The sequence below is a fragment of the Sorex araneus genome, chromosome 2 (assembly GCF_027595985.1).
Source record: "Sorex araneus isolate mSorAra2 chromosome 2, mSorAra2.pri, whole genome shotgun sequence".
NCBI lineage: Eukaryota > Metazoa > Chordata > Mammalia > Eulipotyphla > Soricidae > Sorex > Sorex araneus.
In genome coordinates, this window is record NC_073303.1 from 9,519,296 (window position 1) to 9,591,384 (window position 72,089).

Below are 72,089 nucleotides of genomic sequence, written 5' to 3' on the forward strand. Positions count from 1 at the left end.
AATCACATACAAAGGAGCACCCCTCAGATTTACAGCAGACCTGTCAGAAGAAACCCTCTGAGCCCGAAGACAATAGTGGGACATAGTGAAAAAACTCAACGAAATGAATGCCTCACCAAGAATACTTTATCCGGCTAAACCCTCACTCAAACTCGAAGGAACCATACACTATTTCTCGGATAAACAACAGCTCAGCAACTTCATAGACTCAAAACCAAACTTGAAAGAAGGTCTAAAGGGGCTACTGTAAGACAAGGAGGAGCCCCATAAGAACAACAAATACCACAGAAAGACGACACAAAACCCTATCACAATAATCTCTCTCAATGTCAACGGCCTAAATGCACCCATCAAGAGACACAGAGTGGCAAAATGGATCCGGAAATTAAACCCAACATTCTGCTGCCTGCAAGAAACACACCTGAACAAACAGAGTAAACATAGACTCAAAGTCAAAGGATGGAAAACAATCCTGCAAGCAAACAACTCCCTTAAAAAAGCTGGAGTGGCCATCCTGGTATCCGACAACATAGATTTTAGGTTGCAAAAGATTAAAAGGGACAGCGAAGGTCATTTTCTATTTATCAAGGGATATGTACAACAGGAAGAAATCACATTCTTAAATGTATACGTTCCTAATGAATGACCGGCTAAATATTTAAAACAGCTCCTAACAGACTTCAAAGAGGATATCACTAACACCACAATAGTAGTCGGAGACTTCAATATCGCCTTATCACCTATAGATAGATCGACAAGAACAAAACTCAACAAGGAAACACTGATTCTAAAAGAAGAAATTGAAGAGGGAGGCCTAATAGACCTATACAGGGCTTTACACCACAAAAAGAAAAAATACACATTCTTTTCCAGTGCACATGGATCATTTTCCAAAATAGACGAGAGGTTATTCTAGAAAGAACGCCACTCAATGTTTTCAAGCAAATGGATGATAGGACATAGGGAAATCAAGAATGCAGAAACATTTCCTAGCTGCCTTTTCTCTTGTTCATTTCTTCCAACCACTCCTCACATTTTAATGCCTTCTATTTCTTCCTCATGACCTCTATGAAAGCAGCTTCCTTTCTTCTATCTGACTTTATCTTTCTTTAAAATTTTATTTTATTGAATCACCGTGAGATAGTTACAAGCTTTCATATTTGGGTTACAATCTCACAATGATCAAACACCCATCCCTCCACCAGTGCACATTCCCCACAACCGATATCCTGGGTATAACCCCTCTTTCCCACCCTCCCCCTGCCTCCATAGCAGACAATATTCCCCATGCTCTCTCTCTCTACTTTTGGGCATCATGGCTTGCAAGAGAGACACTGAGAAGTCATCATGTTTGTTCTATTATCTACCTTTGGCATGTATCTCCCATCCAATCTGGTTCCTCCAGCCATCATTTTCTTAGTGATCCCTTCTTTATTCCATCTGCCTTCTCCCCTCCGCTCATGAAGCAGTTATCTGACTTATCTTACTGAGCTAACAAGAGTGCTGCGGGGAACATGTGAAACTAAGAAGTGGAGTGGCAGTCATTATTATGGAAGCTTCTCCCCAGTGCTCTGAGAGTCTGTACTTCTGTCTCTCAGGTCACACTCACCCCGGGTTTTATATTTATTTATTTATTTATTTATTTATTTATTTATTTATTTATTTATTTGCTTTTTGGGTCACACCCGGCGATGCACAGGGATTGCTCCTGGTACAACACTCAGGAATTACCCCTGGCGGTGCTCAGGGGACCGTATGGGATGCTGAGATTTGAACCTGGCAAATGCCTACCTGCTGTGCTATCACTCCAGGCTCCCTCTCTTAGGCTTTTAAATCCTTCCACCTGTTGAGTCCAACATGGTGAGAACATGCTGACTATCTCCACTCAAGTGGCTTCAGTGTTTCTTATTCACAGCCTTAAATCTATTTTTTGTTTAACTCACTTATTAAAGTCCCCTCAATGAGTTCTTAACAGGAGATGTCTGCACACATTTGGGATTTTATTTAAAATACATTGAATGGTTAAAACAGTGTAACTGATGAATTTATTTAACGTTTGTCACAGTCCATTGAGTTGGAATTCTCAGTGTTTTGTTTTTATACATCAGGCAGATATACAAGTTATTTACCTGGGGGACATCACTCCTGAGGTGGAGTGAAAGAGCTTGAAGTGTCATCAACAGAACGAATACTTTTGTTCCTGTCTACTCCCCAGTTTCTCACAGGAAGTGTGTGACAGCTGCTTGAAATAATAAACATCCAGCTATGACCTGCCCATGTAAGAGCAGTAAAATGTTGCACAGTATTAGTCCCACCCGTGTTTTTTCAAGAATTTGTATAGTCACATACCATAATAAATTCCAAACGCTCTTAAAAATTCTCTTAATATTTTATCAGTACGAGGAAGAATCTGAATGTTCCATGAGACATCCTTTGGTGAAGTGTTTAACTTCATAGCAGACATCCTGGATAAGAAGAGTCCAGAACATTCATCAGAGTGACATTCCATTAGACTCTGTAGAGCTACTATCCCTCTCTCCTGAATTCAAAGAGCACTCACCTGTTCAAAGTGTCCCTCACATCCTACAGAGCAAGAAAGATAATATAGAAATATTAGCATTTCATAGAACTTTTGTAAGTAGCTCTTTCTCAATAAACATGCCAAGAAATAACTGCAGTGGTCCCAGTACTATGTATTAGTGAATTCCCAGGCAATGATTCCCATCCCAATTCCCTAGTGCTATGTTCTTCAGTCTTTTCGAACCTGCAGTCCAATACCTGTGTGCTTGTCATTCCACAGAACAGCAGTTACAACCACTGCAATGAACCATCAATATTCAACCTCTCTGCGCTTGTTAGCTAGAGTAGTACAAGCACAGAATTTGAGAAACCCTGGCCCAGTCTATAACTATGACAATATATGATCAACCTCAGTGCATTTTATTTTACTTTCAGAACATGAGGAGTTATCATTTCTATAGCCAAGCTTGCCAATGAGCTCTTTGGGGTAAGATCAGCAGTTTTCTCATGCTTGCTCACTTTGCATATTTTGCATTCAGTGACCTCTTTCTTCTGATAGGGTCATCATAGTAGCTACTGTTTGTCACATCGGCCCTCAAGGACAATTCGTGTAGAGAACTGGAGACTGACTCACTAAGTTGGTGGGAGCAAGTTTACACTGAGGTGGAAGGTCTCGCTAAGTCCCCACTATCTTTAAGAAAACAGGATAAGGAGCTCCAGGCATTTATCATAGTGGGCAATAGCCCTACTGATTTAATAGCAATAGCTATTGCTATTAAATCAGGCCTTATAATATGTTCTACCAAGATACATGAGCAAATCAAGTGAAAGGTTATCAATCAATTTGGTCACCTGATTTTGCCTCCACCAGTCAGCACGAAAATCTTTGAGGAGATCGTTTGACACCAGGTATCTTTGAAATATACTGAGGCTAACAGATGCCAACAAATGTTCTCCCATTGTTTTCTGAAAACTGCCACATACACCAAAGGGCTTTTTTTTTTGTTTTACATAAAAACACTGTATAGACTAGTAAGGATACCCATATATAGACACAAGTATCTAAGAAGCGTTCATTTAAATTCTCCATACTGGTGCATTTTCGAGAAAGGAAGCCAGCCAGTCCTCCCATACTCATCGTTTTCTCTGAAACCCCAGGAACTGACGCCTTCATCCATTCCTCCCCGTGCACAGCCTCACCTGCAGTATCTCCTGGGCTGAGCCCTGACATTTCCTCTCCAGTTCCAGGATGTTGTGATTGAGTTCCTGGCTTTGTTTCTCCAGCTGGGCTTCACTGTCCTGCAGTGTCTTCAGAACTTTCTTTTCTTCATTCTCCAGTTTCCATATATAAGTTTTCTCCTCCATGTGTAGGATCTGTAGAATTTCCTTAAAGTCACTCTGACTGGTTTTTTTTTTATGCAGTATATCAGACTAGAATGAAAAAAGTACACTTAAAAATGGGGAAAATATTTATCTTTAGATGAATAAATAATCAAAATAGAGAAATTTCATTCTTTTAGACATGAGTAGATCTTTTATAGGAGACAAGAAGTTGAACTCTCTCAGGGATCTCGGTTTCCCTACATGCTAGTGGAATCTTTTTCCTACCCATGACTGTTCAATGGAGGGAAGAAGGTATATGCTCTGTCACTCCAAATTTACGCTCCCTGCACAGAGATTAGGGCAAAGGATTGAAAAATACACCCTGAAATGCCCACTGACCCGTGAAGTTTGAGTGTAGACTGTTGATTTCCATCAATGTTGCCATAAAGCTATAAATCTTTCTCCTGAGCAGTTTGATCATCATAGAAATAGAACTTAATCTGCAATTCCAGATGTTGTTGCACGACTTTCTGTTAATCCTCATGAATATTTTGAATATGAATCCAGTAGGAGTGATCCTGCTCCTCACAATGGTTAGTTTATGAGCATGGGAATTAGTGTGTCAGACCCTGCATTGTGGTAAATTTCTTAGAGTGGTAGGTCTAGGCTTCAAAACAAAGGTACTTTGGGATGTTTAATGCTTATATACTTTTCAAGATGAGTCTAAGTAAGAAGATAACTTATTCTGCTTCTCCTAACTGATATTAGAACTCCTCCACAGTTACGTCTGAAAGATCAAAGGAAAAGGAGCTCAATTCTCATAGTTGTTGCCCACAAGGAATATTTAAACAAATAATTTATGATTTATCTATTTAGTCTAGATAAATGAGATTAAGGGCTCCTTTTGATTTTTCTTATGCTTCGATACGTCAAATCTCTAGGGATAACATATTCGAACTCAAATGGACTCAAATGCTTACCCGCAGTTTTGTTATTTGTTCTCTTATGTTCTGTTGCCGTTTCTTATTTTGGTCTTTGAGTTTCCTCAGGTCTGTCAAATTTTTCTGGAAGATATTCTGAAGGAGAATGGTTTGATGAAGTTTTATGAATTGGGAAATTTTTCAATATATTTCTCAGAGAAGATCACAGACTTTCAAATATAAAATAATTTTGTAAACTTTTTTTTTAAATTTAAATTTTATTGAATCACCATGTGGAGGGTTACAAAGTTCTCAGGATTATGTCAGTTATACAGTACTCAAACACCCTTCCCTTCACCCGTGCCCATATTCCATCACCAACCCCCCCCATTATACCTTCCACCCCCTCCCGCCCCCCCAGTCCCCGCCCTTGTAAGTGATAAGTTTCACTTCGTTTATGCTTTATCTTGGTTACAGTCCATGTTTCAACTCATAATTCACTATTGTTACTAGGGTTTCCTCCCAAAAAAGAGAAGACAGTCCCACTGTCAAGGAAGCATTTGATGGCTCTCCATTGCTGAGAATGTAGAGATATTAAGTCCCGCTGTTTGTTACATAACTTTTCTATTTTTTCCCCCCTCGTCCCGCGCCACCGAGATCACGCCTGTTTAGTAATCACCACGCTGCCTGACAAAGGGAAAACAAACCAAAAGAGATGGTTATTTCTCGTCATCAGCCGGCGTGGGGGTCTGGCTTAGTTGATAGTCTGGTAGAATGTCTGCAAGCAGTTTCTGGAACCAAAAGTAATACGCTGGTATCGGCCCCGGCTCAAGATTCCACCAGCGTCCCACTGTTCCAAGTACATAATAATTTATTCCCTTGTATCCCATTCCCACGCCACCAGGTCCGTGTCAGCTTAATGGACATCATACTATGGTTAACGCCACGCCGCGTTTCTTCCCGAGAAAGAAGGATATTTCTTCTCAGCCGGCGTGGGGATATGGCTTAGTTCAGTCTATAGAGATGGCTACCACTTTGGTGGACTTCAATATTTCAGCAAAAGACTTACTATTCTTGTTAGGATTTCCCACCAAAGTCCGACCCGTTAAAAGGGAACTATTTCATATTGGTGCTGATTAAATGACAATAGGTTGCGCGGCCATGGCAGCAGCCTCGCGGCTTTGAATTTCTGTATAAAGTCCAGGGAAAGTACAGCCAGAAATTACACTTCGCTACAAACTTTAACCCTATTATGGTCCCCCCAAAGTCCAACCCATTACAAAGGAACCATTTCATATTGCTGATGATTAGATGACATTAGGCTGCCGCGGCCGCGCGGTTTTGGGTTTCTATATAAAGTCCAGGGAAAATTCTGCCTAAAATTCTATCGCTACAATCTTTTACCCTTTACCAAAAAAACTTAGTATTATTGTTTGGAGTTTCCCCCCACGTTAAGCCCTGCCAAAAAGGAACATTTACATGTTGCTGACAATCAAGAGATATTAGATATTGAATTTCTATATGGAGTCTAAGGAAAATTCTTTTGGTAATTGCATCACTCGCTGGCAGCGCCTGGGCCAGAAGCTCCCAGCACACAGTTTGGAGGCATTTTGGGGGCGCCGCTCGTGTCCAAAGTGGTTCCGTTGCCTCCGGGGTCGATCTCGCGCGGGGCCGCCTAATTTTGTAAACTTTGAAGTTTGAAGCTCAGCACGCTTCCGGGAGCTTGCTTTTAAGTCTCTGGATGCTGGCCGTTGATGGGATTACAGGACACCAGGGACAGTCCCTGGTGTGACCGCCTAGCTACTGGGAAATGGGAAATATGGGCGGAGGAGGCCCAGTCCCGATCCGAGCAGGCTTTGTGGTCTCAGCCCTGGGTCCTCCACACCTGGGATCCTCTGCTGGTGCCTTAATGTGTTAGGCTCATCTGAACATGTGGAGAAGGGCCTTCAGCATGGCTGTGGCTAGGCTCCAGAGGTCTTTGGCTGCCGGGAGCTCTGCTCAGAGCGGGGAAGGAAGTTGGAGTCCATCCCATCGATGTGCCCCAGGGAAAACAACTAGGTGCTCGGACAAGAGACTGTCTGCAGTATCTCATAGCCTACTTCTCCCTCTGAGAGAACCTTGCAAACTACCAAGAGTTTCCTGCCCATTTGGGGGAGCCTAGCAAACTCCTCAGGGTGTATTAGTATGCCCAAACTAGTAACAAGTTGGATCTCATTCTCCTGACCCTGAAAGAGCCTCCAATTTGGTATCGTTGGGTTGGACTAGTAGAAAGAGAATGCTAAAATCTCAGGGCTAGGACCAATGGAGACGTTATTGAGACAGGTTGAGAAATCCGAAGATGAATGGAATGATGATGAATATGATGATTGGAAACTTGTGTAGCCCTTATACTTTAAAGAATACATTCTGAGGGATTTGTGTGAAGTGAAAACTTTGATCTCTTGAAAGAAAAATGTCTGCCATACAGGCTGGCTAGTAGGGGAGGTGTGGGAAGGCAGCAGGAGGGAAACTGGTGACACTGGTGTGGAGAAAACTACACAGGTGGAAGGGATACATGTTGGAACATTGAATGGCTGAAACACAATCATGAACAGCTTTGTAACTGTGTATTATATTGATTCAGTGTATAAAATTAAAAAAATGATATTCTGAAGAACCTAAATAATTGGTACATTTATTATTCTCATTTTTTTACATTAGAAACAGGCACTTCTGATGAACCACGGCCTAAGATATACAAAGCTGCATTCTCCTAAGTGAACAATGAAAAATAAGAAGAATAGAATGTAGCACTGTACCACTGTTTTCCCCATTGTTAATTTATTTGCTCAAGCAGGAACTAGTAATGTATCCACTATGAGACTTGTTATTACTCTTTGGCCTATCAAAACGCCATGGACAGCTTGCCAGGCTCTCTGTGTAAGTGGGATACTCTCAGTAGCTAGCCAAGCTCTCCGAGAGGGACAGAGGAATTGAACCCAGGTCGGTTTCATGCAAGGCAAACACCCTACCCCCTGTGCTATCGCTCGAGGCCAAGATAGAAAAATATATATAATATTTTCTATAATAATGTGTTAAATACAAAGAACAGTAGCAGATTATTGACACCTTAATGTTTGAACAATGGGATGATAGTGATGCAGTGGTACAGTGAATATCAAATATTTAAATTGTTTTTCAAAGTACTTTCTCCCAATATAGGAACACACTGTAAGACTCAGCAGCTCTCTATCTTGAAAGTAGTAGTCAATTCTCTACTTGCTTTGTAAAGTCAGTATATTAACTTGTCTGAATACATAGGCATAGTTAATCAGTTTTTTAGTGCCATAAATGTCTACATGAATTTTTTCCAAAAAAACAGTTATTTTGCCCTGGGCCAAGTGTTTTACAGATATCAATGTCCATAGAGATATAGCAAGACTCTGTGTAGATGAATTATGTATATATAAGATGGACAGCTGTTATAAAGCTTATGTGAAGATTAACATGATGAAATCTGGGTTTCAGACTAAATCATTTCAGACTCATGGATACCAAAAACGTAAGAATACTTGTTGAAGCACTCTGTCCAGTACGCACCTTGTATTTTTTATATACATCTGCAACAAAGGCCGTGGGGTGCCCTTTGTGCTGTGGTGACCGCTCACAACACCAGCAGATGAGCTGACCATCATCTTCACAGAACAGGCAGAGCCTCTCTCCGTGTTCTTCACACAAGTTTTCCTGAGCCGTCCTCTTAATGGTTTCAATGATGCTTTCTAGCTGCTTGCTGGGCCGGATGCTCTCCCTCTGACACTGTGCCCTGCATATAGGACAGTGGAAGTTTTCCTGGGAAGGTGACCGCTGTTGCTGGTTCTCAAGATTTTTCATTATGCAAGCACGGCAGTAGATGTGCCCACATTCTGTCATCACTGGCTCAGTCATCAGCTCCAGGCAGATGGGGCAGGTGGCTTCCTCCCTCATGGTCTTAGCTGTGCCCGAGGCCATGGTTGTTCCTGGAAATCTTTAATGCTGAAAATAAAGGTAGAGATAAAGCAAGTTGGATTTTTCTCTAGGTGATGGAAATAGATGTCACTTGAGCCTAACACGAGAGATACTTTCAAAGTATGAATTGTTTTTGGAATATAGTAGCGCTTTCCAAGTATTGTAGACTAGACTAAGTCTAAAATATTTAAATAATTAAATTTAGTATCTCTTTATACCTAGACACATTTCATTTCTTAGTAGCTTAGGTGCTGGTGTAACTGGCCTTCCTGAAACAGAACACACCGTAAACATAGAAAATTATTCTGGGTCAATTCTAAGAAGGAGAAGGCAGATGATATTCCTCACACAAATAGTAGCTGAACAGCAAGAATGTTAGGAGGTTTTTAAAATAAATTATCAATGTACTAACCAACACAAATTCTTTGTTTCTGATTGACTGCTTGTACTAGTAGCAACACTTGAGAATTAGGGCTGTATAAAAAGAAGTTTCAGTGGACTTATATATATTTGACTAATGAAAATTCCTCTCTGTATTTTATCTTCCTCTACCTGCAAAAAATAACAATACCAGTTCAATGAAGCCTATGAAGATCTGTCTCTGGCGACAATGTAAGTTAAATGGCAACTGATATGTCCATTCTGTCATCCTCCCTAATCTGAGAGAAGGAAAATTGATCTGAGGGGAGGAGAAGAGTAGGTCCTAGATGAGAGCTTCTGAAGACTCAGAGTTGCAAGACTCTCTAAGAAGAGTTCAGAATCAAATGACTACACCTGTGTATGAATAAAATGGATGAATGAAATTTGCCCCACTAGAGTGTTCGTTGAATGTGAGTCAGAAGTAAACTTTGAACTCCAAAGCCAAATATCAAAATCAAAGAAGCAATGGAGATGACCATAAAAAGTTCAAAACTCTTCTTTTTGACAATACCTGACAACTCTTTGTGGACCTTGAACTTCAGGCCAAAGCACTCTGAATAAACACATATGACCCTTACTAAAGTCATTCAGGCTCACAATCTATTTTGAACATGTTACATTTTCTCTCTCTTTCCCATGAAATTATTTTATGTTAAAACAAAAAATTCTTGGTCATAGCACCTAATCACCTGTCAAGGAAGTCATTTATTATTACCAAGTCGGGCTCATTTCAGAAACAAATGGATGTTTGACATATGCACTTCATAATTATAACAGCTCACTAAACAGTTTTCAAAAATGAGCAAAATGTCTGCATAAATGATTCTCAAATACATGACTAAACAGTCTTTTAAAATGGCCAAAATGTTTTTGTAGATACTTCTCAAAGATAAATTTCCCCCATACATGTGAAAAAAATTACATCATTTATAATTAGGGAAATTAAAATTCAAATAATAATATATGACATGCCCCAGAGAAAATGGTCTTATTCTATGGATAATCTTAAAAGGTAGACAGTGACAATTATATAGACTATCAGTTTTTCTTACATATTTATTTGCACAATAGCATCACAAGTAGCTTTTCTGAAATGCTAGATTACAGCCTAGGAGCTATAAAATATATTATAGATAATGTATTTCAAAAAGTATGTCCATGAAATCTCAATCAAGGTAAAACACTTTTCCTTCTTGATGCTAAATGGAGGGCCCTGAGAAGGAGCTAGAGTGCATCCTGCTTTCTAGTGTGTTTTTTTTTAATTATTGAATAATTAAAATGAGATAGGTACATACTTTCTTGATTAAACTTAAGTCATACAATGATCAAGCACCCATCCCTCCACCAGTGCACATTTTCCACCACCAATGTTCCCAGTATCCCTCCTGCTACCCCCACTCCATCCCACCTCCTGCCTCTGTGGCAGCACCTTCCTTCTTACTCTCTCTACTTTTGGGTGTTATGGTTTGCAATACAGATACTAGAAGACCATCATGTTTGGTCGTTCATCTGCTTTCAGTACGCATCTCCCATCCCAAACCATTCCTCCAAATATCATTTACTTAGTGGTCCCTTCTCCATTCCAACTGCCTTTCCCCCAGCACCTGAGGCTGGCTTTGAAACCGAGGCACAATCCTCATGGCCCTTATCTCTACTGTCCTTAGTGTTACTCTCATATTATGTTACTTTACATTCCACAAGTCCTAGTTGGTCTATATTTATCTCTGTCTCTGTCTCTGTTCTGTTCCTCTCTCTCTCTCTCACTCTCTTTCTCTTTCTCTCACTCTCTCTCTCTCTCAACACACACACACACACAAAGTTAGGCTCACTTTACAAACCTTGGCCATACATTTCCACTCTCTAATCCCCAATGCTCACATTTTTTTGTTGTTGTCAGTCTCCTCAGTAGCTTCAGTAGCTTCAATTTCCTGATGACTCAATGAGGAAGTTCACTCGAACTGGATTAAACTCGAAAGTGAAACTGTTGTGTGAAATCAAATCAGAAATGAAACTGTTGTGAGGTTCCAAGTCCTGTTTGACTTATATTTAAATTCATTTCCTACTGACTGGGAGGAGACTTTATAGAAGTGAGGCCTTTACTCCACAGTGATCTTTAAAACCAAGTAATGGGGCCAGAATCATTAAGCAGCAGGTAGGGCATCAGCCTTGTCTGTGGCTGATTCAGGTTAGATCCTCATCTAACCCATATTGTCCCTGAGCACTACAAGGAGTGATTCCAGGAAAATAACCCCTGAGCATTGCAGGGTGTTGTTGAAAAACCAACCAAACAAACAACCAACCAACCAAACAAACAAACCAAACCCAAGACAAGTGACACAGTAAAAACCTAGGAAGCTGTTCTCTGATCCCAGAACTGTTTCTAAATTAAGAAGCCTCTAAGAGTCAGTTTTCTGACTTCCACTTCAGAACTATGTACATTTGCCCTAAAGTCTCCTGGAAGTTTATGAATCTCTGTAGGCCATGTTATTTTTGATTTCTTTCCCATTGTTAAGTTGTGACTTATTTTAAGCACATATATAATAATGTGGAAAATAAGGTATAATTTAAGCAGGGCTCATAAAGAAGAAACCCAGCTTCTCTCTCCCTCTCCCTCCCCCTTTCTCTTTCTCTCTCTCTCTATATATAAATATATATCTATATGTATATATAGATATATACACATATATGTGTGTGTGTTTGTGTGTGTTTGTGTGTGTGTATTGCTCGAGCAGGCACCAGTAATGTCTTCATTGTGAGACTTGTTCTTATTGTTTTTGGCATATAGAATACTCTATGGGTAGCTTGCTAGGCTCTGCTGGGAGGGCAAGATACTCTCTACAGCTTGTCGGTCTCTCTGAGAGGGTCAGAGGAATCAAACCTGGGTCGGCTACATGCAAGGTAAATGCCCAATCCGCTGTGCTGTCACTCCAGCTTCATCTTTGTAACATGAAATAATATATATAACATATATAATATATATTATATATTGATAAAATAACATATAATATAATGCTATAATATATATATATATAATAGGGACTTTTCACAGACCATTTTTTTGGTCTCAGTCTGAGGGGCTTTCCACTACTTGTACTTGGCTAATTGATTAGTCAGAGTTACATCAAGGTTACAAAAGGGTTGCATAAGAAGGGCTTTTCTACTGCATCTGATTGGTTACTCTAGTTGACTTCACCATGGCTCTCTAATTTCAGGGAAGTCATGACTCAATTCCAGGAATTCTGGAACCAAAAACTGGGTCTAGCTTCTTCTAGATCCTTAATCAAACCAGTCATAGCGCTGCCTTTGCTTCTCTATCTCTCATCACTGTCATTCAGAGTGTCATTCAGAATAAAAACAAAGAAACTTCAGGAAGATCTCCAGAAGATCAGCATGAAAGTCTTCCTTTCAAGCATGGTTTCTTGGAAGATGAATCTTGTAGTCATGCTTAGTCAGAATATAAACTTTAAGTCATGTGAAATACCATTTGTAGACCAGAGTACTGGAGAGGTCTCTTACTCCTTTTGGCGCTCTTTCTGCCACTTTCTTTCCTAGTTCAGGAACAGTATAAGCACGACCAAAATCCCCAGTATCCCCACCCCTCCCCCATTCTACATCAACCCCTGCCTGTGTGGCAGACAACTTGCACAATGCTCTCTTTCTCTACTTTAGTTACCTTTGATATTTCGAGACCAGATCCACCATCACTCATACCTTCAGAAAAGGCAATGCCAGACAATGTGTTTTGTATTATTTGTTTTGGATAAATAGAATGTCGTGAGGCCAGGAAAGTGGCCACATGCTCCAGGAATTCTAAAATTTTAATAATTAGGGTCTGAAGAGATCATTGCAACAAGTGGCTCAGGTCCAAAGTTCGTTTGTGTGTCTCTGGATCCTGGCCATGTGGGTGCTTAAGTAGATGGTGGCCAGGTGTTGCATCATCTCAGAGTCCAGGTGTTGCATCATCTCAGAGTCTCATCTGGGCAGGAGAAAGGAGAAGTGCCCACTCCTCTTCTGTCCCGTGAGGCCTGGCATTTGGAGCTACTGTCGCTCCTACCTGGAGCTTATTGCTGACTTCTAGAAAGTGGTGGTCCCTGGAGTTTCTAGGAGGTAGGCAGAGGGACGGCACCTACCCCGTCTGAAGCAGCCAGCAGAAATGACCTATTGCAAAGTCTAGAGCCATCTCTATCTCTGTAGCAAACTTAGTTGCTTGGGTCTGAAGTTCATTTGTGTGTCCTCTAAGGGAATTTTTGATGCCACATTCTTAGTATCACTCTAAAATTTTCTTCATATCAAAGTGGAGCTAAGCAACATTGCACAAAGTATCAATATTGTTATATAAACCTTTGTTGTATTGAATGTCAGGACAGATTTCCTGGAATAAGTTGATTCCAGCGACTTCATCAGTGGAACATTCCATTACACCTTATATCCCCACTCCCCTTTCCTCCTGAACTCATAGAGCACTTATATGTTCAAGGTGTCTGTCACATCCTATACAAAAAGAAACATAGATGTTGGTATGGAACTTTGCATTTTGTGGGAACATTGGGCACTTAGTGTTCTTTGTAAACAAGGCTTCCAAAGAATAAATACAACAGCTTCACACTCAGATAATGATGGTTTCCTGGGGAGTGATTCTCAGCGCCCTAGGATACTAAACACATGAGTCAGTGCTATTAGCCTCAGAGTGTTTTTGCCTTAATGAACCTGAGCAGTTGTAGGAGAAGCAATCACATCAGTCTTGGGAAACAGATCAGAAATTTGCTCTTGTGCAATCTGCAAGTTTTGAATCCAGTGACCTCTTTCTTCAGAGGATCCCATATAAGATATTGCTCATCATAAGGATCCTCTTTGAAAAACCATCACTTTTTTATTTATTTAATGTCATGGCCTTAAGAATGACTCATTGAAGTGGTGGCAGAGGTAGAATACAGCGGTAGAAAAACCATTTTACGTTCTCAATCAGCAGTGGAAGTACCAGTGCACTTACAAAAATTAGATTTGAGTACAATGGTGGGGCAGAAACCATAATACAGTTGGTAGGGAATTTGCCTTGCAGGAGGCCAGCCTGAGCTTGATCCCCAGCATCGCATATGGACCCAGCACCACCCCAGGAGTAATTCCTGAGTTCAGAGCCAGCAATAATCCATGAATATCGCCAGTTATGACTCAAAAAGAAAAAAAAAATTAGTGCAAAGAATTTCTTTAAGGGACTTAATCCTTAATCTAGCTAAAAGAAGGCCTTCTAACATACTTTTAAAAAAAGACACAACGAAAAGTGAGGGGGGAGGTTATCAATCATTTTGGCAGCTTTATATCAACTAGCCCTGTGAAATACAGTCCAGGATAGAGTCTGGCAGGGAGGGTAATGTGCAGGTGATATCAGAATTGAATAAGCTCTAGTGAAAGTTATTCCACAATTATCCTAGAACCACCATATCTACTATTTTTCATATTGCATAAAGTCCATCTACAGACTGCCAAGGCCACCCTCTGTATGGGCTCGTGTGTATAAAACCATCACTTTTTTATTTATTTAGATTTTTAAAGCTACACCTGCCTATGCTCTGGGAATACTCCTGGCTCTGAGCTCAAGATTTACCCCTGGAAGTACTCGGGGTACCATATGGTGTGCCAGGAATTGATCCTGAGTTGGCCTTGTACAATACAAATATATTTCCTACTGTACTACCTGGTCCCAAAAAGCACCACTTTGAATTCCCCACACTTATGTGCACTCTTCACCAAAAGCAGCAGCCTCTAATTCATATGCTTCATATTGTCTTCTTACTAGCTCAGGGGCTGGAACGATAGCACAGCAGGTGGGGCATGTACCTTGCACGCGGCCAGCCCAGGTTCGAGTCCTCCATCCCTCTCGGAGAGCCCAGCAAGATACCAAGAGTATCCAGCCCGTACGGCAGAGCCTGGCAAGCTACCCCTGGTGTATTCAAAATGCCAAAAACAGTAACAAGTCTCACAATGCTTTTCCCCTATGACTTTTCATTTTACTATGGAGCAATGTTCTTCGCTTAAACATGAAGACTATTAATGCTATTCTCCTAATATCTGGGAGTTGATTGACTCGAATATATTTTCTCCTGGGCAGCCATCATAATTACTTGATTCAGGCTTTGGTTACCATATACCTAAGACCCCACAAAGGGAGGTCCCACCATGAGATTTGGATGGACCCAGGACAAGAAGATAAGCTACAAGGACATCTAAAGTTGAGTTTCAGAAGCATAAAAGCACTGTCTTGATGCAGGCCATTGTGACTTAAGAGATAGGACCCCTAAGAGGAAGGACAAACTGAACCAGCCTGAGAACCTAGTCTGGGATTTACGATAAGGCCCAGCAGGCTTGCACTGGAGCTCAGAGGACTAAGTTTTGGAACCTATATCGATTTGTATTTATCCAAATAACTGCAAGTATTAATAAGAAGTAAACTTAATTGTTTATTGTACAACTAAAGAGAAAAGCAATATAGATGTCCCTGGGAAACAAAGTGTCTCCTTGAGTTAATCCCGCCAAGAGAATTGCCTCCACCAAAACACTTTTCCTCTATAAATGATCACTCACACTTATGTGCAGTCCTATACCTCAAAGGACTTCAGATATTGTATAAGTATGTCAACAGCTCTGCATTAAACAGGCCATTTTGACCATCAGTCATCAGGCTGTGGTCCCCCATCGCTTTGTTCCTCTGCTGGGGAGGCCGGGGAGGTAGCTCTTGGCCATGTAATGCATCCCCCACCCATATCATGAACTCACAGCTATATAAATTAGAGACTGACTATAAATACTTTTTTTCTCTGTTTATTCCCCACTTTGACTCAGAGTGTGTACAGTTACTTTGAGCAAGCCATCTTATTTAGGAACAACTCATACTTAGCATACATGTACACTTTATTTCTTTTTTTTTATTGAATCACATTGAGAGACACAGTTAAAGTTGTTGATTATTGGGTTTCAGTCATACAATGTTCCAACACCCATCCCTTCAACCAGTGTACATTTCCCACCCCCAATGTCCCCAGTTTCCCTCCTGCCACATCCCTACCCCCACCCAGCCTGCCTCTACAGTAGACACTTTTACTTTTCTTCTCTGTTTCTCTCCCTGCCTGTCTGGGTCTGTATCTGTGTCTTGTCTGTATCCATCTCTCTTTCTCTTTTCCTTTCCCTCTCTCTCTCTCTCTCTCTCTCTCTCTCTCTCTCTCTCTCTCTCTGCTTTAGAGCTTTAGAACATTATGGTTTGCAATACCGACACTAAAAGGTTATCATGTACAGCCGTTACCCTCCTTGTTTCATCATTTTCATGTTCCACAGAAAGGCTTTTCTTTCATAAGAAGAAATAACTGGTGGTAATTTACCTAGGTCCAGTATTTATTTCATAAAACTGAACTCACTGATGAGAGATCAGTAGGACAGTGTATGGTCTTTGTAATTAAGTAACTTCCCTGTGAAGCAGGTTCCTCATCTGTGGTACTTGTTTTAGAGTCTTTATATCCCTTCATTCAATGCAAATCTATTAGGTATTTACTAAAGCTTGACATCATTCTAGGTTATAGCAAATAGTGAAGAAAGCAGCCAAAATTTCTACCCTCACAGAATTTAAACCCTATTTCTATAAACTGGATACAAGAATAAGGATACTGTGTTTTTCCTTACAAATCTTACAAAACCTTTTTCTTACAAATTTCTTACAAATCTGGGTCATCAATACACAAATGAGAATCTTCACCAATACGGAAATAAGGCCTGATAGGCCCAGAGAAAGAGGCCTGTGGGAAGGTGAAGATGTGGGAGCTTGTATCTGAGTTGTAAAAGGAGACAAGTCCGGCCTCATAGTCCAGGAAAACCCTTAGACACCTAATCTCCTCCTCCAGACAAAGTGAAGTTAGGGGAGATGTAAGGGCTACATAGCCCCTCTGTCGGCAGCGTCTGATGGCCCAGAATCCAGTCTCAGGATCCCGTGTCTTGTCATTGTCCCTTGGCACATTTTCCAGACACACTCCTACATCCCATTCAGTGCCTGTTATATTATCCACTTTAAAGTAATGTTTTCCTGAGTTGAAGACCTCACACCCCAGGACACAGGGTAAATCTCTAAACCTAGCAGGAGTCTCATGCTTCACCTGGGGGGATCCACCGGTCACCTTGTTTTCATCCTCATTCACAAGTAGGTCATTGTGAGCCGTATCTGGATCTAGAGTAATCTTAGCTGCAAAAAAATTAATAAAAATTAATAAAAAAACAAAGTGACAGTTACTTCATGTTTATGACTCCGCATATTCAAAATAGAATTATTCCATGCTCAAAAGAAAAATTTGTTTTTGATTGAATTTATAGTTATTTTATCAAAATTTGTTGTAGAAATTAGAACAGAAATCATATTGGTCACAAAGAATGTTTGGAAGGATTGAAGAGCTAGTACATGCTTGCTTACTAGTGGGCACTACTGTCATTATCTGGCATTGTAAAATATCATGACCACTATGGAATGACCACTATGGAACCAGCGTCGCTTCTTCTACCTGATTTCATTTTATTTATCCAATAAGAATGCTGGAGTCTTTACCATGGAAATTTCTACCCAGTACTATGAGTGAGATTCTGCACTTCTCTCTCAGGTCACTCTCTCTCCTATTCTTCAGATTTGTTCACCAGTATTTGTGGAGGAACACGGTGAGGACTTGCTGACTATCTCAGCTCTGATGGCTTCAATGTTGCTTATTCATTGTCTTAAATCTATTCTCTGTTTAACTCAGTTATTAAACTCTCCTCAGTGAGTTCTTAACAGGAGATGACTGAACACATTTGGGATATTATTTATAATATTTTTAATGGTTAAAAAAAAACATGTTTGAAAACCCCATTCAAAATGGGACAGTGAAAGGAAAACCAAAAAAAAGCTAGAAGAGAGGAACAGACACTTCCTCAAAGAAGACATGCATGTGACCAATAGGGATATGAAAAATGTTCCCCATTACTTACTATATGGGAAACTCATGTCAAAATAGCAATGAGAAATCATCTCACATCAATGAGTCTGGCACACACCACAAAGAACTTGTAATCAACTAATATTGGCATGGATACGCGGAAAAGAAAGCTTCATACAGTGTTTATGGGAAGGTCACTTGGCTCAACATTTTTAGAAAATAGATAAATACAAAAAATAAGAATTGAGCATCTATATGACACAGTCATTACATTTTGGGACATTTACCCCAGAGGCCCAAAAACTCTATTCAAAAAATACATTTACATTCCTATGTTCAGTGCAGCACGAGTAACATAAGTGAACATCTGGAAACAAGCCAAGTATTTAAGAACAGATAACAGATAAATGAGTGGTATATATATACACAACAGAATGCTACTCAGTTTTAAGATATAATTATGCATTGTTCATACTTAGTGAAGTCAGGTAGAAGAAGAAAGACAGAATAATTTCTCCCATATATGATACATAAAGAAGCATAGTAAAGGAATAACCAATGGGCCGAAACAACAGGGTCTGTGAACTGAATTACATAACCAGGCTTACCATGGTGGGGAGATGGGCAGATGGGGTTTGAGGAAAGTACCTTGATAAAGCATGAAATGGTTGAGGGAAATGAACATTTTGATGGAGTGTGCATTGTTGGAATGTTGTATGAATGTAATCCTATAATTGACAGCACTGACACGGACAATGAGTAAAATAAAATTAAAAAAAATTAAATGCTCAAAACATATGTATGCATAATAAATGAAGTAGCAAATCAAATGCGTTACTTCTATACATATTACATAAATACTTATAATGCTACTGAAGAGATATTACTGTGAAGAAGATGCTTTTGCAAGTGGTTGACCTAGATTTAATCCCAGGCTTCTCCAAAGATTCCCTGAGCTATAGCACTGTAGCACTGTTATCCAGTTGCTCAAGTGGGCACCAGTAACGTCTCCATTGTGAGACTTGTTACTGTTTGTTGCATATCGAATATTCCATGGGTAGCTTGCCAAGCTCTGCTGTGCCAGCGGGATACTCTCGGTAGTTTGCTGGGCTCTCAGAGATGGACGGAGGAAGGGACACTCCATATTAAACAGTGCGGGCAAGACACTCTTGGTAGCTTACTGGGCTTTCTGAGAGGGATGGAGGAATCGAACCCAGGTTGGCTCTGCAAGGCAAATGCCCTACCCACTGTGCTACTGTTCCAGTTCACAACTAAACTAAGAGGAATAAATAAAGACAAAACACTGTCCACAGAGCAATTTAATTTTGGTCTCAGAGGCTGTTTTATTAATAGTGACTTTAAATCCCCCCTCTGTTGTTGTCAATTTGTATAAGTACTTTCAGGACCAGAGACCAATCATGTTACATTAGACTTACACAGTAAAAATGACGGGGCTTCATGTCTACTAATATATTTTATCATGGCAGTATTAGTAATTTCATCAGATTTGTCTAGGAGACTCTTGCCTTTTGAGCTTACTTTGAAGAACCAATCGACCATGTTGGGAGACCTGTGCAAGCATTTGAGGTTTTCTACAGGAAATACAAAAAGGTATCCATCCTGCAACCAGCAAAGAGCTAGTCTCCTAGGTCCTATGTGCCTCAAGAAGTGGATTCTGCCTACAGTCACAATGAGCTTGGAAGTGGAATGTGTTAGCTTCCAGATGATAAACCACAGCCCAGCGATCACGTTTATTGCAGCTTTGTTAGAGTCCAGGTCGAGGATTCCTCTGAGCTGTGATAAGATTACTGAAATCTTGAGCTACTGCATTCTTCTTATTTGGCAAGGTGGAGGAGGGGGTTGTGTGTCATCCAAGCAGTGCTCAGGGCTTATCCTAACTTGTGCTTAGTGATCATTACTGGCAGGATTCAGGGGACCATATGGGATCAAACCCAGGTTGCAAGGCAAACACTTGACCTTTATATTTATTTATTTATTTATTTATATAAACTTATATATGTGTATGCATACTATATACTAGCATAGCGGTAAGGCTGCTTCATGTGGCCGACCCGTGTTCGATTCCTCCGCCCCTCTCTGAGAGCCTGGCAAGTTACTGAGAGTATTGTGCCCCCATGGCAGAGCCTGGCAAGCTACCCGTGGCATATTTGATATGCCAAAAACAGTAACAATAAGTCTCACAATGTGAGACATTACTGGTGCCCGCTCAAACAAATTGATGAGCAACGGGATGACAGTGACAGTGACAGAGACTATATACTCAGGCCTGAAACGGCATTATTTTTGACCACTAGTGTTCCATTAGATTAATAAAGAATTTTTTTCATAGTAGTTCTTATTTTATAGCCTAATAAATCATAAAAAAACCCTTAGCTTTCAGTTTTTTTAAGTTACAATTATGGGTTTTTATGAAAATAAAGCAATTATGGAAAGAATGAAGTAACAAACAGCAAGTTTTTTTACTAGGTAGCACTTGGTTTTTCCATATGGTTCAAACATTTATTACGCTACCTGGCCTATCCCTAAAATTACTGGCAGCACAGTCAGTCTTCCTGGATTTACTCAGGAAATTTAATGAAATAAACATTATCGTTATGTCCCAAATCCTGTTCTCAATACCTTGTTTGTTTTTTTTTTGCTTTTTGGGTCACACCTGGCGATGCACAGGGGTTAATCCTGGCTCTGCACTCAGGAATTACCCCTGGCGGTGCTCAGGGGGCCATATGGGATGCTGGGATTTGAACCCGGGTCGGCCGCGTGCAAGGCAAACGCCCTACCCGCTGTGCTATCTCTCCAGCCCCTATACCTTGTATTTTTATGTGGTACAGATACTGAGGTCATATTCCCGGGGACATCACTACCGCACTGGAGAGAAACAGCTTGAAGAGTCATCAAGAAAACCAAAACTCTCACTAGAACCTGTCCAGGGAAGAGCAGTAAAATGTGTTGCCCAGTATTCCTCCCACCTCTATTATTTGGGGAATTTTCGATGTCACATACCATTATAAGTTTCAGCCAATTTTGTAAATTCACAGAAAATGCAATCAGGATCAGGCAGAGTCTGAATATGCCATGAGACGTCCTCTGGTGCATTTAACTTCATAGTAGAAATCCTGGAGAAGAAGAGTCCAGAAAACTCATCAGAGTGACATTCCATTAGTCTCCATAGAGCTACTCTCCCTCCCTCCTGACTTCAAAGAGCACTCACCTGTCCAAAGTGTCTCTCACATCCTATAGAGCAAGGAAGATAGATGTGGGTATGGAAATATTAGTATTTCATAGTACTTTGATAGGTGGCTTTTCTTTATAAACACAACAAGGAGTAAATGCAGTGGTTCCAGTCCTATATATTAATGAATTCCCAGGCAAGGATTCCCATCGTAATTCCCTAGCACAGTGTTCTTCAACCTTTTCAAATCTGCAGTCCAATACCTTTGTGCATGTCATTCCACAGAACAGCAGTTACAACCACTGTGATGGACCATCGATATTCAACCTTTCTAAACCAGCACCAGTATACACCTTTGGTTTACACCTTTGTAAACCAGCACCAGTATAAGCACAGAGTTTGAGAAGCCCTGGCAGTATCTGATCAACCTTAAACTATTTTTTTCTTACTTTTGGAACATGAGGAGTTATTATTTATGCACCAGATTTGCCAGCAAGCTGTTTTGGGGAAGATCAGGAGTTGTCTCATGCTTGCTCACTCTGCATGTTTTGCACTCAGTGACTTCATTTGTTCTTAAGAGGTCATAGGAGACATTGTTTGTCACAAAGGTCCTTACAGGCAACTTTATGTAGAGCCCTGGAGACTGACTCACTAAGGTGGTGGAATAGGTTTACACAGAGATGGAAAATCTTGCTGTGCCACCTCCATTCTTTATGAAAATAGAATAAGGAGCACAGGGCTTTGTCATAGGGGGCAGTATCCTTACTGTAGCTACAATCAGGCCTCATAACATCTATCAGAGTAAGATACAGGAGCAAATCAAGGGAAAGTTTATCAATCATTTTAGTCACCGATTTTATCCTCCACCAGTCAGCAGGAATATCTTGAGAACATCGTTTGACATCGGAATCTCTGAAATAGACTGAGGCTAACAGATGCGAACAAGCATTCTTCCACTGTTCTCTGAGAACTACCATGTATATATGCAAGGGCCTCTTTTGAATTTTACATAAAGACACTCTACAGACTAGTAAAGGGCCCCCATATATAGGCAGGTGCACCTAAGAAGCATCTCTTAATTTCTCCACAGGTGTACATTTTTGAGAAAGGCAGCAGGCCAGTCCTCCCATACTCTTCACCATTTCCTCTGAAACCCCAGGAACTGATGCCTTCATCCATTCCTCCACATGCACAGTCTCACCTGCAGTAACTCCTGGGCTGAGCCCTGACATTTCCTCTCCAGCTCCAGCATGTGTTTGTTCAGTTCCTGGCTTTGCTTCTCTATCTGGGCTTCACTGTCCTGCAGTCTCTTTAGTATTTTCTCTTTTTCTTTCTCCAGTTTCCGTAGATACACATCTTCCTCCACACGTAGGACATGGTGAATTTCCTTAAAGACAAACTGGCTAAATTCTTTTGTGTCCAGTATTTCAGACTAGAATGAAGAAAGCATATTCAAATAACATTAGAATGTTTATCTTTAGATGACTAAGCCACCAAAAACTACTATAGTTTTATTCCCATAGAATTAAATAGAACCGTAATAAGAGACAGGAAGTTTAACTCTCAAGGATTTGGGTTTCTCTATATGGTACCTTGAATTTTTGTCCTCCCACTACCCTTGACTGTTAAATTGATGGAAGAAGAATACTCACCATGAGACAAAATTCAAAATTCACACAAAGAAATCTGGGCAGAGGTTTGGAAAGTCAACCTCAAAAGCCCACCAACCAGTGACATTTGAATATAGACTGTTGGTTTACATCAATATTGCCATAAAGCTATGAGTTTATCTCCTGAGCAGTCTGATCATAATAGAAACAGAACTTAATCTGCAATTGCAGATGTGTTGCTCTGTTTTCTGCTCGTCCTCATGATTTTTTTGAATATGAATTCCACCTGGAGAGATTCTTTCCTCTCCATGATTAGTTTCTGAGCATAGAATTTTGCATTCCAGACCCTGTATTGTGGTAAATTTCTCACAGTGGAGGGTCTAGGCTTCAAACAGGAAGGTACTTTGGTACTTTGAGATGTTTAAAGCTTGTAAATCAATCATGATGAGTCTGAGTAAGGGGACAACTTATTCTGCTTCTCCAAACTGATATTAGGACTTCTCCACAATTACTATTGAAAGGTCGAAGGAACAGCTGCTCAATTCTCATAGTTGTAGCCAAACACGAGCATAAAAACAAATAATTTGGCATTTATCTATTTAGTCTAAATTAATGAAATTAAAGAACTGTTTTTTTTTTTTTGCCCAATCCTCCTACATGTCTAAGTTATAGGGGGAACATATTTGAAGTCAACTAACTCAAATTCTTACCTGAAATTTTCTCATTTGCTCTCTTCTGTTCTGTTGCCATTCTTTATTTTGGTCTTCGAGTTTCCTCAGGGATGTCAAAATTTTCTGGAAGACTTCCTGAAATAAAATTGTTTCACGAAGGTTTATGAATTGGGCAACTTTTAATTATATATCTCAGAGGAGGTCACAGACTTTCAAACATAAAATAATATTGGAAACTTGTATAGTCTTTAAACTTTCAAGGATTCATACTGAGGGATTTGTGTGAAGTGAAAAATTTGATCTTCTGAGAGAGGAGTGTCTGCCATAGAGGCAGGCTAGTGGGCGAGGGGTGGGAAGGCAGCAGGAGGGAAATGTACACCAGTGGAAGGGATTGGTGTTGGAACATTGTAAGGTTGAAACACCATCATGAACAGGTTTGTTCAATCTTCTGAAGAACCTGAGGATTTGATAAGGTTAATATCATTTTTCTATTTTAGAAACAGGTTCTTCAGTTGAACCATGGCCTAAGATATATAATGATGCATTCTCACAAGTGTACACTGTACAAAGAACAAGAATGTAATAGTGTATAATAATATTTTATGTAATAATTATATAATGTCCATAAAACAATAGCAGATTATTGACATCTTAACGTTTTTATGTATTAGTTTCTATAAGAAAGGGTAGGTCAAGTACAACTACAGTTTTTAGAAAGAGTCAAGGGACAGAGAGGGAGATAGTACGGGGGTAAAGTTGCTTGTCTTGTAAGCAGCATCTCTGGTTGAATCCTGCCGATATTTTCCCAAGCACAGCCGGAAATGAGCCCTGAGCCTAGAGCCAGAAGTGAGTCCTGAGTATCCCTGGTGTGGTCCCTAAATACAAGTTCCAGTGGAAGAGCCAGAGCCTGATGACGGTCAAAGAGACAGAGCATATGTTTTATCAGGATTCTGAGTTTGAACTCCAGAACCGTATTTTCTCTGAAGGCCAGCAGATATGATTCTGAACATGTCCAGGTATGGGCCTGGTGGCATGAAGCACCGCAGGGTCCTAGCAGTAAGAAGTCAGGCCATGGGGACTTGTGTCACATGCATGACCCCTGGATATCAGGACGCTACTAGGAAAACACTCGTGAGAAGAAAGAAAGGCACAGGGAAGAGCTGTGATATCTAAAGAAAAACGTCATTATGCAAGCAATTTTAAGGTATTTAGTACCAATATCAAACTTTTAAATTACCTTTCAAAATACTTTTAAAGTACCTTTCAAAATACAGTATATTTCTATATTGGGAAATATAGGAAAAAAATTCCCTATATTTCCGAATATAGGAATATACTGTAAGGCTAACCAGCAACTATCTTGAAAACAGTAGCCAATTATCTTCTTGTTCTGTAAAGTCAGCATATTAACTTGTCTAAATAATAATATTTATATATATAAATAATACAATATAAATAATAATATATAGGTATTATTATCAGTTCTTCAGTGCCATCAAGGACTTCATAATTTTTTTCATAAAACACTGTTATTTTGCCATAAGCTAAGTGTTCTATAGATATTGATGTCCATAGTGGTTATGGCAACACTCTGTGTCCATGCGTTAACATGCCTCTCTATTTGTATATATTAGATGGACACTCATTATAAAGCTTATCTGAAGATTAAAGCAATAGATGCTATAATATCATCCTGAGTTTCAGACTAAACTATTTCAGGTCCATGGATACAAAAGAGGAACGGGTACTTGGTGAAGCACTCTGGGCAGTACTCACCTTGTGGCTTTGACAGGCATCTTCAGCAAGGACCGTGGTGTGCCCTCTGTGCTCTGGTGTCCGCTCACAGCGCCAGCAGATGAGCTGATCATCATCTTCACAGAACAGGCTGAGCTTCTCTCCGTGTTCCTCACACAAGTGTTCCTGCTCCATCTTCCTAATGGTGCCAATGATGCTTTCTAGTTGCTTACTGGGCCGGATGCTCTCCCTTTGAAACTCTGCCCTACATACAGGACAGTGGAAGTTTTCCTGTGATGGTGACTGCTGGAGGTTTCCCTGTGATGGTGACTGCTTTTGCTTGTTCTCAATATTTCGCATCATGCAAGAATGGCAGTAGATGTGCCCACAGTCTATCATCACGGGCTCAGTCACCAGCTCCAAGCAGATGGGGCATATGGCTTCCTCCCTCATGGTCTTAGCTGTGTTCGAGGCCATGTCTTTTTTTTTCTGGAAATCTTTAATAGTGAATCTAGAGGTAAGGATCAAGCAGATGGGATTTTTATTCTAAGTGACAGAAATATATGCCATCAGAGTTTGCTGGGACTGACACTTTAAGAGAATGAATTTGTGTGAGGAACTCAGTAGTACTATCATAAGTGTTTTAGATTAGATTAAAATTAAAATATCTAAATTTAGTGTCTCAACTAGATACTTTTCATTTCTTAGCAGCTGCAGTTGTTAATGTAATTGGCCCTCCAGAAACAGAACACACTATAGCCATAGAAAATTTTTCTAAACCAATTCTAAGAGAGAGAGACCAGAAGTTATTCCTAACACAAATTACATCTGCTCAGAACAAATATTAAGAAGCTTTTAACATGAATTATCAATGTACTAACTGTTACAAATACTTTGTTTCTTATCAATTGCTTGTAACTATAGTAGAAACATTTAGGAATTAGGGCTGCCAATGAAAAAGACTCAGTGGATTCATATTTGACTAATAAAAATCCCTCTCTGTATTGTATCTACCCCCACCTCCAAAGAACAACAATGTCATTTCAATGAAGCCAGCAGGTTCCTCTAGGTTTCTGATAGGTCCATTCTGTCATCCTCCCTGATCTGAGGGAAGGAACACTGATCTGAGGGGAGGAGAAGAGTAGTTCCAAGATCAGAGCTTCTGAAGCCCCAGAGAAAATGAACCTGCATTTGCAAGACTCCCTAAGAAGAGAGCTCATACTCAAATGACGTTACCAGCGTATGAGGAAAATAGATGAATGAAATTTGTCCCACCAAGTGATTCCTGAAATCTGAGTCAGAAGTAAACCGTGAACTCCAAGGTCAAAAATCAAAGAAACAATGGCAATGAAATTAGACCATCAGAAGTTCAAAAATCTTTTCTTAGGACAGTACCTGGCAGTCCTTCTGCGTGCATAGAACTTCAGGCAAAGGCACTGTGGATTATATCAACATAAAACCCCTTTCCAAAAATCATCCAGGGCTCTTGCTCCTCTGGAGAAGCTCACAATCTTTTTTTGAATATGTTATCCTTTCTTTCTCTTTCTTTATAATAAAATAACTTTATGCTAAAATAAACAAGAAAATCTTGGTAATAGTATATAATCACATGTCAAGAAAGTCATTCATCAGAACCGAGTGAGTCTCATATCAGAAACAGAATGATGTTTAACATATGCACTTGATAAACATAATTTGCCACTTCACTAAACCGTTTTCAAAAATGAACAAAATGCCTGTATTAATGCTTCTCAAGATACAATTCCCCATGTATGTAAAAAAATCAGTATCATTTATTATTAGAAAGGTGAAAATTTAAATAATAATATGTTATATAACCCAGAAAAAGTGTCCTTATTCTTATGGATAATTTTAAGGGTTAACTGACAATTACATAAAGACACTCCATTTTTCTTACATATTCACATAGTAGCACCACAAGTAGCTTTTCTAAAATGCTAGATCACAGCCTAGGGATATATAATTTATATAATGGGTAACGTATTCCAAAAAATGTGTTCATAAAATCTAACAAAATCTCAGAAGACTATCAAGGTAAGAGACTGTGCCTTGGTCTAGAAGGAGCCAGAGTGCATGCTGCCTTATGCTGCCATCTTGTGGGTCTCTTTTCATCTTTTTTTTTTTTTTAAATCTCTATCTCCGTCTCTGTCTGTCTCTTTCTTTCTCTGTTTCTCTGTCTCTGTCTCTGTCTCTGTCTCTCTCTCTCTCTCTCTCTCTCTCTCTCTCTCTCTCACACACACACACACACACACACACACACACACACGTAGGAGCCTTAGCCTTACTGAGCTAAGCTTGGCCTTACATTTTTGCTCTCTACCCCAAACACTCACAGTTTTGTTGTCAGTCTTCTCCGTAGCTTCTATTTACTGACGAATCCACCAGAAAGTTCACTCAAAATTGATCAAACTCGAAAGTGAAACTAACTGCTGTGGGGTTCAAAAACCTTCTTCTGATTGGGTGAGAACTGTGTAGGACTGATGCCAATTCTGCCGAGCAATTAATAAAACCAAGTGATGGGGCCGGAGCCTAGTACCCTGTAGGGCGTTTGCCTTGCACGCAGCTTATCCAGGTTTGATCCTCCACATCCCATCTAGTCCCCGAGCAGCACTACCTGTGATTCCTGGGTGTAAAGCAGGAAATAACCCCTGAGTGTTGCCAGGTGTGGTCCAAAACCCAACCAAACAAAATAACATAAAAAAATGTCCAAACCAAGTGACACAGGAAAAACGTAGGAAGCTGTCCTGTGACTTCAGAACAGTTTCTAAATTAGAAAACCTCTTTTCTGACTTCCACTTTCTGACAGTCAGTGTTCTGACTTCAACTTCAGATCTATCTACATTAGCCCTTAAGCCTCCTAGGAATCTAAGAATCTTTCTGATCCATGTGACTTTTTTCTCAATGTTAAGTTATGATGTATATTAAGCACATCTATAATAACATGGAAAATAAGGTATAACATAAGCAGGGCTCATATGACCAGAAACCCAGTCTATCTGTCTCCTTCTCTCTCTGTCTGTCTCCTTCTCTCTCTGTCACTTGCTTTGCGCATGGTCAACCTGGGTCCAATTCCTGGTGCTGTTATTTCTTCCACTTTGACATATTATTGAAAATATTCATTACATATGTGTGTTATATACTTATATATATGTATATATAATTAATTATATATATACATATATATATATGCTTCCTCTTCCTCACATCTGCAAATATCATTTGGAGTATCATTCAGGAGAAAAACAAAGAAACTTCATCAAGATCTCCAGGAGAACAGAGGTAACACCATGAAAATCTTTCATTCAAGTATGTTTGTTCTTGAGGAAATGCCTCGTGTAGTCACACTTAGTCAGAAAGTAAACGTTAGTCATGGGAAATTCCATTTATAGGCCAGAATACTGAAGAGGTCTCTCTTTCCTCTTGGTGCTCTTTCTGCCACTTTCTTCCTTAGATCAGAAGCAGGAGAAGCAGGAAGTGGAATCTTACAGAGCCCAGGACACAAGAAAGATGAGTAGAGGCAGCAGGCTCTGAAGTCAGCAGAGGCAGAATTGCCTTTCTCTATATATAACCCGGGGAGTGGTCTTTCAAATTCATGGTGCTAGGAATGGCTTGACACACAGCCATGGGCAGGTCAAATAGAAGGTCAGGGCCAGGTCTGCCTGGGGCCCTAGTGCAGAGCTCATCGATGGGGCAGCACACGCCAATGACTCTCACAAATGCTTTAGGAGCTCAAGTGCCCCCCAGTTTAGGGGTAAGAGTTCCCTCTCTTTGGATCTTAGCACCGTCACGAGGAACTAAACTCAGGTGAGGTTGAAGTACCCTTGGGCTAAGAAATCAAAGCCACACTGAGAAAGGAAACAGTCGAGTGAGGCTCAGGATCAAACACCTGGTGCTGACACCCTGTTCTTGTCAACTTCGCCCTGACACTCCCTCTTGCGAGGCTTCGCTTCTAGGCCGCTTTGCAAGGTCGGGTCTTATCTGCTCCAGTGCCAGTCGCGATGCTCCACAAGTCTTCTTGTCACTTGTCACTTGTTATCCTGTTGCTGTCGATTTGCTCGAGTGGGCACCTGTGACATCTCCATTGTGAGACTTGTTGTTACTGTTTTGGGCATATCAAATACCCCATGGGTGGCTTGCCAGGCTCTGCCGTATGGGCGGGATACTCTCGGTAGCTTGCCAGGCTCTCTGAGAGGGGCGGAGGAATCGAACCTGGCTTGGCCGCGTGCAAGGCAAACGCCCTACCTGCTGTGCTATCACTCCAGCCCTCAAGTCTTCTTAAGAAAAGTAAAACTTCTTTTCCCCCAACATGACTTTTACTTCCTGTAACTAACAATTGGCAGACTGACTGCCAGGAGTAAGAAGAACTATTACTTCTCTGCAGCATGCCCACCACAGTGCAAAGAAAACCTAAACTAATCTTGTAACATTCCCTCTCATCAGAGCCCCTTATTCATGATAAATTCTTCAGGATTTTATATCCATTCATTCAAAATAATTTTCTTTCATATCTTCTAAAGTTCAGGGGGAAACAGCACTAAAAACAGACCAAAGTTCTGCCTGACACATTTGAATTTGCTGACTAAACTGAAGGAAAATATAAATGAGAACCGTTACCAATATGGAAATAGGGCTCAAGGGTCTCAGAGAAGGAGGACTTTGGGAAGTTCAAGATGTGGCAACTATTATACATGTTGTGAAATGATATAAGTCCAGCTTCACAGTGCAGGGAAACCCCCACAAACCAAGCCACTTCCTCAGACAAAGCAGAGTGAGTGGAGAGGTAAGGATAACATAGTCATTCTGTTTGCACAGTCAGGTGGCCCAGAATTCAGACTCAGGATCCAGAGCCTCTTCATTGTCCCTTGGCACATTTTCCAGACAAGCTTATACATTCCACATTTATTGGATTCTCTAATTATGGCCTAAAATAATTGAAAACACTGCCAACAATTCCCACCTCCTTTTCAGCATCACATCTGGAGTTGAATAATGCAAACACTCATTATTTCCTGGACCCTGTTCTATACACTTTCAACAGGTTGATGATTTCATTTATATTTGGGACATTCAATTAAATAGTAGTATTTAAATTAAATTAAAATGGGACAACTAAAGAGATTATTGACCTTTGACATAATGTTAATAGACATGTTAATAATGTTCAGTACTTATGATAACTAAACTTTCTGTCTATGGGTTTGTCAAAGAAACAGAAGTTAAGTAGTTGACTAATATGCCCCCCCCCACATACACATCTGTAGTATCTGTGAAATTTTTTAAAATTTAATTTTATTTTTAACTTTTATGGAGTTGAGCTGGAGTGATGGCAGAGCAGATAAGGCATTTGCCTGTACACAGCTGACCTGGGTTCGGTTCCTTTACCCCTCTTGGAGAACCCAGCAAGCTACCAAGAGTATCTCGCCCACACCCCAGAGCCTGAAAAGCTACCCCTGGTGTATTTGATATGACAAAAATAGTAACAACAAAGGCTCACAATGGAGACATTATTGGTGACCACTTGAGCAAATTGATGAGCAACAGGATGACAGTGATAGTGATTTTATGAAGTTGTTCATGATGATTTATTACATTCGATATTCCAATACTCATCCCACCACAATTGTACCTTCCCATCACCATTATTTACAGTTTTCTCAATTACCACTTATCTGGGGAATATTTGATGTCACACATCTTGATATCGCTCTAAAATTTTCTTTGTATCAAAGTAGAGCTCAGTAGCATTGTACGTGGTATCAATATTCTTATAGAAAGCCTTTGGTGCATTGAATGCCATGGCTGACTTCATGGAATAAGTGGAGTCCAGAGACTTAATCCATTACCTTTATCTCAACTCCCTGTCCCTTCTGAATTCATAGAGCTCTTACATGTTCAAGTTGTCTGTCACATCCTACACAGCAAGAAACATAGATGTTGGTATGGAACATAGCATTCCATGGGACCATTCTCTAGAAGGAAACTTTCCAAAGAATAAATACAACAGCTCCACACTCATATAATGATGGTTTCCCAGGGAATGATTCTCAGTGCCCTAGAATACTAACCATATGACTTAGTGCCACTAACCTTAGGGTGTTTTCTCCCTACAGCTGAACAGCTGTAGGAGCAGCAATCACATTAGTCTGCAGGTTACTTGGGGAAATGGACCAGGAATTTGCCCTTGTGCTCTGCAGGTTTTGAATCCAGCTATCTCCTTCTTTAGAGGATTCCATATTAGATATTCCTTATCACAAAGATCCTCTTTTGATGAATCCACATCAGGCCCTGGGACTGACTCACTAAAGTGGTGGCAGAGGTATAGCACAGAGGTAGAATGACCATTTTTCATTCTCAATCATGAGTGGGACTTCCAGTCAACTTATACAAATTATATTGAATAGTGAAAAGGAGGGTCTGGAGCCTTAAAACATCAGGGAGGGCATTTGCCTTACATGTGGCCAACCCGGGTTCAATCCCCAGCATCCCATATCGTCCTAACACTACTTACAGGAGTAATTCCTAAGTGTAGAGCTAGGAGTAACCCCTGAACATTGCCAGGGATGACCCAAAAGTCAAAAAAGAAAAAAAAAAGAGGGCTAAATATTTTGTAAGGAACTAGACCCCGAAACCCTTAAACTACCTAAAAGAAGGCCTACCTAACTTAGAAACAGACACAATAAACAAATGGGAAGGTTAGCAATCATCTTGGCTGCCCAAAATTATCCTCAACAAATCTTGCAAAATACATTTCAGGATAGAGTCTGCAATTAGGTTTATGTGCAGGTAATATCACAGTTTACTAAATGGCAGTGAAAGTTATTCCACAGTTCTCCTAGAACTACAATATCTACTATTTTTAGATTTTTATAAAGGCCATCTGTAGACCACAAATATCACCCTCTACATAGGATCATGTGTATAAAAGCAGCACTTTATATTTTATTATCATAATTATTATCTTTTAAATTTTATTTAATTATTGAATCATCATGAGAATGATTACAAAGCTTTCAGGATTAAGTCTCAGTCATACAATGATCCAACACCCATCCCTTCGCCAGTGCACGTTCCACCACCAAGAACCCCAGTATACCCCCTACCCCATCCTCCACCTTGCCTGTGTAACTGATGATTTTCACTTTACTCTTTCTTTACTTTGATTACATTCAATGTTTCGACAGAAAACCCACTATTATTATTATTATTTGGAATTTCCCCCCAACAATCAGATCTGCCAAAAAGGCATCATTTGATCATTTGTTTTCTATTATTGATAATGAAGAGCATATGAGGCCATGCAGCCGAGACAGCGGGCACGTGGTTTTGGATTTTTGGTATTTTAGTAATTAAGTCTAGAGTGATTTCTGCCAGAAGCTGCTGGGTTCCAAAATTGGTTTGTGTGCCTCTGGGGTCACCAGTCAGGAGCTAAGGGGCCATTCATGGGTGGCTGCTCAGGGTCTCATCTGGGCTGGGAGCAGTGTCGGTACTGCCCCTCCATCCCGAGATTTCCCACGCACCCCATCACTGCAAACTCGTACCTCTGTCCAATGGGCTCTGAAGGATGGCGGTTGCCATGCTGCTGACATTGAAAGGAGAGGCTGAGGGACAAAAGTCCTTCCCCTCCCGGGGTGGCACAGGGTCATAGCTTAGTTCACTTTCTAGACACATTTCTGCAAGAAGCTGCTGTTTTCCAAAATCGGTTTGTATGCCTCTGAGTCTCTCTCTATAGTCTTGGGCATTATATTTTGCTTGGATATTCCCACCACCGTTCAAGCCTGCCTTCTAGGGGCAGATGCTAGATCATCTATTTTCTATTGCTCACTTTGTATATCAAGAAAGGCAGTGCAGTTCAGAGAAATACTCCTGGTCCCCACATACCGGGACCCACGTTTGTAGAAACTCATGGTCTCCAGGATTCCATCTGGAGATGGTGGGGAGACTGCACCTCCTCCATCTGGGGCACCCTGGCGATATCGGCTCAGTTTGGGGCCCGGAGCATTCTCTGGCGTTGCATTGCCAGCCGGCCAGGATTCTTTAGGTTTTTTTTTTTTTAAGTTCTTCTGACTTTTCCCTCTCACTGCATCAGAGATAGATTGATTAATAAATAGATAATATTAAGTCCTACTCCTTGGCTTCTTCTGGCTTAGGAGTTTTAGAAGGTAGAAAAGGAGTTGTATTAGAAATTTTCCATGGATAGCTATAGCCTCTGAGGTACTAATAGGTGCAGTTTACTGAGGTTAGATAATGGGTGACATCCATATGTAGGGTGACATAACATGTGCAAGCAGCCCTCACCTTTGCTGCATCTTGTAACATGCCATCACGGCTCTCTCCAGTGCCTTACTGAGCACTCTAAACAGCAGGAAATATTTGGGAGTGAGAACTTTTGTGTACTTAGGACCAGAAGTAATATATGAAGAGAGAAACACTGTAGGGAAGTGTTTTCTTTCTCAGAGTTGCTTTGATTGATTTGCCCAAGGGGACTTTAACCCCACCTGAGTTAAGTTCCCCTTGACAGTGCTCAAGTTTAGAGAGAGGGAACTCTTACCCATAAACTGGGAGGAACTTTAGCTCCTAAGGCATTTGTGAGAGGCATTGGAGTGTGCTGTCCCATCTGTGATCTCTGCACGAGGGCCCCAGGCAGACCGGGTTCTGACCTTCTATCTGACCTGACAATGGCTGTGTTTCAAGTCATATCTAGCACCGTGGATTTGAAAGATCTCTCCACTGGGTTATAGAGAGAAAAGAAAAAATTCTGCCTAGATTCTGCCTCTTTCATCTGATCTTTCAGCCTGTATTCATTTTTTCTGTGTCCTTGTATCATTAAGATTACACTTCCTGGGGGCTGGAGTGATAGAACAGCGGGTAAGGCGTTTGCCTTGCACGCGGCCAACCTGGGTTCAAATCCCAGCATCCCATATGGTCCCCTGAGCACTGCCAGGGGTGATTCCTGAGTGCAGAGCCAGGAGTAACCCCTGTGCATTGCTGGGTGTGACCCAAAAAGCAAAAAAAAAAAAAAAAAAAAGATTACACTTCCTGCAAGATACTGCTCCTGGACTAAGGGAGGAAGTGGGGGAAAGAGCACCAAAAGGAGAGACCTCTTCAGTATTCTTCCCTGAAACAACATTTCTAATGGCGTAAAGTTTATATTTTCACTAAGCCTGTCTACATGAGTCATCCCCAAAGTAGGCACACTCAAAGGGAGGTTTTCATGGAGTTACCGTAGTTTTCTTGGCGTTCTTTGTGAACTTCCTTTTATTTCTCCTGAATGACATTCCACATAACATTGATAGAAACAGGGAAGTGGAAGATGGCAGAGAGAGAGAGAGAAAGACAGAGAGAGGGAGAAACAGAGACAGACAGAGATAGAGGACTTACCTGCCTTGGAGCCACTTGTATGTCCCTGGGGAAGTGCCTGGAGAATGGGCTTGCTAATGTTTGCCACAAGCACCCGTATGCCATGGTTGTTCATTTACCACTAGTTCCACCCAGAGGGCAGACATCTAACTACACACAAGGCCCGGTTGGTCTATAAGATAGTCTGCTCAGTACCCACCAGACACGTTCTTTCAATGCCATGCCTTTGGGTCTGAGTCAGGGATTCCTTTTTGCAGGAAAAGGGGAAAAGTTCTGGCCTCCATGTAGGTTTCTGAGTTTGTTGTCTGCCCTCACACAAAAGCATTTCAGAATAAGCTAGATAATGGCGTCAGAGAAATGCATTCAAGAGCCAATGTGGACTCTGCTGATTGGAGAGAGCAGAGAGACCCAAACCAGGTTAAGGGGCATGTGGACGGGAAGGCAATCTGGCTGACATGTCTTTTGCCCCAGTGATTGCTGATTGCCAAGGTTGATTGGCTTATGTGACTGACTAGGTGAGGGTCCCCTTCCTCCCTCACTGTCCCATGCCAGCTGTCCTGAAGCTGCATGCTCAGTCGATGAGGATGGCCTTTCCCATAATAGAAGGACCATTCTTAGGTCAAGGATACCTATGTAGCTGTGGTCTCCTGCTTATAATCTCCAAATAGCATTTTCAAGTTTAGGTTTATGCAGAACCAGAAAGTTGCTTAACTTAGCTAAGGAGGTTTTATAGGCTTTCCTCTAACTTTATCAGCTGTACTTTCTATGGAGATAAGAGCCTACACCTAGAGTGTTGTTACGGGAAGAACTTATGACTTTTACTGCTCTTTAATAACTTTATCACAGCTATTTGCTCTTGGTTTCTGTGCAGACATCTCCCGGAAGCATTCATGCCTTCTCTGGGCTGGGACTGGGGTTAGAATCTGACCCTCCCTTGTGTATGTCAAAGTATTTCCAGCTTCTTCATGCTTTGGGAATTCATTAGGCTGGTGACAGAATAACTTTAATATGCATTTTGGTTTAATTTCCTCCAGAGATACCCTTTGCTCTCATGACTCCTGCTTGCTCAATTTCTTTCATGACTGATTAAACGTCAAAGATTATAGTGCACACATTTCACAAGTTTTAGTACCTGGGACTGAATGAATTCCAATGTCAAAGAAAAAAAATGGTTTGAGATCTATTATGACTGAACGATATGACTTTGCATGGACTTCACATTGTATATATTCATTCATCAGTAGATGAGCATTTATGTTGTTTCCAGTTTGAGCAACCACAAATAATGCTGCCATATCTTACATTGTTTTTGTTGTAAGATATATTTTATGTTCTTGAGAACATATATACATGTTAAACAATTGCATCACAAAGTAATAATTTTGTTCAACATTTTAGGGAACTGCAAAAGTACTCTTCAAAAATATTGCATGTCTGAGATGAGGGCACAATTGTTGGATGCTTCTAAGCACATGTTCTGCGTGCTGAAGCCCACAGTTCAAAACACAGCACTGCCTATTTCCCTAAGCACCACCTTCCACCTGGAACAAGCCTGACCATCATTGGATCTGACCCCACGCCCCCCCCCCCCACACAGACACACACACTGTACATTTTACAGTCACAAACAAATTTCAGTTCTAATTTTCCCCACTATTGTTTCTTTAAAGAACATTTCCATTAGATGTGAAATAGCATCTTTTTGTGTGATTATTTTGAGTTTTACTTATGACTGTTGATTTGGCCTCTGTTAATATGTGTATTTGCATATTAACACTGATTGCTGCCAACTGGTCTTACAGTCCCCACCTTCAGGACTGGTCTCACAAAATGATACAAACAAACAAACAAAAAGAGCCCAAAAAGTTTTCAAAAGAAGATATTCTTTGAAAAGTTTGTCATATAATGCTTCTGCATTGTTTACACATTCTGATTTTTGATTTAGCATTAGCTTCTGTACCTGCAGGAATTTTTGTGTTGCAAAAAATCACCAGCCTGAATTACTGGTGCAGGTCTGATGCCCAGGACAGGCCCCCATGGCCCTCACAGTGGCAACTACCAACAGGGAGCACCCACGGGAGTCAGGCAACTCTAGGATCCAAACTTCACTTCTGCCTATCCCTCAGTCTTCCTAGTATCCCCCAGTCATCACTGTTTCTGTTTATTAAGGAAACTTGTGGGTTACTTTTATAATTGCTGTTACAACTGCATTTGCAATATGGAAAAGCTTTATTTTCAGGCAGTCATCTGTTTCTATTCTCCATTCAACAGCAATTCTCACTTGAAGATAAATAATTCACTTATTCTTGCTTTCTATTATTTTTATTGAGTCACCATGTGGAAGTTATTATTATTTAACAGAGACTCCAAGTCCTCAAAGATGTAAACAATTATTTAATACAGGTGGACTCCCTACAATTTCAAATAACTCAAACTAAAATAAAAAAACTTGATCCCTTAAATAACCCTGAATATTTGGTAAGATTATTATCTTCATTTCTATATTTTAGAAACTGAAATTTATCTGCTGACCATGGCCTAATCTATTTAAACAACTATAAATAGTAAGAAGTGCTAGGGAGAAAGAAGGATCTCATTTCCATCATTGGCATTGTATTTAAAATATCCAGTTAAAAAAAAGTTTTTTTTGGGGGGTCTGTACTTGGCCATGTTCAGGGCTTACTCCTGATTCTGTGCTCAGGGATCACTCCTAGCAAGCCTGGGACAGCATATGAGATGCTGGGGATTGAACCCGGGTCGGCCACATATAAGCCAAACACTCTACCTCCTGTACTATCACTGCAGCCCCCCAAAGGTCCAGTTTTTAAACAGAAATTATGATACTATAAACAGGAAAGCACAGCTCGCCATCCTAGATCTTAAAATTTGCTATAATAAATATATCCAAAGACTCAAAGGAAACCATGTTTGGATAATGAAAGAAAAATAAAAGGTTAAAAAGAGAGAATATCATTAAAAACAGAAATATAACAATAACCAGCTGGAAAATTTGAAGCTGAAAAGAACAATCACTGAGGACAGGAGAGACAGAACAGCGGGCAGAGTGCTGCCCTGCACATGGCCTTTCTGGGTGTAATCACTGATATTCCATTTGATCCCCTGATCACTGACAGGAATGACCACTGAGCACAGGGCCAGGAGTAAGCACTTAGGAAGGCTGGGTGTGCCCCCCACCAAAAAGTTTTTAAAAATGCAATAACTGAATTTTAAAAATTATAAATGTTCAACATAAGATTTGGCCAGTCAGAAGAAAGAACCTGTGAACTTGAAGGCAGGTTGTTCCCATCTGGAGAAAAGAGAAAGAAGAGTGAGGGACAATTAACAGAATGTCATGGAATTTACTAACTCGCGTGATGAGAGCTTAGAAGGAGAGGAAAGGGCAGAAGTAAATTATCAATTAATTATTATGGGTCCCTGACTATCTTAGATCTGGTTACTTCACTTTCCTTGTTCAGGTCCCTAAATCACATCTTTGATCAACCTATTAATTAAATTCCCTTCAATTAGGGCTTAAAATGATCTGATAGAAATCTTTGCAGTTTCATATTCCTTGAGTAGTCAACCAATCCTGTTGGGAAAAGTTATTATATTTTAGGCCCAGAAGAAATGTACTTGCAAAAGAATATATCAGTTGGAACTTTTAAAGTCAACACTTATATAAAACTCTTTAACCAAAACAGAAATATTGAGTGTTAGCAAATGGATAATATAGCTTTGAAATTGTGGATCTGTGATTTTGAGGACATGGCAATGGCTAATAGAATCATGAGACAGAACACCTGAGTTCTGAAGATGGTAGTGCTGTATTTGAAGATAGTTCAGGCATTTAGTGTATTCTCTAATCAATGCCCCAAATAATTGGAAGCACTGTCAATAATTCTCGTCTACATTTCCATCATTGCTTTGAATGTTTAATGCTATAAGAACACAATGATTATGTCCTGGACCCTGTTCTGGACACTTTAAACAGTTGATGATTTCATTTCATGGTGATTTCATTCATGTTCAATATGTGACATTCCAATTAATATTTATATTAAAATGGGATAAAGAAAGAGGTTATTTACTTTTGAGGTAATGGTAATGAGCTGGGGATCAAGCATATAAACTGTTTGCACACAAAACAAAAACACAAGTTTCTATTTAGACACTAGAGTTTCTAATAGGCAGAATATGAAAATCACATTATAATAAATAAACTTTCTGTCTGTAGGCCTGTCAAGGAATCATAAGTTAATTTGTGTGCCTAATAATCCTCCACATACACCCCTGTACCATCTAGGAAATATTTTATCTTATTTTACTTTAAATTTCTATATATTTGTTCATGAGGATTTATAATTCAATATTGCAACAGCAATCTCACTAGCATTGCATCTACCCACCACCATTATTTCCAAATTTTCCAATCACCACTAATCAGAGGAATTCTTGATGTCTCATAACTTGATATCAATCTAAATTTTTCTTCTATCAAAGTAGAGCCAGAAACATTGCACACAGTACCAATATTCTTCTAGAAAGACTTTAGTGAATTGAATGCCATGGCAGACTTCCTGGAATAAGAGTTCAGAGACTTCATCAGTGGAACATTCCATTATACCCTATATCCCCACTCACCTTCCCTCCTGAATTCATAGAGCACTTACATGTTCAAGGTGTCTGTCACATGATACACAGAAAGAAACATAGATGTCTATGGTCTATGGACCATAGATTTTATGGGAGCTTTCTCTAAAAACTAGCCTTTCAAATTACAAATACAACAGCTCCACACTCAGATAATGATAGTTTCTCAGGGAATGATCCCAGTGCCCTTGGATACTAACTATATGACTTAGTGCCATTAATCTCAGTGTTTTATGCCTTAATGAACCTGAGAAATTGTAGGAGCAGCAATCACATTAGACTGGGAATTTTTCCTTGTGTGCTCTGCAAGTTTTGAATCCAGAGACTTCCTTCGTCAGAGGATACCACATTAGACATTGTTTACTGCAAATTTCCTCTTTGATGAATCCATGCCTTGGTCTTGAGACTGATTCACTGAAGCAGTGGCAGAGGTATAGCAAAGGTGTAGAAAAACCATTTTACATTCTCAATCATCAGTGGAACTACCAGTGCACTTACAGAAATTATATTAAAGAGTGCAAAGAATGGGCTAGAGCAATAGCAAAATGGATAGGGCATTTTCCTTGCATGCAGCCTACCTATATTCAATCCCTTGCATCCCATATGGTCCTTACACTACTTCCAGGAGGAGTAATTCTAGAGTGCAGAGCCAGGAGTAACCCCTTAGCATCACCAGGTATACACAAAGGGCAAAAAGTAAAAACTAAAAATGTTCAAAGTATTTCTATAAGGGACTAAACCTTTAATCTAGCTAAAAGGAAACCTCCTATCATATATTAGATAAAGACACAATGATCAAAAATGGGAAAGGTTATCAATCATTATGGGTGCCCAACTTTATCCTCAACTAACCCCGTGAAATACGTTTCAGGATAAAGTCTGACAGGGTTTTGGGCAGTTGAGATCAGAGTTATGAAAATATAGTCAACTTTCTCTCAAGGAAAAATTGTTTGATTATAATCTATAAATTTGAAAATATTTATTATTATCAAACAGAGACTCCAGGTCCTCAAAGACATAGACTATTTACTATGTGTGGTCTCCCTATACTTTCAAAGTACTCTACCTGAGAATTGTCAGTGAAATAGAATTTGATCTTCTAAATGACCCTGAATAGTTGGTAAGATTATTAACTTCTTTTCTGTCCTTTAGAAACTGAGATTCATCTGCTGACCATGGCCTATGCTATTTACATCACTGTATACTTTCCAGGGAAATACTGCACATGCGGCAAGATAATCATCATAAAGGAGATTTCATATAATAATGTGTTAAATCCTATGATCATTAACAAATTGTGATACATGTGGCATATGGTATGTATTACCAATCAGGAAGTGTAGGTTAATAGCATGAGAGTCATCAGAAAGACAGTCTGTGGTGTCTGAAAAGAAAGGGCTGAACTGATGGCTTTTGTGCAGAGACGCTGATTTTGAACTACAAAACCACACGGCCTTCTAAGGACCACGTGATGTAGTGCAGGAGCCCTTATCACTGCCAGCTATAGCTCTGGTCGGTGGGCCTTTCTGTTGGGACTTTCTGGACCTATTCTTGCAGAGTGATATCCACACCACAGCAGGCTACTGGGAAGAAAACTCTAAGTAAAATGAGAAATGCTGAAGTATAAATGGTATACGCATTGTAGCACTGTTCTCCCATTGTTCATTGATTTGCTCAAGTGGGCACAAGTAACGTTTCTATTGTGAGACTTGTTGTTACTGTTTTTGGTATATCAAACACGGAGAGCTTACCAGGCTCTGCTGTGCAGGCAGGATACTCTCAGTAGTTTGCTAGGCTCTCCGGGAGGGACAGAGGAATCGAACCTGGGTCGGCCGTGTTCAAGGCAAATGCCCTATCCACTGTGCTATATGTTATTATGATTTACTTTTAAATGTTTCAACATCAAATGCCTTTTTATTCTGGTTTTGAGCCACACCTCGCTGCAGGTAAGGACCACCTCTGGTGCTACGCAGAGGACTGTGTGGGGTGTCAGGTTTAGAACCCGGGATTGACATCCACTACACAACCACCTTCCTTGCTCCACTATCTCTCCAGGCTCACCATACAAGCTGTTAATTACTTTTTCATATAGTTTCTCGCTTCTTCATAGAGAACATTTTAAGGTGAACCAATTTTCTATTTTCTCAATAGGAATTGATCTTTATCATGCGCTATAAAAATAATACAACGTATGTACTGATGTATGAGTCTGTAAGTATGCCCTTATATTCCCCAGTACTGTCAGAAAGGCTCTGTGAAACTTTCTCCAAAATAATGTGTTGTTCTGCAACAGGCCAAGCGCTTTACATAAATGTATATCCTTAAAGATTATGACAACATCCTGGTTGCTGTCATGTGGATGCCATGAACTGCATCTGGTGTTCGTCATTTCAAATGATTGTGTCACATGCCCCAATTCTTGAGTTTATTTTGAATTTTACAGCCAGGTACAAGAATGAATTATTTGTACCTTAGCATTCGGGAGTTCCCTCTCCACTCCAGGATCCAGTACGTACATCAGATTTGTAAACGTAAGTGAGGCACTTGCCATTCTGGGGCTTATCTGTACCTCAACTTGGAGTGGACTATTCCTTTTTTTTATTTTACAGGGTACCCTAAGCTATCTCCCCTCTGGAGAAACGCAAATCCTTTCTTGAGCAGCTGTTTCTCTCCCCTGCTAATTATCCATTCGATATGGGGTAGCTGGAGGGAGTAAGAGAGGGGCATTCAGATGCCTAGACCATTTAGCTGAGATTTTTAAAATTTGCTAACATGAGGGAAGCACACTCAAATAATGAAAATAGATAAGGAGGAGAGATAGAAAACATATAGAAGGGGTGCAGGAGAGAAGTTTTGATCCTTCACGTAGGCCTGTCAGAGAGCAGGAAAAGCACTCTGCCTTCTTCCTTCAGGGGCCCTGAAGATTCTGAAATGATTCCATTTTATTCCTTTATGTCAAGTGAAGAAGAATTTTCTTTAAGTTGACAGAGTAAGCTGGGAAGAGACAAACAGGTCTCTGTTCTTGGTGGATCCTCTGCAATTTCCAGTACCTTGGCTGAGCAAAGGCTCAGTTGACACTTCCATGTGAGACATGAAATTTTCTGCTTGAGCCAATGGGACCCTTGAGGCAAAAGCAACATTGAGGGCTGAAGAGAGAGTACAGTGGGTTAGTGGTCTGTACTTTACACAGACCAGCAGAGTTTGATCCCCAGTTCCACATGTATCCCTAACCAGTGACAGGTTGATTCCTGATGCAGAACCAGGAACACAGCTGCATGTGGGTCCAACCCTACCATAACACACCAACCCTCCCCCCACGCAAGGGGAAAAATATTTTGCATCTGTGTTTCTTTCCCTTAGTACTTCACCTATATCACTGTTGGATATGAACCCTACGTGTTTTAGGCTTCATCAATCATTTGCCCCTTTTCCTCGCCCAGAGAAGCAGCAGTGCTCTTGTGAGAACCTCAAACCCCCTAGTTTATCAACCTTTCCTTTGTGTTAGTGACTAAGTGAAAAATTCTGGTAGCTCTGGACTTTGTATTGTCAGTGAATTACTTGCTGTACTATTTTCCCTATATATATTATATATATGTATATATATATATATATTTACTATAATGTTCTTCACATAAACACAGGCAGACTACTGATGTTAAGTTCTTAATATCTGGCCTTTGACTGACTCAAATATATTTACTTCTGAGCAGCAATACTTGACTCAGTCTTTGGTTGCCATAGTCCCTAATATCCCACAAAAGGAGGTTCCACCATAGGACTTGGTTGGATCCAGGGCAAGCAGATTAGCTACTCTGACATTGATATGGGACAGTGTAGAAAGCATAAAAGCACAGTCATGCAAGCTATTATGATTTAATTGTTCAGGAACTCCACATGGAAGGATAAACTCTACTAGTCTGGAATTTCCAGTAAAGCCCAGTGAGCTTTCCCTAGGAGCCTAGAGAACTAAGTCTTAGAATCTGTATCTATTACTGTGTTTATCTAAATAACTGTGTACCTTAATATAAAGTAAACTTGATCTTTTAATATGTACAATAGAAGGTGTTGTATGAACCTTCAGTTAGGCGCTGTGAGGCACTGAGAAAAGGAACACGAGAAAAATTATTTTTCACAGAGAATCACAGGACATTCTCAGATCCTGTGACCCAGAGCAGCCTTCTCCACCTCCTTTTATTTGCTGTCTTAATGTAAACACATCCAATGAAATTCAACAGTGCAGGCAGAATCAAAACAAGGAAATGGAGGCACGGGAGGAATATGTATCAAAGTATACATTGTTTTTGCCCTGTTCATGAGGCAAACAAACAGTTGCAATATCCAGGAAGGAAAACACAATCAGTTATAGGAAGGAAAACATGGTCAGTTACAATTTTTGGGAAAGAAAACATGGTCAAGCACTAGGCTCTATAGGTCTTGACTTCCTCACACCTGGGGTCTATGGTAAACTGGAGAGGATGTTTACATCTAAAGGTTAGCTAGGCCTGAGATACGTAAGAAGGGGAACCTGCTTCCTTGTACTGCCAGAACTTGCTAGCCGCAGAGGGTCTGTTTGGACTTTTCCAGATCAATTAGCTCACCAGCTTAGGCCCACCCACTTAGTACAAAGTGGGGTTCTAGTTCTGCTTCCTACTTGCAGGGCAGTGTCCAAAGACTCATCCTCATTATCTGGTTGGGCATCAACAAGAAGGGAAAGAGAGAAGCAACATGGATATCCATGGAAGCAATATGGATATTAACTCGTGTCTCCTTGAGTTAATTCTCCAAAGAGAATTGCCTCCAATGAAATGCTTATCTCTGTAAATGATCAATCACACCTACATGTAATCCTACGCCTCAACAGCTTCAGACGTTCTATAAGGTTCTATAAGTATGCTAACAATTCTGCATGAAGCGGGCCATATTGATGGTCAGATTGTGGTCCCCTGTCTATTTGATCCTCTGCTGAGGAGACCTGGGAGGCAGCTCTCAGCCACCAAACACGTCACATATCCAAATTGTGCACTCACAGCTATATAAATTGGAAATTGAAAACAAACAGTTTTTCTTTCTCTGTTTATGGTATATTTGGCTCAGAGTATATAGAATGGCCTTGAAGAAGCTTTTTGTTTTGTTTTGTTTTGCTTTGTTTTTCCCTTTTCATTTTTTTTATTTTTTAATTAATTTATTTTTTAATTAGTGAGTCATAGTGAGGGTACAGTTACAGATTCACACATTTTCGTGCTTGTTTTCCCATCATGCAATGTTTAAGAGCCCATCCCTCCACCAGTGTCCATTCTACACCACCAATGAACCCAGTATCCCTCCCCCCACCAGTTCCATCCCCCCCACCCCACCCCGCCTCTGTGGCGGGGCATTCCAATTTGATATCTCTCTTTCCTTTTGGGTGTTGTGGTTTGAAATAGGGGTATTGAGTGGTCATCCTGTTCAGTCTTTAGTCTACTTTCAGCATGCATCTCCCTTTACACGAGGATCTCCAATCACATATTACTTGGGGTTCCCCTCTCTATCTGGGATGACTTTCCCCCAGCGTGTGAGGCCAGCTTCCAAGCTATGGAGCCAACCTCCTTGTATTATATACTACTATTCTTGGGTATTAGTCTCCTACTCTGTTGTTCTATATTCCACAGATGAGTGCAATCTTTCTATGTCTGTCCCTCTCTTTCTGGCTCATTCCACTTAGCATGATACTTTCCATGTTGATCCACTTATATGCAAAGTTCATGACTTAATATTTTCTAACAGCTGCATAGCATTCCATTGTATAGATGTACCAAAGTTTCTTTAACCAGTCATTTGTTCTTGGGCAGTCGGGTTTTTTTCCAGGTTCTGGCTATTGTAAACAGTGCTGTGATGAACATATAAGTGCAGTTGTCATTTCGACTATAATTTTTTGTTTCTTCAGGATATATTCCCAGAACTGGTATTGCTGGATCAAATGGAAGCTCAATTTCTAATTTTTTGAGAATCGTCCATATTGTTTTCCAAAGGGGCTGGACCAGTCGGCATTCCCACCAGCAGTGGAGAAGGGTCCCCTTCTCCCCACATCCTCTCCAACAGTGGTTGCTTTTGTTCTTTTGAATGTGTGCCATTCTCTGTGGTGTGAGGTGGTATCTCATGGTTGTTTTGATTTGCATCTCCCTGATGATTAGTGATGCAGAGCATTTTTTCATGTGCTTTTTGGCCATTCGTATTTCTTACTTGGAAAAGTTTCTGTTCATTTCTTTGGCCCATTTTCTGATGGGGTTGGATGTTTTCTTCTTGTAGAGTTAAACAGTGCTTTATATACCCTTGATTTCAACCCTTTATTGGATGGGTATTGGGTGAATATCCTTTCCCATTCTGTAGATTGCCTTTGTATTCTGGTCACTGTGTCTTTTACGGTGCAGAAGCTTTTTAGTTTAATATAGTCCCATTTGTTCATCTCTGTTTCTACTTGATTTCTTAGTTCCCTGTCATCTTTGAAGATACCTTTAGCTTCAATATCGTGAAGGGTTTTGCCGACCTTGTCTTTGATGTACCTTACAGATTGTGGTCTGATGTTGAGGTCTTTAATCCATTTTGATCTGATTTTTGTGCATGGTGTCCGGTCAAGATCTAAGTCCATTCTTTTGCATGTGGTTGTCCAGTTTTGCCAGCACCATTTGTTAAAGAGACTTTCCTTGCTCCACTTCACATTTCTTGACCCCTTGTCAGAGATTAGATGATCATACATTTGGGGTTGTGTGTAGAGATATTCCGCTCTGTTACATTGGTCTGAGGCTCTGCTTTTGTTTCACTACCATGCCATTTTAATTGTTACCGCTTTGTAGTAAAGTTTAAGGTTGGGAAGGGTGATGCCTCCTATCATCTTTTTACCAAGAATTGTTTTAGCTATCTGTGGGCATTTACTGTTCCATATAAATTTCAGGATTGCTTGATTCATTTATTTGAAGAATGTCATGGGTATCCTTATAGGGATCGAGTTAAATCTGTATAATGCTTTGGGGAGTATTGCCATTTTGACAATGTTTATTCTCCCTATCCATGAGCAGGGGATATGTTTCCATTTCCTCATGTCCTCTTTTATTTCATGGAGTAGTGTTTTATAGTTTTCTTTGTAGAGGTCCTTTGCTTCCTTGGTTAAGCTGATTCCAAGGTATTTGATTTTCTGGGGCACTATTGTGAATTGGATTGCTTTTTTCCATGTCCCTTTCCTCTGTCTCATTGTTTGCATAAAGGAAGGCCATGGATTTTTGGGTATTGATTTTATAGCCTGCCACTTTACTGTACAGGTCAATTGTTTCAAAGAGTTTCTTACTAGAGCTTTTAGGCTTCTCTAGATATAGTAGCATATCGTCTGGGAATAGTGAGAGCTTGATTTCTCCTTTCCTCTCTGAATCCCCTTAATATCTTTTTCTTGCCTAATGGCTATTGCTAGTACTTCCAGTACTATATTACAGAGAAGTGGTGAGAATGGGCATCCTTGTCTTGTCCCGATCTTAGAGGAAAGATCATTAGTTTTTCCCCATTGATGATTATGCTTGCCATAGGTTCGTGGTAGATGGCTTTGACTATCTTGAGGAAAGTTCCTCCAAAACCCATTTTGGTGAGAGTTTTTATCATGAATGGGTGTTGGATCTTGTCAAATGCTTTCTCTGCATCTATTGATATGATCATATGGTTTTTATCTTTATTTTTGTTGATATGATGGATTATATTGATTGATTTCTGAATGTTAAACCACCCTTGCATCCCCGGGATGAATTCCACTTGGTCATGGTGTATAATCTTTTTGATGAGTTGTTGGATTCTATTTGCTAGTATTTTTTTGAGAATCTTTGCATCGGTGTTCATCAGGGATATTGGTCTATAGTTTTCTTTTTTAGTGGTGTCTGTTTGCTTTTGGTATTAGGGAGATATGTGCACAAGACACTGCAAGAGAGATTGAATGGGGATTGTTTCAGTATTTTACTGCTCAAAATAAAGACTTTTACTTTCTAAGAAGAAATCAATCACTGGTGGGAATTTACCTAGGCCGAGTATTTATTTCATAAAACTGAATCCACCACCGTATAGAGTCAACTGGACAGTGTATGGCCTTTGATGTTAAGTAATTTCCATCTAATGCATGTTCCTCATTTGTGGTACTTGCTTAGAGTCTTTATATCTATTCATTTAATGCAAATCTATTTGGTATCTACTAAAGTTTAGCATCATTCTAGGTTATGGGAAAAATGAAGGAAACAACCAAATTTTTTTCCCTCACAGATTTAAATCATATTCCTTTGAACTGTATACGAGAATAAAGATACCATGCTGATTTTCTTACAAATCTCAAAATCTTTCTTTTACAATTTTCTTACATATATAGGTTATTAAAGTCCACATAACAATCTAAACTAAAACAGAAATAAGGCCTTATAGGCTCAGAGAAGGAGGCCTTTGGGAAAGTGAAGATGTGGGAGCAACTTTCCAAGTTGTAAAAGGAGACAAGTCCAGCCTCATAATCCAGGAAAATACCTATACAATGATAACGGATGTTGTCGTGTGGAAAAAGAAATGTAATGGGCGACATAAGAGCTACATAGCTTTCATCTTCGCATTGTCTGATGGCTCAGAATCCTGACTCAGGATCCCTTGTCATGTCATTGTCTCTTGGCACATTTTCCAGACAAACTCTGACATCTCATTCAGATCCACATATAGAAAACATTCCAAGATAATGTTTTCCTGAAGTGATGGCTTCACGTCCCAGGATGCAGGGTAAGTCTTTAAACCTTGCAGGATTGTCAGGCGATTTATCAGTCATCATGAATTCATACTCAAGTAGATTAATGTGAGCTGTATCTAGATCTAGAGTAACCTTAGCTTCAAAAAGATTAATAAATTAAAAAACAATAGAAAACAAAATGACATGGTTACTTCATGCTTAATACTCAGTGATATTCAAACGTTATCAGCTCATGATCAAAATAAAAATTTATGTCTGACAGCATTGATGATAATTTAATCAAAATTATTGGTAAAAGGTGAAATAGAAATCATATCTGACACAAAGAATGGTATGTAGGATTGAAAAGTTAATATGTGCTTAGCACTGGGCAAGACTGTCATTTTGTAGCACTGTAGCACTGTAGCACTGTTGTCCCATTGTTCATCAATTTGCTCGAGCAGACACCAGTAACGTCTCCATTGTGAGACTTGTTGTTACTGTTTTTTATTTTTTTTTTTTGGCGTATTGAATATGCCACGGGTAGCTTGCCAGGATCTGCCGTGGGGGAGGGATATTCCTAGTAGCTTGCTGGGCTCTCTAAGAGGGGTGATTCGAACCAAGGTCAGCTACGTGCAAGGCAAAGGCCCTACCGTCTGTACTATGTCATTTTGAAGGATTGTAAAATATCTGGGAGTAGCAACAATAGACTACAAAGGCACTGATTACTATCCTGATCTTATTTAATATGATTTCCACTTTCTCACACTAATAAACGCCAAAGACGAGATGAATATATTTGAGGTATTTACTTATTCTCTTCTCCAAAGTCCTCCCAATTTACCCAAATGACACGAACACAATATCAGAATGGGAAAACACAGTTAATTCCATATTTGGCTATTGAAGACAAAGAATTCTATTGGGGCCTTAAAACACATGGAGACAGATAGACTTTAAGGATTTGCTCTCTTTGGTTTCTCATACACCAGAAGGATTAGTGCAAGATGATGTACCAAGGACAAAAAGAACAAAAAAAGATCTGAGTAGTTAAAAAAGGGAAAACATATAATGATCATAATGGTACTAGCCAACAACACAATTTAAAATTAAAACATGATAAGAAGTTGTTCTAGAAAGAGAGCTAGTCATTTAGTCACCTAAAGTGTCCTTGGCTAAGGTTAAACACCAAATACATGTACAGAAGCACAATGGAAATAAAGAATGCAGAAATATTTCTTAGCTGTACTTCTACATTTCTCCAGATCACTCCCTAGCTTTTACTGCCTTGCCTTTCTAACCTCAGGACTGCGACAAACCAGCTTTCTTCTTTCTAACGGACTTCATTTTTCTAGCCAATGATAGTGCTGGGGAGAATGTGTGAAACCGAGAGATGGAGTGGCAGTCGCTACAGTGGAAGCTTCTCCCCAGTGCTCTGAGAGTCTGCACGTCTCTCTCTCAGGCCACACTCTCTCCTGTTCTGCAGAGCCCTCCACCTGTATTTGAGGCCCAGCACAGTGAGGACTCACTGAATATCTCAGCTCTAATTGCTTTATTATTCCTTATTCATTGTTCTACATTTATTCTTTATATAATTAACTTATTAAAATCTCCTCAATGAGTTCTTAACAGGAGGTGATTGAACACATTTGAATACATTGAATGGTTAAAAATAAACCATGTGAGAAAACTCATCCCAAATGGGAAGATGAAAGGAAAACCCCAAACAAAAAAAAAGGGTGGGGTGTAGAATCAATGAATAATGAACAAACACTTCCTCAAAGAAGTCATGCAGATGACCACCAGGGATATGAAAATGTTTCTCCATCACTTACTATCAGGGAAACTCATATCAAAATAGCAATGAGATATCATCTCACACCAGTCAAACTGACAAATAGCTAAAATAACAAAACCACCAGTATTGGCAATGATGTGGGGAAAAGAAATATTCTTCCATTGTCTCTGGGAATGCCTTTTGGTTCTACCTTTTTAGGAAATTGACGAATATCAAAAAACAAGAATTGAGCTTCTATATTGCACAGTCATTACACATCTGGGCATCTACCCCAAAGGCCCAAAAACTCTATTCAGAAAATACATATGCACTTCTATAATCATTGCAGCACTAGTAACAATAGTGAATAACTGGAAACAACCCAAGTTTCCAAGAACAGAAAACTGAATAAAAAGTGTCTCATATATATATATGTATGCATATATATATATATATAACAAAATGCGACTGAAGTCAACTAGGAGTAAAAAAACTTTAATATTTTTGGTTAGAAAATAAAAAACTTAAATATTTAAAACAAAATGTTAATACATAATGAAAATACTGTAATACTTTCTTCTTAACTAGAGAAAGGGTGCAATATTGTCATAAATAGATCTGATTGAACACTGTTTATAGTACTAGAGAGAAACAATGTCTGCAAAAACACACTAAACAGGATGTATACAACTTACTCTGTGGGTGAGGAGGTCTGAATTACAAGATGCTTTGTTCTTATCTATCTGGCAACTGCCTCCATCATCATCCCAGTTATAGTTTAATGCTCTCACAGTATAGAAGCATTACTTTTTCTCACATTAACCATATGCTGCAAAGTATTCGGAGCAGTTTTTTCCTCACAATTGCAGAGCAATATCTCTATACTCTAAGCACACACACACACAATGCTGTTGAGACAGAGCAATTTAGTTTTGATCTCTGGGCCTGACTAACAGTGACTTTAATAATCCCCCCACTATTGTTGTAATGGCAGAGCCTGGCAAGCTACCTGTGGCGTATTCGATACGCCAAAATCAATAACGATAGGTCTCATTCCCCTGACCCTGAGAGAGCCTCCAATCCATTGGGAAAGACGAGTAAAGAGAAGCTGCTAAAATCTCAGGCTGACTGCAATAGGGGCATTTCTGGTGCCCACTCGAGTAAATTGACGAACAACGGGATGACAGTGATACAGTGATTGTTGTAAACTTTGTATTAGTACTTTAGGACCAGAGACCTATAATGTTCAATTACATTGGACTTAAACAGTAAAAATGATGGGGTTGCATGTCTGCTATTGTATTTTATTATGGCAGTGTTAAAAATGCCATCACATTCATCCTAGAGACTCTTGCTTTTTTTTTTTTTTTTGACTCTTGCTTTTTGACCTCACTTTGAAGAAACAATCAACCATGTTGGGAGATTCATGCACAAGCATTTGAGAGTTTTCTTCAGGAAACAAAGGGAGGCATCCAGGCTGCAACCAGCAAAGAGCTAGTGCCCAACGTCCTACAGGCATCAAGAAGTGAATTCTGCCAGTTATCACAATGAGCTTGGAAGTGGATTGTGCTGGCTTCCTGGTGAAAACACATCCCAGTGATTATATTTATCACAGTATTTTTTAGAGTGCAGGTCAAGAATTCTTTTGAGCTGTGGTAAGATTACTGAAATCTTGTGAGTTCTTGTGTTCTTATTGGAAACGGGGGTGGGATTAACACCTCACCTGATTGTGCTCAAGATTTACTCCTAATTCTGCACTTAGTGATCACTCCTTCCCAGACTCAAGGAACCATATGGTATGCAGGAATCAAACCCGGGGTTGGCTGTATGCAAGACAAACATTCGACCTGCAATATTGTGCTCAGATCTGACATTGCATTATTTTTAACCACTAGATTTTCATTAAATTAATAAAGAAAATTTTCATAATTTTTCTTATTTCATAGCCTAACACATAATGAAAAAATCTTTGTTTCAGAATTTTTTTTAAATGTAATTGTAGGATATTTGGAATTAAAGTAATTATGGAAAGAATGAAGTAAAAAACACAAGATTTTTACTATGTCGCACTTGGTTTTCATATGGTTGAAACATTTATTATGATAGCTAGTCTATTCCTAAAACAAATGGCAGAACAGTCAGTCCTCACCAAACATTCTGGAATTACTCTTGGAATTGAGTGATGTAAGTACAGTAATTATATTTCCAACCCTGTTCTCTATACTTTGTGTAATTGATTTGTTTTAAATTTGTTAAAGTCCACTGGAAGTGTTAATACTTATGTTTTTCATATGGGACAGATATAGAGGTTTTTTCCCTTGGGGACATCATTAGTGAGTTGGAAAGAAAGAGCTTGAAGAGTCATCAAGAAAACCAATACTCTACCTAGAACCTGTATAGGGAAGAGTAGTAAAATGTGTTACCCAGTATATTCCTCCCACCTGTATTATTTAGGGAAATTTTCATGTCACATACCATAAGCAGTCTCAAAAAATTTTATCAATTCACAGAAAATGATATCAATATCAAGCATAGTGTGAATATCCAACGATACATCCTCTGGTGCATTTAACTTCATAGAAGAAATCCTGATAAGAACAGTTCAGAAATTTCATTAGAGAAACATTCCATTAGGCTCCATATAGCTACTATCCCTCCCTCCTGAAATCAAAGAGCACTCACCTGTCCAAAGTGTCTCTCGCATCCTATAAAATAAGAAAGATAAGAAATTGGTACGGAAAAGTAGCATTTCATAAAACTTTGATGGGTGGATATTTATAATAATGCCAAAGAGTAAATGCAATGGTTCTACTTAATGTATTTATAAATTTCTACAGAATGGTTCCCATCCTATTCCCTAGCAGCATTCTTCAACCTATTACACCTGTGCTCCAACACCCATCTGCATATCATCATCATTCCGTGGATCAGGAGTTATAAGCACTGTGATAGACTATTGATATTCAATCTCTCTACCCTTGTTTTCCTTAACCAGTACATGCACAGCTTTTGAGAGAAACACTGGCCCATTATATTACCATGATAGTATCTGATCAACCTCAGAAATGTTTTCTTAATTTTGGAAAACATGGAGTTATTATTTCGACAAACAGATGTAATCACTTTGAGGGAAGACTGAAATTGTCTCAAACTTGCTCACTAAAAAACTTGTGCTTTTTGCATTCAGTGATGTCATTTCTTCTGAAGAGGTCATAGTGGACATTGTTTCTCACAAAGGTCATTACAGGCGAATTCCCTTAGAGGCCTGGAGACTGACTCACTAAGGTGCTGGCAGCAGCTTTTCACTAGGAAGGTCTTGCTATGCCACCTCAATCCTTAGTGAAAATAGAAAAAGGAGTTCCAGGCATTTATCACAGTGTTCAATATCCTTACTCTAGCTAAAATCAAGCCTCATAATATCTGTTTAAGCAAGATACAGGAGCAAATCAGGAAGTAAGTTTATTGATGATTTTGATGACCTGTTTTACCCCCCAACAGTCAACAAGAATATATTTGAGGATATCATTTGACACCAGGAATTTGTATGCACGTGTATCTAAAAGAAGCATTCATTTAAATTCTCCATACTTGTCTATATTTTTGAGAAAAATATACACAAGTATATACACAAGGATTCAAACCATTTCTCCAAATTTCTCACCAGATTCTCTGAAACCCCAGGAACTGACGCCTTCATCCATTCCTCCACATGCACACTCTCACCTGCAGTAACTCCTGGGCTGAGCCCTGACATCTCCTCTCCAGCTCCAGTATGTGTTTGTTCAGTTCCTGGCTCTGCTTCTCCAGCTGGGCTTCAGTGTCCTGCAGCCTCTTCAGAACTTGCTCTTCTTCATTCTTCAGCCTCCATAGATAAGATTTCTCTTCCATGTGTAGGATCATGTGTAAAACCTTAAATCTATACTCAATGCACTCTTTTTTATTGATAAAGTCAATCTAGAATGAAGAAAGCATATTCCAAAAATGGGGGAATTTTATTTTTAGGTAAATAAAAAATCAAAATATGGTAGTTTCACTCACTTAGAATAAATAGAAATTTTATGGAAAACAAGAAGGTTAATTCTGAGATATTTGGATTTCTCTATATGTGACTTGAAATTTTTGACCTTCCACTATCCATGACTGCTATACTGAGGGAAGAAAGAATATCCTATGTGAATCCAAAATCAGTATTTGCACAAAGTCTCAGGGCAGACATTTGGGAAGAAAACCTCAAATGGCCAGAGCCCAGTCCCAAGCCTCTCACCTGGAACCGCACTCCCTTGCTAGCTGCCTTCCCCAGAGCACGGAACCCACTCCTCCAATGTGTGTTGACCTGTAGCACTGTGTTCCTGCATCTACTCCTCATAGCATACCTTAAAAATCTCTAGTCACAGAACTGCATGGATGAAGAAGTTGCTGTGTCTACACCCCACATATTAGGCACTGGTTAGCCCAGGCCTAACATATGTTTACCTATCAATAAGCCATATCAACACATAAATATAGCCCCATTACAAGCTCAAGAGCATACACCGGGCAAAACTCCAAAATAAAAAAAAAATTCACAATGGTAAAACAATTCAGAAACTCACCAGGCTTAATGATTGAAGTTGCTAGCCCAGATGAACCAAACAATAATAATGAACTACATAATCTCTTAGGTAAAGAATTAAAAATAGAACTTTTAAGGATGTATAAGGATCTCAAATAAGCAGTGGAATGCACTGCTCACTCAATACAAGACTATATGAGAATAGAAGTGAGGAAAATGCAAATGAAAATACAAGCAGAAATGGCAGACCTAAAAAGAATTGGCAGGTGAAATGAAATACTCAGTGGAAGGCTTCCGCAATGAAGTTAGAGCTGCTTAGGACAGAATCAGTGAGCACCAAGATGAGGTGAAAAGAATCTCCAGACAATAGCAGAAAATGGAAGGGAACCTCAAAATAAACCAACAGATGTCAAGAGAAAATCAGGATAAAGCCAAAAGGAAAAACATAAGAATCATTAGAGTCTCAGAGGGACAGGAAGAAAACCCTGACAAAGAAGAAACTGTCAAACATACAATTGCTGAGACATTCCCCAAGTTGAAGACCACATGCAAACAGATTCAGGAGGCTTGAAACATACCAGCTAAAAGAAATCCAAATAAAAACACTCCAAAACACACCCTTATCAAAATGATGAAAACCATAGATAGAGATAATATTATGAGAACAGCAAGATCAAAGAAAGAAATTGCTTATAAAGGAGCACTTTTAAGATTCACAGCAGACCCTTCTGATGAAACACGAAGGTCAGAAGATAGTGGTGGGATACAGTGACAAAACGCAATGCAGTGAACGCCGCACCAAGAATACTGAGCTAGGCCCTCATTCATATCAGAAGGAATAACATTCAGCTTCACCAACAAACAGCAATTCAGGAATTTCACAGCCTCAAAACTATGGTTACAAGAGCAACTATATAGGCTAATTTAAGACAAGACAAGCCCCACAAAGATGGTATAAAATCCCATATCAATAATCTGTCTCAATGTCAATGGGCTAAATGCACCAATTAAAAGACACAGAATGACAAGATGGATTGGAAAATTGAACCCAATATTCTGAGGTCTGCAAGAACAGTCAGAGCAAATACAGACTCCAAGTGAAAGGATAGAAAACTATTCTACAAGCAAACAACTCCCTCAAAAGAGTATCAGATCACATAGACTTCAGACTGAAGAAATTTATTAGAGGCAGTCAAGGCCATTTTTAAATGATCAAAGTATATTTACATCAGGAAGAACACACATTCCTAAATATATGCACCTAATGAGCCAGCAAAATACTTAGAACAACTGCTCAAAGACTTGAAGAAAGATATTTTTAGCAACACAAAATAGTTGCAGATTTCAGCACTATTTTATCACTTCTCGATAGATCAACCAGACTAACACTGAGCAAAGTCGTACTTTATCTGAGAAGAGAAATGGAAGACATGGATTAATATATATATGTATGTATATATGTATGTATGTATGTATGTATGTATATAGAACATTTCATCCCCCAAAAGCTGAAAACACATTCTTCTCAGGTGCACATGGGACATTCTCCAAGATAGACCACACGCTGCATCACAAAACATACCTCCATAAAATTAAGAGAATAGAGATTATATCAACGATTTTTTTCAGAAAATGATACACTGAAAATAGAAGTGAATCACATACAGAAACAAAAATTTAAATGAACACCTAGAAATTAAATGACTGTTTAATTAACTACGAATGTCTTAGAAAGGAAACTCTCATTGTCACTGTTATCCCGTTGCTCATGATTTGCTCAAGCAGGCACCAGTAACGTCTCCATGTGAGACTTGTTGTTACTGTTTTTGGCATATTGAATATGCCACAGGAGCTTGCCATGCTCTGCTGTGCAGGCGGGATACTCTCAGTAGCTTGCCTGCTCTCTGAGATATTGAATCTGGATCGGCTATGTGAAAGGCAAACCTCTACCCGCCATGCTATCACTCCAGCCCTTAGAAAGGAAAACAAAGAGAAAATCAAAAGATTCCCGTAAAGAAATGAAAACAAAGATGCGAGTTACTAAAACCTATGGGACATGGGAAAAGCAGCATTAAGAGGAAAGTTTATAGCTCTACAAGCATTCCTTAGAAAGGATGAGTGCGCCCACAAAAAATAAGTTACGTTCACAACTTAAGATCTTGTAGAATGACCAACAGAAGGAACTCAAAGCAGCGAGGTGGAATGAAATAACAAACCTTAGGATAGAAATTAATAACCTAGAAACCTAAAAAATAACCTGAAAGATAAATGAAACCAAGAGAAAATAAACAAGATTGATAAAGTACTAGTAAGACTCACAAAGAAAGAGAGAGGGAGACTCCTAATAAACAGAATCAGAAACAAAAAGAAGGACATCACAACAGAAACCCCAGAAATTCAAAGGATAATCATAAATTCCTTTGAGTAGCTAAGTGCCATGAAACAAGACAACCTCGAATAAATGGATAAATTCCTGGACTCTTATAATCGCCCAAAGCTGACCCAAGAAGACTTGGAATACCTGAACAGACCTATCACTATCAAGGAAATTGAAATAGTAATCAAAAAGTCTCCCCCCCCCCAAATAAAGCCATTGCCCAGTTGGATTCACTAGTGAATTCTTCCAAATCTTCAGAGAGAACCTACTCCCAATCCTGTTCAAACTCTTTCAACAAATTGAAGAAGCAGAAGTACTTCCAAACAGCTTCTTGAGGCAAATACCACCTGCATACAAAAAGCAGACAGAGACAACAAAAAAAAAAGAAAGAGAGATAGAATTATAGGCCGATATCCCTGATGAATACAGATGCAAAGATCCTCAACAAAATACTAGCAAATAGAATCCAAGGACTCATCAAAAAGATCATACACCACGGCCAAGTAGAATTTATCCCAAGCATTCAAGGATGGTTTAACATTTGCAAGTCAATCCACATAATCTATCATCTCAATAAAAGGAAAGATAAAACGATATGATCCTATCAAAAGATTCAGAGAAGGCATTTGACAAGATCCAGCAACCATTTCTGATAAAAACTATCAGCAAAATGGGAGTGAAGGAGTTTTCCTCAATATAGTCAAAGACATGTATCTACAACAAGCCTATGGCAAATTTTATTTCCAATGAGGAAAAAAATAAAAGCCTTCCCTCTAAGATTAGAAACAAGACAAAGTTGCCCACTCTCACTTTTCTATTCAGTACAGTACTGGAAGAAGTTGCCAAAGCAATTAGGCAAGAAAAAGATATCAAGGGCACCCAGATACGAAAGGAAGAGCCCAAGCTAGCACTATTTGCAGATGATATGATACTCTACTTTGAGAACCCTAAAGCCTCAAACAAGAAACTCCTAGAAAAAATAGGTTTGTATAGTAAAGTGGCAGGTTAAAAATCAGTACCCAAAAGTCCATGGCTTTTCTATTTACAATGAAAGAGAAGAAAGAGATTAAAAAAAACCAGCAATACTGTTCCAAATAGTGCCTCAGAAAATCAAGTGCCCTGGATTCAGCTTAAGTACATAGGTGAAGGGCTTCTACAAAGAAATCTACAAAACACTACTACCAGAAACAAAAGAGGGCACTAGGAACAAAAGACACATTCCCTACTCGTGGATATGGAGGATTAAGATAGTCAAAAAAGGAAGTACTCCCAAAAGCATCATACAGATTCAATGCAGTCCCTATAAGGATACCCATGACAGTTTTCAAAGAAATAGACAAAACACTCCTGAAGTTCATATGGAGCAATAAACCCCCACAAATTGCTAAAGCAAACCTTGGGATAAAGAAGATGGGTGGCATTAACTTTCCCCATTTCAAACAAAACAGCATGGTGTTGTATTTGAAACAGACCTGCAGACCAATGGAACAGAGTTGAATATTCTGACACAAGCTCTCCAGTATATGATCACTTAATCTTTGACAAAGGAGCAAGAAACATGAAGTGGAGTAAGTAAAGCCTCTCCAACAAGTGGTGCTGGGAAAACTGGAAAACTACATGCAAAAAAAAGGAACCTAGTCCTCTGTCTAATGCCACACACAAAAGTGAGATCCAAATGGATTAAATATCAGACCTGTAATCGATAAGGTATATGGAGTAAAATGTAGCGAAACCCTCTGTGATATTGAAGCTAAAGGCATGTTCAAGGATGAAACACCACTGACCAAGCAAGTGGAAACAAATATAAACAAATGGCAGATGGCTTTGACGATATTGAGGAAAGTTCCTTCGAAGCCCATTTCACTGAAAGTTTTCATCATAAATGGGTGTTGAATCTTGTCAAATGCTTTCTCTGCATCTGTTGATATGATCATATGGTTTTTCTTATTTCTTTTATTGATATGATGAATTATGTTGATTGACTTGTGAATATTAAACCATCCTTGCATCCCTGGGATGAATCCTACTTGGTCATGGTGTATGATCTTTTTGATGAGCCGTTGGATTCTATTTTCTAATATTTTGTTGAGGATCTTTGTGTCTGTGTTCATCAGGAATATCGGTCTGTAATTTTCTTTCTTTGTGGTATCTTTGTCTGCTTTTGGTATCAGGGTGATATTTGCTTTATAAAAACTGGAAGTGGCGTTGATACTTCAATTTCCTGGAAAAGCTTAAAGAGGATCGGGAGTAAGTCCTCTTTAAAGGTTTGGAAAAAATCACTAGTGAATCCATCTGGGCCAGGACTTTTGTGCTTGGAGAGACTTTTTATTTCTTTGATGGTGATAGGTCTGTTCAGGTATTCCAGGTCTTCTTGGTTCAGCCTTGGGACTTTAGGACTTTAGGACTCTAGGAATTTATCCATTTTCTCAAGGTTTTCATGTTTCGTGGCATAAAGATTCTCAAAGTAATCTCTGAGGATTCTTTGAATTTCTGTAATTTCTGTTATAATGTCCCCCTTTTCATTTCTGATTCAGTTTATTAGGGCTTTTTTTTGTGAGTATTGCTAGAGGTTTATCAATCTTGTTTATTTTCTCAAAGAACCAGCTCTTGGTTTCATTGATCTTTCTGATTGTTTTTTTGGTTTCCATCTTGTTAATTTCTACTCTGAGTTTTAAGGAACTTTCCTCAATATACTCAAAGCCATCTACCAAAGGCCCATGGCAAGTATCATTCTCAATGGGGAAAAACTAAAAGCCTTCCCTCGGGCACAAGGCAAGGTTGCCCAGTATCACCACTTCTATTCACATAGTACTAGAAGTCCTGGCCATAGCAGTTAGACAAGAAAAAGATATCAAGGGCATACAGATAGGAAAGGTAAAAGTCAAGTTATCAGTATTTGCAGATGATATGATATTATGTTTGGAAAACCCTAAAGACTCTACAGAAAAGCTCCTAGAAACAATAAGTCAATATAGTAAAGTGGCAGGCTACAAAATCAACACTCAAAAGACCATGGCTTTCTTATATACAAATAATTAAAGAGAAGAAAGTGACATTTAAAAAATAATCCCTTTCACAATAGTACCTCAGAAAATCAAGTAACTTGGAGTCAGTTTAACCAAAGAGCTGAAGGACCTATACAAAGAAAATTAGAAACCACTACTTCAATAAATAAAAGAGGACACTAGGAAGTGGAGACACATTCCCTGATCATGGATAGGGAGAATTAACATTATCAAAATGGCAATACTGCCCAAAGCACTATACAAATTTAATGTAGTCCCTATCAGTATATCCATGACATTTTTCAAAGAAATAGACAAGACACTCCTGAAATTCATATGGTACAATAAACTACCACGAATAGCTAAACCAATCCTTGGAAAAAAGAAGATGGGTGGCATCACCTTCCCCAACTTCAAACTCTACTACAAAGCCATAGTAATTAAAACAGCATGGTATTGGGATAAAAACAGACCTTCAGACCAATGGAACAGAGTTGAATATCCTGTCATAGACACCCAAATATATGACCACTTAATCTTTGAAAAAGAGCAAGGAATGTGACGTGGAACAAAGAAAGCCTCTTCAACAAGTGGTGCTGGGAAAACTAGATAACTACCTGCAAAAAAATGAACTCTGACCTCTGTCTAATGCCAGGCACAAAAGTCAGATAAAAGTGTACTAAAGACCTCAATATTAGACATGAATCTATAAGGTTCCTAGAAGAAAATGTAGGCAGAAGTCTCCATGACATTGAAGCTCAAAGCATTTTTAAGGATGAAACAGCACTGACCATGCAAGTGGAAGCAAACATAAACAAATGGGACTACATCAAATTAAAACGCTTCTGCACCTCAAAAGAAACAGTGACCAAAATGAAGAAAGAGCCCACAGAATGGGAAAGAATATTTACCCAATACCCATTTGATAAGGGATTAATATCCAGGATATACAAGACACTAGTAGAATTGTATAAGAAAAAAACCTCCAACCCCATAAAAAAATGGGGAGAAGAAATGTACAGAAATTTCCTCAAAAAAGAGATACAAATTGCCAAAAGGCACATGAAAAAATGCTCCACATCACTAGTCATCAGGGAGATGCAAATCAAAAAAACAATGAGATATCATCTCACACCATAGAGACTAGCACACACATTCAAAAGAACAAAAGCAACCAGTGCTGGCATGGATGTGGGGGAAAGGGACACTCTTTGTTGTTTTTTTTTTTTAATTTTTAAATTTATTTATTTTTAATTAGAGAATCACCGTGAGGGTACAGTTACAGATTTATACACTTTTGTGCTTATACTTCCCTCATACAAAGTTCGGGAACCCATCCCTTCACCAGTGCCCATTCTCCACCACCCGTAAACCCAGCGTCCCTCCCACCCTCCCCAATCCCATCTCCCCCCCACCCCACCCTGCCACTGTGGCAGGGCATTCCCTTCTGTTCTCTCTCTCTAATTAGCTGTTGTGGTTTGCAATAAAGGTGTTGAGTGGCCGCTGTGCTCAGTCTCTAGCCCTCATTCAGCCCGCAACTCCCTTCCCCCAAATGGCCTTCGACTACAATGTAGTTGGTGATCGCTTCTCTGAGTTGACCTTTCCCCGGAACGTGAGGCCAGCCTCGAAGCCATGGAGTCAACCTCCTGGTACTTATTTCTACAGTTCTTGGGTGTTAGTCTCCCACTCTGTTATACTATATACCATAGATGAGTGCAATCTTTCTATGTCTGTCTCTCTCTTTCTGACTCATTTCACTCAGCATGAAACTTTTCATGCCCATCCACTTAACTACAAAATTCTTGACCTCCTTTTTTCTAACAGCTGCATAGTATTCCATTGTATAGATGTACCAAAGTTTCCTCAGCCAGTCATCCGTTCTGGGGCATTCGGGTTTTTTCCAGATTCTGGCTATTGTAAACAGTGCTGCAATGAACATACATGTGCAGATGTTGTTTCGATTGTACTTTTTTGCCTCTCTGGGATATATTCCCAGCAGTGGTATTGCTGGGTCAAATGGGAATTCAATATCTAAGTTTTTGAGAGTCGTCCAAATTGTTTTCCAGAAGGGCTGAACCAGTCGGCATTCCCACCAGCAGTGAAGAAGGGTCCCTTTCTCCCCACATCCTCTCCAACAGCGGTTGCTTTTGTTCTTTTGGATGTGTGCTAGTCTCTGTGGTGTGAGGTGGTATCTCATGGTTGTTTTGATCTGCATCTCTCTGATGATTAGTGATGCAGAGCACTTTTTCATGTGCCTTTTGGCCATTCGTATTTCTTCCTTGGTAAAGTTTCTGTTCATTTCTTCGCCCCATTTTTTGATGGGGTTGGATGTTTTCTTCTTGTAGAGTTCAACCAGTGCTTTATATACCATTGATATCAACCCCTTATCTGATGGGTATTGTGTAAATATCCTTTCCCATTCTGTGGATAGTCTTTGGATTCTGGTCAATGTATCTCTTGCGGTGCAGAAGCGTTTTAGTTTAATGTAGTCCCATTTGTTGATCTCTGTTTTTACTAGATTGCTTAGTTCCGTGCCACCTTTGAAGATACCTTTATCTTCAATATCGTGGAGGGTTTCGCCGACCTTGTCTTCAATGTACCTTATGGTTTGTGGTCTAATGTTGAGGTCTTTAATCCATTTTGATCTGACTTTTGTGCATGGTGTCAGGTCAAGGTCTAAACCCATTCTTTTGCATGTGGTTGTCCAGTTGTGCCAGCACCATTTGTTAAAGAGGCTTTCCTTGCTCCACTTCACATCTCTTGCTCCCTTATCAAAGATTAGATGGTCATACATTTGGGGTTGTGTGTAGGGATATTCCACCCTGTTCCATTGGTCTATGGCTCTGCCTTTGTTCCAGTACCATGCTGTTTTAATTGTTACTGCTTTGTAGTAAAGTTTGAGGTTGGGGATGGTGATGCCTCCCATCATCTTTTTCCCAAGAATTGTTTTAGCTATCCTTGGACGTTTGTTATTCCATGTGAATTTTAGGATTGCTTGATCCATTTCTTTGAAGAGTGTCATGGGTATACTTATAAGGATCGCATTGAATCTGTATAATGCTTTAGGGAGTATTGCCATTTTGACAACATTGATTCTCCCTATCCACGAGCAGGGTATATGTTTCCATTTCCTCATGAAGGGACACTCTTTGACTTTTGGTGGGAATGCCGACTGGTCCAGCCTTTCTGGAAAACAATATGGGCAGTCCTTCAAAAACTAGAAGTTGAGCTTCCATATGACACTTCAATACGACTTCTGGGAATATATCCCGAGGATGCAAAAAAAGCACAGTAGAGATGAAATCTGTATGTATATATTCATTGAAGCACTGTTCACAATAGCAAAAATATGGAAACAACCCGAGTGCCCTAAAACAGATGACTGGTTAAAGAAACTTTGGTTCACTTACACAGTGGAATACCATGCAGCTGTTATAAAACATGAAGTCATGAAATTTTCTTATAAATGGATATTCATGGAGAGTATCATGTTAAGTGAAATGAGTCAGAAAGAGAGGGACAGACATAGAAGGACTGCACTCATTTGTGGAGTGTAGAATAACATCACATGAGGCTGACACCCAAGTACAGTAGATACAAGGGCCAGGAAGATTGCTCCATAGATGGAAAACTGTTTCATGAGTGGAGGGGAGAAGGCAGATGGAATACAGAAGGGATCAGTAAGAAAATGATGGCTGCAGGAACCAGCTGGGATGTAAGACGCATGCCGAAAGTAGATAATGAAACAAACATGATGACGTCTCAGTGTCTGTGTAGCAAACCAAACTCCCCAAAAGTAGAGAGAGCGCATGGGTGATATTGTCTGCCATGGAGGCAGGGGGAGGGTGGAAAAGGGCGGGTGTACCCAGGATATTGGTGGTGGGGAATCTGCACTGATGGAGGGATGTGCGTTTGATCATTGTGAGATTGTAACCCAAACATGAAAGCTGGTAATTATCTCATGGTGATTCAATAAAATTTTAAAAAATTAAAGAAAGAAATGGGACTACATTAAACTGAGAAGCTTCTGCACTTCAAAAGAAACAGTGATGGGGGCTGGAGCGATAACACAGCGGGTAGGGCATTTTTCTTGCACGTAGCTGACCCTGGTTCAATTCCCAGCATCCCACATAGTCCGCTGACCACCGCCAGGAGTAATTCCTGAATGCAGAGCCAGGAGTAACCCCTGTGCGTTGCTGAGTGTGACCCAAAAAGAAAAGAAAAAAAAGAAACAGTGACCAATTATATAGAAAGACCCCACCAAATGGGAGAAATTATTTACCCAATATCCATCAGATAGGGCCTTAATATCCAGGATATACAAGACACTGGTAAAACTTTATAAGAAATAAAAAACCCCAATCCCATAAAAAAAACGGGGAGAAGAAATGAACAGAAACTTCCTCACAAAAGACATTCAAATGGTCTAAAGGCACATGGAAAAAATGCTCTACGTGACTATCAGGAAGATGCAGATCAAAACAATGAAATATTAATTTATACCACAGAATCTTTTTTTTAGTCAGTAATATTTTTTAATTATTTTAAATTGTATTGAATCACCGTGAGATAGTTACAAGCTTTCATGTTTGGGTTACAATCTCACAACGATCAAATATACCACAGAATCTGGCACACATCAAAAAGAAAAAGAACAACCAGTGCTGGCGTGAATGCAGGGAGAAAGGGAGTCTCCTTCATTGTTGGTGGGAATGCCAACTCATCCATCCTTCATGGAAAACAATATGGACATTTCTCCAAAAACTAGAAATAAAGCTCCCATATGACCCAGCAATATAACTTCTGGGAACATATCCCAGAGATGCAAAAAAATACAGTAGAAATGACATCTGCACATATATGTTTATTACAGGACTGTATACAGTAGCCAGAATCTGTAAAAAATCTGAGTACTGAAGAAAAGGTGACTGGTTAAAGAAACTTTTGTATCTGTGGAATGCAATATAATGCAGCTGTTAGAAAAGATTAAACCATGAAATTTGCATAGAAGTAGATGGACATGGAATGTATCATTCTAAGTGACATGGGTGAGAAAGAGAGAGACAGACATAGAGTGACTGCACTCATTTGTGGAATATAAAGTAATATAAATGGAGACTAACAACTGAGGGCTGTAGAGATAAGGGCCAGGAGGATTGCACCATAGCTTGAAAGCTGGTCTTAAATGCTAGATGAAAAGGCAGCTGGGATAGAGAAGGGACCGTTAAGTAAATGATGGTGGGAGGGATCACTCAGGATGGGAGATGTGTGCTGAAAGTAGACTCTAGACCCAACATAATACCCTCTTAGTACCTGTATCTCAAACCATAACACCCAAAAGGAAAGAGAGAAAGAGGGAATGTGTCTGTCACAGAGGTAGGAGTGGAAAGAGGTGGGGGTTGCAGGAGGGATACTGGGAACATTGGTGGTAGAGAATGGGCACTGGTGGAGGAATGTGTGCTCAATCATATGACTGAAAAGTAATCACGAAAGTTTGTAAGTCTGTAACTATCTCACAATGATTAAATATAAAAAATAAAGAGCAAAAACCTTAAAAGCCAATGACCTGTGAGTTTTTTTTTTTTTTTTTTTTTTGCTTTTTGGGTCACACCTGGCGATGCACAGGGGTTACTCCTGGCTCTGCACTCAGAAATCACTCCTGGCAGTGCTCAGGGGACCATTGACCTGTGAAATTTGAGTATAGATTTTTGGATTACATCAATGTGGGCAGAAAAGTTCTGAGTTTCTCTCCTCTGCAGTCTGGTAAATCATAGAATTAGACCTTAGTCTGCCATTGAAGACATTCTTGCACATTTTCTGCTACTCTTCATGAATTTTTAAAATATGACTCCAGGGGCTGGAGCGATAGCACAGCGGGTAGGGCGTTTGCCTTACATGCAGCTGACCCGGGTTAAATTCCCAGCATCCCATATGGTCCCACAAGCTCCGCCAGGAGTAATTCCTGAGTGCATGAGCCAGGAGTAACCCCTGTGCATTGCTGGGTGTGACCCAAAAACATAAATAAAATAAAATAAAATAAAATAAAATAAAATAATAAAATATGAGTCCCACCTAGAGAGTTCCTCTTCCTCACAAAGATTACTTTTGGAGAATGCAAACTACATGCCAGACCTAACATTGTGTCAAATTTCTCACGGTGGCCTGTCTAAGCTTCAAACAGGAAGGTACTTTGAGGTGTTTAAACTTGTATAACAGTCAAGATGAATCTAAGTAAAGATGCCACTTCTTCTCCTAACTAATATTAGAATTCTTCAGCAATTAATGTTGAAATGTCAAAGGGACAAGAGCTCAATTCTCATATTTGTAGCCAACGAGGAGCATTAAAACAAATAATTTGAGATTTATCTATTTATTCTAGATTAATAAGATAAAAGCAGGCTTTTGTTTTGCCTAATTCTTCTATATATCTAAGCTCTAGGTGGAATATATTTGAGGTCAATGAACTCAAATTCTTACCTGAAAATTTCTTATTTGCTGTCTTATGTTCCTTTGCCATTCCTTATTTTGGTCTTCTTGTTCCCTAAGGTATGTTAAAGTTTGCTGGAAGTTTTCCTGGAGGAAAAATTATTAGATGATAGCTCATTAATTGGGTTATTTTTAATTATATATCAGGAGAAATAATAGACTTTCAATCATAAAATAATATCGGAAACTTGTATCATCCTTTTACTTTTAAGGATACTGACTGTGAGGAAAAATTTGATGTCCTGAGAGAAGAATGTCTGCACAGAGGCAGGCTGGTCGGGGAGGGGACGGGAAGGCAGTGGGAGGGAAACTGGCAATATTGGTGGTGAAAATGTATAAGAGTGAAAGGGACGGGTGTTGGAACACTGTATGGCTGAAATCCAATCATGAACACTTTGTAACTGTGTATCTCATGGTGATTCAATAAACAAAATTTTACAAAAGTTTTAATCTCCTGAACAACCTGAGGAATAGTAAGGTTATTAATATCATTTTTCTATTTTAAAAACAGGTTCTTCATTGAACCATGGCCTAGGTATACAATGCTAAATTTTCCCCAGTGAACATTATACAAAGAACAAGAATATATTAATGTATGATTATATTTCATGCAATAATGTGTTAATTACAAAAACCAAAAGATTATTAACACCCTGACATTTTTATTGGTACTACAAGTATTTCTATGCAAAGGTAAGTGTTGGCCAAGTACCACTAAAGTTTTTCCAAAGAGGCCAAGACAGATGGAGAGCTAGTCAGGAGTTAAAGTTCTTGTCTTATAAGAGCATACCTTGTCCAATACTGCATATCGTTCTCCAAGCACAGTCAGAAATGGACTCTGAGCATAGAGTCAGGAGTAAACCTCGAGGACCTGTGGGTGTGGTCCCTAAATTCAAACCCCCGTGAAAGAGTCACAGGGACAAATGAAGGTCAATGAGACAGAGAACATGCTGTTATAAGGAAGCTAAATTTGATCTCCAGAACTGTATTTTCTCTGAGCACCAACAGAGATGGTGCACTGCAGATCCCTAACATTAAACAGTCAGTGTGTCTTATATCGCATGAAGTCAACACTGGATCACATAACATAGCTAAGAAAACATTCTTGACAAAAATAGAAAGGGAGAGGGAAAATCTGTAATATCTAATGAAAAAATCATTATGCAAGCAATTTTAATTATTTACATAAAGCTTTGCAAGCTTCAAACTTTAAACTATTTTTTAAAAGTAAATTCTCTCAATTTTAGTAACATACTTTAAGGTTAAAATTGTCTCTCTTAAAAGTAGTAATCAATCTTCTAGACCTATAAAGTTAGTATATATTCTGACTTTGAGTGTATAGGTATACCTATCAGTTGTTCAGAGCTATCAAGGGATTTATGACATTTTTTTCATAAAACACTGTTTTGCAATGGACAAATATTTTACAGATATCAGTGTCCATGGAGATTATGAGAATACTCTGTGTATATGCCTTAATATACCTACATATTTATATATCATATGGGCAGCCATTACTAAGCTTATCTGAAGTCTAAAGTGGTGAAAGCTATAACATCATCTTGGGTTTCAGATTAAACAATTTTAGGTCCATGGATGCCAAAGAGGAAGGGGTACTTGGCGAGGCACTCTGTGCAGTACTCACCTTGTAGCCCAGACAGGCATCTTCAGCAAGGACCGTGTTGTGCCCTTTGTGCTGTGGTGTCCGCTCACAGCGCCAGCAGATGAGCTGACCATCGTCTTCACAGAACAGGCTGAGCTTCTCTCCGTGCTCTTCACACAAATGTTCCTGCTCCATTTTCTTAATGGCATCGATGATGCTTTCTAGCTGCTTACTGGGCCGGAAGCTCTCCCTTTGAAACTCTGCCCTACATACAGGACACTGGAACTTTCTTTGTGACAATGACTTCTGTTGCTGGTTCTCAAGATTTTTCATTATGCAAGAATGGCAGTAGATGTGTCCACAGTCTATAATTACTGGCTCAGTCATCAGCTCCAGGCAGATGGGGCAGGTGGCTTCCTCCCTCATGGTCTTAGCTGTGCCCGAGGCCATGTTTTTTTCTGGAATCTTTAATATTGAATCTAGAGGAAAAGATCAGGTAGATGGGATTTTTTTCCAAGTGATGGAAATAAATTTCTACTGAGTGTGATGGGACTGACACTTTCAGAGCATTGATTTGGGTGTTGAATACAGTATAACTATCACAAGTTGTTTTTATAATAGATTAAATTTTAAAATATTTAAATATAATGCCTCATTGTAACTAGTTTTATGCATTTCATAGTTGTTGGTATAATTGGCAGTTCAGAAAGATAATACACCATAATCATAGAAATTTTTTCTGGATGAAATCTGAGAGAAAGAAGCCAGATGTTAGTCCTTACACAAATTATAGCAGAACAAAAAGAAAATTAGGAAGCATTTAAAATAATTTACCACTGTACTAAACATAATGTACATTTTGTTTCTGATTAATTGCTTGTACCATTTCTGAGAATATATCCTCGAGATGCAAAAAAGTATAGTAGAAATGACATCTGCATTCATATGTCATTGCAGCACTCTTTACAGTAGCCAGAATCTGGAAAAAAAAAACAGAGTTCCAGAGAACAGTTGACTGGCTAAAGAAACTTGGGTAAATGCATACAATGAAACACTCTGCAGCTGTTAGAAAAGATGAAGTCATAAAAATTGCATATAAGTGGATTAATATGGACAGTATCATACTAAGTGAAATGAGTCAGAAAGAGAGTAACAGACATAGAAGGACTTCACTTATTCGTGAAATATAAAGTAACAAAATGGAGACTAACACCCAAGGATAGTAGAGATAAGACCAGGAGGATTGCTCTATGACTTGGAAGCTGGCCTCACATGCTGGGGGACAAGGCAGCTCAAATAGAGAAGGCACCACCAAGTAAAAGGTTCCTGGAGAACCCACTCAGGATGGGAGATGTTTGCTTAAAGTAGACTATAAACCGAATGTGATAGTCACTTAATACCTGCATTGCAGACCACAACACCCAAAAGGAGTCCCCACCCAATGATCGAGTATCCATCCCTCCACCAGTGCCCAGTCTCCACCACCAAAACTCTCAGTATCCCTCCATCAACCCCACTTCATCTTCTCCCTACCCCCACCTCTGTGGCAGGCAGATTCCCTTTTACTCTCTCTCCTCTCAAAATATATGTTCATGAAATCTAACACAGATCCCAGAATATTTTCAAGATAATATTCTTTGACTGTGTCTTCTTGGGACTGCAGGGGAGCCGCTAATGTTGGCTGATGGAGGGATCCCAAGAAGGAGCTAGAGAATATTATACTTTTTAGTTAGCCCATGTTTATCCCTTTTTATCTCTGTCTCTGTGTCTATCTCACTCATATGTCTGTCTTTCCATCTCCCTGTCTCTTTGTTTCTCCCTCCTGCACCCCCTCTCTCTTTCACATGCACACACACACACCCCAACACATACACACCAACAAGAGCCTTAGGCTCACTGAGCCAACTTTGGCCTTACATTTTCACTCTCTATTCCAAACACTCACATTTTTATAGTCAGTCTCTTTAGCAGCTTCTTTTCACTGAGGACTCAACACGGACTTCAATCGAACTGGATTAAACTCCCAAGTGACATGGTTGTGGGATCTATGTCAGAAATGAACTGTTGTGGGGTTCAAAGTCTCTTTGCCACATGTTCAATTTCACCTTCTGACTGGGTGGGGACTCCATAAGAGCAACGCCTTTACTCCCAGCCTATTAATAAAAATAAGTGATAGGGTTGGAGCCCAAATACAGCTTGAGGAAGTGTGCCTTACACCCAGATGACCCTGGGTTTGAACTCTGGTACCTCAAGGACAGCAAGGAGTGAGTCCTTAGTGCAGAGTGAAAAATACCCCCTGAATATTTCCAGGTACTGCCCCCAAACCAACCAAACCAATCAACCAACAACCGCGCCCCCCACCCAAACCAAGTGACACAGTAAAAACCTAGGAAGCTGATCCATGAGCCTGGAAACCACCAAGAGCCAGTGTTCTGACTGTCACTTCATATCTCTACATTTGCTCCTGAGTCTTCTAGGAGTTAGGAGCCTTCCTGGTCCCTGTGAATTTTTCCCCATTGTAAGGCTGTGGTTTATTTTAAGCATGTCTGAAATAAGGTGGAAGATAAGGTATGAGATAAGCAGGGCTCCCAGTGACCAGAAACCCAGCTTCCCTGTTGTCCTGTGTCTCAGGATGCTTCTCAGTCTGACTCTGCAGATCCCAATGCTGTAGCAACAGCAGCAGCAGCTCCCGGGACTGCACGGGAGCCACTGAAGCCTCATCAGTGAATGTTCTCAGCTGGAGCCACAGCAGCCCTGGCTATCAGTGCTCACGGAGTCTCAGTGTGGGGAAGTTTCCTGTATCCCTGTCTGTGTCCTGAGGAATGAACAGGTTGGACTCAAGGACAGCAGTGAGGAATGAAAATTTAGTGAAGCAAAGAACTGCTCTGGAATGGAGGTGCGGATAGGGAAGGCTAAAGCAATGCACAGCTGCTGTGGAGGACTCTTACAGGGACAGGGGCACCTGGTGTTACTAATCAGGCCTGAACAATTGCCACAACTCTTGGGTGACTTCTACCCAGCTCCCACAGATGTTGTATTTGGAATTTTGAAAAAATCCTCGCTACACGCCCATCCCGTTACTGCTTTCTGGTTCTTATCTCCTGTGACTCCCTTGAGGGCACAGTTCATCTATTGGCATCTTTGGGAAACTAAGAACCTGCAGAATAACATAACATTTAAGATGGTGAGTGTTGTCAGATAATCTCTCCTGTCGCTTGGCATGGGGAAAACTGAGGGTTTTGCTGTGTTCAGCCTGCCCTGTGCTTGTGGGATCCAGTGTGCAATGAAGAGAGACTCAGCTAAAGCCTCACTAATAAAAAGGAGGAGTAAGTGTATTGTTTCTCCTCAACTGAGAATTACTGTTGAATAGAGAAGAGAAACAGATGACTGTCTAAAAATAAAGCTTTTCCATTTTGCAAACCTCAGTTGAAAGGGTCATTGTAAAAATAAGTTTCCCTAATTCACAGAAACAGTGACCATAAAGGGCTCGTAGGGAAACTGAGGGATGGACAGAGGGAAAGTCTGAATTCTGGAGTTGCCTGACTCCTGTGGGTGCTCCCTGTCGCTAATTGTAGATGTGAAGTCTGTTGGGGCCTGTCCTGGGAATCTGACCTGCACCAGTAGTTCGGGCTGAGACACAAAAACTGTGGTACAGAAGCTCAGAAGGAAACAAAATTAGAAAAATAAATGCTATGGAGAAACATATAACAAACTTCTCAAAGAATATGCATGTTGAAGAACTGCTTTGACAGTCCTTGGTTTGTCTCATTTTCTGAGTCCAGCCCTGCAGGTTGGGACCTCAAGATCAGTTTGGCAGCAATCTGTGTGAATATGCAAATATACATATTAACAGTGTGCACACCATCAGTCAGAAGGGAAACTCAAGATAATCACACAGAGAGAGGCTATTTCACATATAAATGAAAATGTTGTTTAAAGAAGTAACAGTTATGGAAATTAGAAACTCACATGTTGCTTTTGACTATGTAAAATGTGCAGCACATGTGTGCATGCCCGTGCCTGAGTGTGTGTGTGTGGGGGGGTGCAAGTAGGGCTTGGTAGACCCAATGATGATCAGGCAGAAGGTGGTGCTTAGGGAAATAGGAAATTCTGTGTTTTGAACTTTGGTTTTAGCATGCTGAGCACGTGTTTTGAAACATTGAGCCTTTTGTGCCATCACCTCAGGCATGCAATATTTTTGGAATATAGTTTTTCAGTTCCCTAAAATGTTGAACAA

At 39.7% G+C, this 72,089-nt stretch overlaps 2 protein-coding genes across 2 annotated transcripts; both read right to left on the reverse strand.

Moving 5' to 3' along the window:
- Positions 1 to 16,248: 16,248 nt before the first annotated feature.
- Positions 16,249 to 25,791, reverse strand: LOC101537692 (E3 ubiquitin-protein ligase TRIM38-like). The gene is made up of 6 exons (XM_004621768.2): positions 25,357 to 25,791; positions 23,620 to 23,715; positions 22,501 to 22,731; positions 21,339 to 21,361; positions 21,131 to 21,243; positions 16,249 to 17,388 (listed from the first exon to the last, which is right to left on the reverse strand). The coding sequence occupies exons 1-6, from the start codon at positions 25,789 to 25,791 to the stop codon at positions 16,868 to 16,870; spliced, it is 1,419 nt and encodes a 472-aa protein (XP_004621825.2). The 3' UTR covers positions 16,249 to 16,867.
- A 22,237-nt stretch (positions 25,792 to 48,028) lies between these two features.
- LOC101546867 (E3 ubiquitin-protein ligase TRIM38-like) lies at positions 48,029 to 68,278 on the reverse strand. The gene is made up of 6 exons (XM_012935885.2): positions 67,895 to 68,278; positions 66,241 to 66,336; positions 53,553 to 53,783; positions 52,512 to 52,534; positions 52,305 to 52,417; positions 48,029 to 48,210 (listed from the first exon to the last, which is right to left on the reverse strand). Exons 1-6 carry the CDS (start codon positions 68,276 to 68,278, stop codon positions 48,029 to 48,031), a joined length of 1,029 nt encoding a protein of 342 aa, XP_012791339.2.
- Between the last annotated feature and the right edge of the window lie 3,811 nt (positions 68,279 to 72,089).

What these genes read in the sequence shown, in the direction of transcription:
- LOC101537692 (XM_004621768.2), bottom strand. Translation starts at nt 25,791, where the DNA reads ATGGCCTCGAACACAGCTAAGACCATGAGGGAGGAAGCCATATGCCCC. An exon ending in AGCAAATGAGAAAATTTCAG is followed by an intron (nt 22,732 to 23,619) that starts GTAAGAATTTGA and finishes TCTTCATTCTAG; the next exon opens with TCTGAAATACTGGACACAAA. An exon ending in ATTGGCTGAAACTTATAATG is followed by an intron (nt 17,389 to 21,130) that starts GTATGTGACATC and finishes ATTTTTTTGCAG; the next exon opens with CTAAGATTACTCTAGATCCA.
- LOC101546867 (XM_012935885.2), bottom strand. Translation starts at nt 68,278, where the DNA reads ATGAGGGAGGAAGCCACCTGCCCCATCTGCCTGGAGCTGATGACTGAG. An exon ending in CAGCCCAGGAGTTACTGCAG is followed by an intron (nt 52,535 to 53,552) that starts GTGAGAGTGTGC and finishes CTTATTTTATAG; the next exon opens with GATGCGAGAGACACTTTGGA. An exon ending in GCGAGAGACACTTTGGACAG is followed by an intron (nt 52,418 to 52,511) that starts GTGAGTGCTCTT and finishes TGTTCTTATCAG; the next exon opens with GATTTCTTCTATGAAGTTAA.